The following is a 71065-nucleotide window of genomic DNA, read 5'->3' on the forward strand; positions in this document are numbered from 1 at the left end:
CCTAGTGTTGCGAGTAAAAGTGAATGAGAAAAATGTTGAAGCTAGCAGCAAACTTGGTGGTGCAGGTGTGGCTTCGACCAGCCCTTGGTTGTTGAGTGGATCTGGAAGACCTTAAAGGAAATGAGGCATACTTTGTACTCTTTTTTAATTCAAGGCACCAATGGGGACCTTGCCAACTTTAAACTTGAATGCTTTCCTCATCCTGGTGCATTTATTTTTCCTTTCTTTTTTTTTTTGTTGAAAGTGTATCAATTTTACTTTGGTGAAATACTTGTCTTTGTAGAGAAGCCAAAATGTAAATATGCAGCATAAAATTTTGTTGTGTTCAGATACTCTGATAGGTTGACACTTTGTATTTATTCTATGATTGTGACAAAGTGAGAAGTTAGTATAATGTGGACTTCCATTTTTTGTATCCATGAATCACACAATAAAACATAAACCAATTGTAATGTTGGTTGTAATCTATAAGGTTGTTCATTATATATAATGAATTTAGCTGGTTTGGGATGGATTTGAGATAGGTGGGGTTCGGAAGGGATGGAGGTTTTTGGAAATTTTAGATAAAAATTATTTACGAATTAGGTAAAAATTTGGGTTTGAGAATTTTAAAGTGTTTTTTAGGTTGGGAATTGTACTTCTCTGAAGTACCCATTATATTTTAATCCCTAAATGAAGATAATGAAGAAGAAAACAAACTTTAGAAGAATAAGAGACAGTTAGAAAAAATGTGAATTGCTTACGAGACAAATGAAGGCACCTATTTTAGATATATATATATATATATTGAAAAGTAAAAAAAATAAAAAGAGGGCACATGGGAAAAGGGAAAAAACCATGGGAAAAGTTGGTGTAATGCCCTAACCCTAGCCGGGCACGTGGCAATCACCACGACAACAAGCAGTGGGCCCCACAACGCCCCACCTCTTAGTCACCGTAAGGCTCAACACAAACCTGCTATCACAAACTTACTAAAGGAAAGAGACAATATCAACAATAAAAGCATAATAAGGCTCCCTTACACTAGGGACCCTAAATACAGAAAACATCAACAACGGTACAAGTCAGGGAGTTTCCAAATACAACCATAGAGTACAGAATACAAGAACCATACAAATACATCAAGTTTAGTGGATCCATAGAGTTTACATGCCAACTATAAACTAACCTAGACAAAGGGGAAAGATAGATCACTCTACTACCGATCCAGCACAACCAAATCCAACGTCGCAATCTAAGAAAGAAGAAGAACAAGAGTAGTGAGTAACAAGCATTACCTAGTGAGTTGTGACATCATAGACATAACAGAGTAATAAAGCATTTCAAATAGTAATTGCCACAATAATAATAGCATATATTAAAGAAGCTCCAGAAATTCAACAGGTTAACAGTTAAAGTAACAATTTTATCAAAATTACATACAAGTAAAATTTCAACACATTGAATATAATTCCAAATACTGGCTGGCCTCAAACAATTCCCAGGCTAATCATGGTCGTGACTAGATATGGGAATGCCAAGGTGTTTTAAAACTTTTTAAAATTAAAAAAGTTACCTTCCTTGGAGTTGGCCATTGAGATCCCTGTGTGGTGACCCTAGGTTTCTCACATAAAGAAACCGTTGTCAATGCCTTTACGCATCTCTTGACCAGGGTATACTCCGGGTTGACCATGTCGTCTCCCATTAGGTCAGACCGTGGAATCCCCACTGCAATGTTGGACGAAAGTTTGTAGTCACCACCAAGCCAAATGATGCAACAATGAAAATATTCCCAATTCCCAACTCAAGGAATCCATCATACAATGATTAAATATGGATACACATCAAACCAAATTCCTCTTGCACTTAAATACATACACATACCAACATGCTTCTTTCAAGATAAATACATATAAGTATTTTAGGTTTAACCATTCCAATAAATTCATTTTTGATATATATCTAATGAAATATAGTTTAAGGACAAAAATATGTTATAAAACATATAAATAAATACTGCAATACTCTTATTAAGTCTATGAAATTACAAATTTAACCACTCACAGAACCAGTTATTTCACCTCGAGATAGGTTTACTGTCGGTAATTTCCTTCCCCTTAGAGAATGCTTCGCCACCTAGACACAAGCAAGGAATCCAAGAACTAATGAACACGAGAATCAAAACTAAAATGCATGTGAATGCAATGTTACATGTCGAACATATAACATTAGGGTTTTAGGGTAAAACGACATCATTTTGGACCCCAAATGACCGCAAATTGGAGTAAAACTAGTTTTAATGAATTCCAAGTAAGAAGGGCTTCAATTTAAACCAAAGAAATACAAGAAAAGGTGGTGCTACAGTAAATCGGTTTTGCTACACTAAAAGCGGCCCTAATACAAAGGTTTTCTCCCAATTTACATCATCTAACCAAGAAATGTTTTTTACAAACATCCACAAAAATGAATGAGAAGAACAATGGCTTCAATTTGAGCCTAAAATCATCCACACAACATCTATAAGCTAAGATTTAGACATAAGTTTTTAAAGAAATAAAAATGATAAAATATGAGAAAAATACGGGATAAAACTTCGATCAAAGCTCCTACCGTATTCAAGAGGAAGTGAGGAAGAGAATGGATGCTTTGGTTCGCCTGAAAAGATCACCAAAAAATTATAAGGAAAAAGCAAGGTTTAGCTGAATGGGAGAAAAAAATGAGGAAAAAGGGCCATGTATTCATTTTCTTTTCCCATTTTTTTTAAATAAAATGACCAATTTGCCCTCCTATTTAAAGAATAAAAGAAAAGGAGTCCAAATTACTGAATTGCCCTAGTTTTTGCCTGGTTTGCCCACAAAAGCTATTATGCAGCCATACAAGGATGCCACTAATGCTAAATGACTAATTTACCCGTAATGCATGTGCAAAAATCTAAAGAGACCCAAGTCAAAAATCAAGATAGGGTACAACAGTTGGGATTCCATTAAAACAATAACCGGCTATTATTAGCTGTCAGGGTTACATACACTGCAATAGTGAAAACTCTACTGAAATAATGCAGCTAAATCACTGTTCATGATACTGTAGTAATTTGTTGTTCCTGTATACGGTCTCTATATGGTCCCCATGCGGCCTGTATGATTTAGTGCAAACCCTTGGGAAAACCTATATAGCCTTTATACGAGTTGTATGGCACCCGTATGCCCTAGGCAAAACTCTCTGAATGTCTCTATGGGCTCCATATGTCTCTCATATGACATCTGGCACCCATATGCATCCTGAACAATTCCAATCTACCTCTATAATGGCTTAAGACTCTCCTAGGTTAAAGACAACAGTCATGAGTGAGATTACAATACCTCTTTGTACCTTAGAATGGGTTAATTTGTACAAAAGATGACAAATGCACATACAACATGCAAGACACCGAATTTAGCTTGGAAACCCCTACAAATCGAAGGGAAAACCACGGGACTTCTTAGAACCTCTTACAATTTTTCACTACTTCAATCTACAATGAGGTCTCTCTTTAGATACAACTAGAGGATTACAATCTACTCTCTAAACACAAGCTAGAGGTTCACAAGAGGATGAGCATCATCAATACATTATGGATTCACAAGAGTTAACTCAAAAGGAAGATCTATGCCTCACAAACATGAGCATCACAACAAACACCAAAGAAGAGATCAAGGAGGGATCAAACTAATAGATTTGTAGGGCAACTTGCAAGGATTCCCTTCCACAAATTGGAGCTAGATCTGGCTTGATTTCACTAGCCGATCATCTTGCAATCCTACTCTCCTTCTGCTTTTTCTTGGGTTCTTCCCTTTCTCTTTTGCCCTATCTCTTCACATCTCTCACCTCTCTCTTTTTCTCCTCCTCTCACTTGGATTTTAATCCCAATGATAAGATTACCATTGTACCCTCAAGTGGCTTCCACTATTGATGTGGTTTTTTTTTTCTTTTTTCATTATGGAATTGGGCCAAAGCCAATTTTATTTACTGGAAATGAACAAAAAGTCCCTCCAAAGTTCAGGTATTCACAAAAAAACCCCATGACTTTGACTATTCCCAAAAGGTCCTTCCTTTTTTCTGACAGGTTATTTTTCAGACCTGTCTGACATAAAGATGATTGATGTTGACATAAAGGTAACAGATGTTAACTGGGTTGGCTCTGTGTTATTAAGCGAAAACAGCAAATTTTAAGTGGAAACCCATAATTTTAAGCGGAAAAGTCAAATTTTAAACGCAAATGTGCTATATGTTAAGTGAAAACTTATGTGGTTAAGCGAAAACAGCAAATTTTAACCAGAAACCCATAATTTTAAATGCAAATGTGCTATATATTAAGTGAAAAATTATGTGGTTAAACAAAAACACGCTATGTTAAATGGAAACTATATATTTTAAGCGGGAAGTACATGTTGTAAAATAGAATAAATTAACGGAGTAAGCTGCATTAATTGAAAAGTAAACTGTCAGGATTGAAAAGTAAACTGTTAAAAAAAGGAGGGATTGTCTGGTAAATTCAAATGACAGAGGGTCTGTTTGGGATGTTTTGAAATTTTCAGGGACTAAAAAATAATTTTCCCTTTTATTTATTTGGCCCAAATGGGCTAAAACTCAACATTAGCCAATGATTAGAAAGAAACTCTAGCAAAATATAAGTACCAATGAGTATTTTTGAAAAAGTTAGGAAAATTTTTTTGTTCCTAAAATTTATTATTGTTATCTAATTTTGCAAATAACTTAATAATGTATGTTTAAACTGAATTTCTAAATCATTATATGAGATTAAATGATATGCTCGATTCATTCTTTGATTCTCTAAATGACTGAAAAAGATTTAAAATGGAAAAAATATTTAAAAAAAAATCATAAAATATTTAAAATAAAAATAAATATGGAGATTTTATATATATGTATATATATATGGGAAAATTATTTTTTAGTCCCTGAAAGTTTCAAAACTTCCAGCGAAGTTCCTCTGACATTTGAATTTGACAAACAGTCCTTCCTTTTTTAGTTTGTTGATGGTTTGGTCCCTAGGTGTAACTCCATCAGTTAACTTCATGCAATATTCCATTTTTGCCCTACTATTTGGCGGGAAAGATGGCGCCCGGTCTTGTTAACTTTTGGGAAAATAGTACGGTTGTCAATTTTAATTTTACATGCTTCTTCTTCCATCATCCTTTTTGTTGGTTTTTTTGTTTCCATCTACGCAGGATCGATCGATTTGTCTCTTCCCCGTTGTTTTGGTTTTATTTTGCAGTCTTGTACTTTGAATATTTCTTTACTCGAAAGACAATTCATGTGAGCTTCTCCACACTTGGTTTGGTTTTATTTTTTGTGGTCATTCAATTGTTGACCATGCTTTCTTCATGCAGGCAACCAATAGATACCTTTCGCGCAGTTGCAAGGTATAGGTGGGAGGACCGAGTCCTCCAGTTCACAGCGCTGACTCCTTGGGAGTCAATTCTAGATGAGATATGTCAAAGATGGGGGCTTGACATTGGCACTGTGAAAATGAAGTTTGTCACACCCGATGCAAACCAAACTATTTATCCCATTGATTCTGAAATTGACTTCAAGCATATGTGCCAAATATATCAAATACTAAACAGCGCTGTTGTTGACCTTATTATTGATGCAGATGCGAATGTTGTAGACATGCCATTGTGTTCTTCACTCTCGTCGTAAATATCCTTTGTTTGCTTGATGTGTAGTCATTTTATTTCATTCTTCTGCATTATGCTCTCATTCATAAATAATATTTCTCGTATAGTACATAGAGTCGTCACTTATTGTATGCTATTTCCTATTAATTTTTGTTGATATCATTTAACATTATATATTGCAACTTAAATTTATCCGTTTCTACTTAAATATTTCTATTTTCGCTTAACATTAACCGATATCGCTTAAACGTTTTGCTACTCTGCTTAAATGGAAGAGCGCTCTTTTAGATGCGAGAGGTACAAAGTTCGATCCCCCTCATCTCCAACCACAATTTTATTTTTTATTATTATTTTTAAATTTTAATTCAACAAAACCCTTCTTTTTTGTGAACATTATATATTTCCGCTTAAATTTTCCCATTTATGCTTAATAATTTATGTTTTCGCTTAACATTATCCGATATCGCTTAAACTCTTTTCATCCTCCGATTAAGATTATCCTATTTCGCTTAAACTTATCCGATTTCGCTTAAATTTTTTGAGTTCGCTTAAACTTCTTCGATTTCGCTTACACTTTTACGATTTCACCTAAAAGTTTCTGATTTCGGTTAAACTTGTTCGATTTAACTTGAATTTATCCGATTTCATTTAAAGTTGTCTGATTTCACTTAAACTTTATGTTACTCCGCTTAAATGATAGAAATCTGGTCATGTATTATTGATCTAATCTTGATTAATATGTACACTACTGCGATTCATTTTTGGAGAGTTTGTCACTCAACAGGGGCACATTTCCACCCCATCAACAACCTGTAGGGGTCCTATCCATCTGGCCTTCATCAGAACATTATGAGATTGTTTCAATGGAAGTCGGTGATCAGTTTTCTGATAGTGAACATTTTAAGGATGCACTTAGGAATTTTGCTATCAAACACAATTTTAACTTTACATCCATTAAGAATGACAACCAGAGAGTGACTATGAAGTACGCTACTGAAGGTTGTGAATGGCATGTCCATGCGTCCATGGAAGGTAACCACAAGACATTTAGGATCAAGACGATGTATCCCACACACACATGTGGTGGTGGTATTGTCACGCCCTCACATCCCAAGGCATCAAAAAAGTGGGTGAGTGCACGTGTCATACAAAAGATGAAGGACCATCCCCTGTATAAGGCTATTGACATTCAGCGTGATATGTTGCGAGACCACGGTGTCCATTTATCCTATAAATAAGCTTGGCTAGGGAAAGAGGTCGCCAAGGATGTTCTCCATGGGAGTGAGGTGGAGAGCTATGATTTATTGATGTGGTACGCAAAGAAGGTGTTAGTGACAAACCCTGGTAGCGTTGCTATCATATAGAATGACAGTGGCCGGTTCAAACATGTGTTTTTTGCCTTCAAAGCATGTGTCATTGGTTTCAAGACAGGACATAGGCCATTGTTGTACCTGGATGGAACGATGGTTTCTTTCATGTGGCATTTGCAATCGAAGATAATGAAACGGATGCGAACTGGACATGGTTTTTGTCAAAGCTTGGAGATACTATATACGATGATGATGAATATATGAAACTTATTACATTCATATCTTATAGGTCTAATGGCATTATCAATGTTGTCTCGAAGGTATTCCCTTCCTCATCGCATGCATATTGTTTTGCGCCACTTGGAAGCAAACTTCATGAAAGCAAATGTCAGACTTGGCTAGTCATTGAAAGAAAGGTGCTGGTCTATATTATCAAGAATTGTGTTTTCATGTCCTGAAAAAGAATTCAATGATGCTGTTGCCGATCTGTTAAACACATCGGCGGATGCACATCATTGGTTGATGCAGAAATCCGATATGGCGCATTAGACGAACTACATGTTCAAAGGTGAGAGATGGGGGGAGATGTACTCAAACGTGGCGGAGTCGTTTAATGCATGGATAAAAGAGGCATGCCACCTCCCTATCACAAACATGGTAGACTTGATAAGGTATGCACGATTTCACTCACTTAATCCATTGGGTAGTTATTATATGTACATACCATTAATATAGACCATGATTCTTGCATTATCGCTTAAATTTATTTGTTCCCTCTTAAATTTATTTGTTCCCGCTTAATCTGATTAGTTTCCGTTTACATTCTTTCAACTATCTATTTAAGTTTTATTGTTTCCGCCTAAGATGCTATGTTACCGCTTAAGTTTAAGTTTTTTTCCGGCTTAAGTTACATCGTTTACGATTAAATTATAGTGTCTCCAATTAAGTTTTAATGTTTTCACTTAAGTTTAATTGTTTCCACTTAATTTCCATTGTTTATGATTAAATTATAGTCTTTACAATTAAGTTTTAATTTTTTTCGCTTAAGTTAAATTGTTTCCGCTTAAGTTCCATCGTTTACGATTAAATTATAGTGTTTTCGATTAAATTTTAATGTTTCCGCTTAAGTTTTATTGTTTCCGATTAAGTTTTAATGTTTCCGCTTAATATTTCTCTACTTGTCCTATGTACAATGGTTTAAGCTGATGGGCATGTTGTGTCATCGACGTGAACAATCTCAAAGATGGAGAGACGCCTATGTCCTGTCATACATAGAAAGGTTGAGAACTTGTCGAAGAGTCTCGCAACCTACTAGTCAGCCGTTTCGACGGTAACCATTTTGAAGTGGTTGACCAGAAGAACTACTGCATCAGTTTGAACACTCGGACATGCTCATGTCATAGGTGGCAGGTATATGGCATTCCATGCAAACATGCATGTGACGCAATACTGCAGACAGACATAAATATTCATCGATATGTCGATGACTACATCACAGTAGACGCTTACCGACAAGCATATGCAGATGCCATTTTCCTAGTACTGGATAATGACAAACCAGATGATGTCAACCGTGAACTACTTATTCGCCCTCCAATCACCAAGAAGCCAGTTGGTTGGTCAAGACGGAAGTGTCTAGAGTCACAAGCATCAATCATTCATGAATTACGATGCAGCCGTTGCCATGATGCTGGTTATAACCGTAAATCCTACAATGCATCGATAGCTGACTGACTACAGGATGTTATTTACATGCATATTGCATGTTCAAAAACCATTTGCCACAACAAAAGCGGTAATGTAATGGATGATGTTAACTGAAAACAACTAATTTTAATTAGTATGAACTAATGTTAAGTATTATGAATGAATTTTAAGCAGTATGTACTAAGTTTAAGCAGTATGTACTAATTTTAAGCAGTATGAACTAATTTTAAGCAGTATGAACTAATTTTAAGTAGTATGAACTAATTTTAACCAAGAACGGTTCTTCATAAGTAAAAACACATACATGTGCATAACAAACAACTCTTGTTCAAAGCATCATAGTGATAGACAAATAACTACATGTCCAAAACTCAAAATAGAAGAAACGTCAAGTTAATGAGAATGTATTGTATGACATATCCTAACAATTCTTTGGTTCTCCGGGAATTTGACGACCACGGGTGATGCCATCCATCAATATGCAAGCCACAAATCATACACGCAAGTGTCGAATGTCCGTCTGGGGAAGTTTTAGTTTCTTGGCAGCGAGTATTTGCTCTATGAAGTTCATGACATAGAATGGACAATCGATACTACCCGGCTTTTGTCGCGAGTAATTCCATTCGTGTCTGAGAAGGTAAGCTTCCGTGGCATTATCAAGAAATTCAATTGCTAAACATCTGTCGAATAGTTCCCACTGTCAACAAAACATGCATCGGTCAAGCCAAACGGTGATGAAAATAGAAACAGTTTAAACGAATGAAAATATTGTTTACCATGTGGATGGCATCTTGATCATATGTCAGACTAACAGACGAGGAATAATGAATATATTTCTTTTTTACTTTATCGAGTACGAGGAGATGGAAGTAACCATTAAGTATAATAGGCATTAAGATGACATCAACATCTGCAAACCGGCATACGACATCCTCCATCATGAGCAATGACTCTTCTCCTGTGTGCTTTATCGAGGACATCACCAGAGCAAGTGGTCGAGTGATTGCTGCGCGTACCCTGTAAGGGTACGGTTCGTTATTCATCTGTTCTATAATTATCAATACATATACGTCCATCACATCATTCTTCCAGACATAAGTCCTACCCGATCAAAGCTCGCAAAATTGAGCGAGAACATTGCAACTTAAGCGGAAACATTGAAACATAAGCTGAAACATTTAAACTTAAGTGGAATCTTTAAAAATTAGTGGAAAAATTATACCTTAAAAGGAAACATTAAAACTTAAGCGGAAATATTGTAACTTAAGCGGAAATTTTGTAACTTAAGTGGAAAATTTGATAATTAAGGGGAAAAATTGACACTTAAGTGAAAACATTAAAACCTATGCGGAAACATGTAAATTTAATCAGAAACACTAAAACTTAAGCGTAGAATATTAAAATTAAGCGTAAACATTAAAACTTAAGCGGAAGCAATAAAAATAAAAACAGGATGCTTACATGTCCATCGGTCAGTTTAGAAAGTGACTGATTGTCAGTTATTCGACTTTATTTAATCTCATGAATCCGGCAGGATGTTTGTTCCGTGGTACCCTAAAAGTCTGAGTAACTTGTTCGGTCGGTGCCACTACCTTTTTGTCAGTTGATGATGTCTCCGGTATTAGTTTTGGGATGATAACTGACACTTCATCTGTAGTGTCAGTTGATCATTTCGCGCCTGTCAACGGAGATATTTTTGGAACCGGGGAGCCAGTGTGGATGTCCTCCACGTTCGGCACCTCCTTGCCAGTTGGTGAGTCAGTATGGATGTCCTCCACGTTTCCTAACTTGTCATCTGAAGAAGGGGGCAGATCATTTCTCAATGCTATTAGTGATTCGATTATGGACTCGAAGTCGACGTTTTCGGCTTCGTCGACTGGTGGTAATGTGGGTGGGAATGGCTTCGTGGGTGCTGAGGGGGAAAGAAGTGGGAAAGATGGCGCGGGTCCAGATTTGGAAGGGATGGGCGAAGATGGTGCGGGTCCGGAGGGGGAGGGGATTGGGGAAGATAGTGCGGGTCCGGAAGGGGACGGGATTGGGGAAGATAGCGCGGGTGCGGAGGGAGAAGCGGGTGGGGATGACGGATCAGGTGCGGAGGAGGAAGCTGGTGAATATGATTAGACGGGTCCGGAGGCGGAAGCCGGTGGGGATGGCACGGCGGGTGCCGATGGGGAAGCAGGTGGGGATGGCTTCGCAGGTGCGGAGAGGGAAGGGTGTGGGGATGTTGCTGTGGGTCTGTAAGATGAAGTCGGTGAAAATGGAGTTGATTTTGTCTTGACTTTGCCCTTTCGGGCAATTTTTGGAGGCCGTTCTTCTGGTCGGTGATCGGCTTGCGAAATCGCAGACCTTGTAGATCGCCTTGTAACTGGCTTGGGAGGAGCATCCTCAGAATCATTAGATGCGGAAAGAGGCAATGGTTGTCTTCACCTACTGACAACCTTCTTCACTCGACATCTCGTGGTGGGCGCTTGTTTCGGCGGCAAATCCTTAGTGTCATCCACATCTACCACCGATGCAGCTATCGGTGTGACATTGGAAGGGCCACGACGCTCAATTACTTTAACTCTGTTTTGAAGCCCACCAACAGTTTCGGCTAACTTTTCAATACCTTTCAGTACACGTAACCCGATGTCTTCATCAACTACCCCCCTTGGTGGATTAACAGAAACAGAACCACGTCGACCCCGAAATGGTGGGCTCCTCGGTGGTGAGGGAGACCGTCCATGTTTCCTTGCGGTTTTCTCCCCAGATTTTACGCCAAGACGTATTGTGCTAGACACTTGTTCTCCACGGTGGCTTGTCCTGACGAAAGCTTCTTCTTCGGCGTTAGCCGGGGCGAGGGTGGAAAACTATAATGTGGAAATGACACACAGTCAAGGTAAACAATGATACTTAAACGAAAAAAAACTTAAAACAACCAGCAAAAATTAATTCTAAAGCGGAACCTTAACAAATTAAGTCTAAACTAAATATTTTAAATGGCAACATAAATTATTATGCGATGACTCTTAATATTAAATGGAAACATTAATTATTATGCGGAAACAAGATATTTTAAGTGTAAACCCTAAACTTTAAATGGAAAAATTTATTATTAAGTGCGAACTCAAAATATTAAGCAGAAACTAAAATACTTAAGTGTAAACTAAACATTTAAAACGGAAACAAACATTATTAAGCAAGAACTTATCATATTAAACGAGAACATTAACTCTTAAGTGGAAAACTAAATAAAATACGTGTAAAATGATTTTAAACTGAAACAAACATTATTAAGCGAAAACTCCCAATATGAGTACCTTTTTCCCCTCGATTGATGATAGCAATGAACCGATGGATGCTTGCTTCTTGAAACTGTTCATCCCGTAACACAGGATCCGGGAAGTCTTACCAAATCGCACCTTCTTGCCAGTGCCAGTTACTTCATAGAACCAAATATTTAGAGCGACAGCACATCCTCACAAGTAGCCAGTCTTTGTTTTCTCACCAGAGCATCTTGCTTGAACTCTGGCGGCCGTTTGCATGATGTCATCCATAAGTCACTTATGTGTGGCTTGCACCCATGCATAGCGCCGCATTGCAGGAAGATTGTCCACATAGTCTACAACCCAATTGGGAATAGAGCATGATGAGTTTGGGAACAGCATGGTCCCCATGATGAATACCAACAATATCTTCACAAAGTTTTCTTCTTCTTCCCTCTTCCGGACTAGTGTGTAAGAGTTTTTTTTTATAGATTCTTTCATCGATTTTCGAAAAATATTTTTTTTCAAATTCTGAATGTGGCTTTTTCTTTTTGAAAACCACAGCGTCCCCATCGCATCAAAGACCATGAATAATGGATACATCTTCGTGCCTGAACATCAACAAGTTCTCACCAATTCTAAATTTTTGGGACCGCTCATTGTATCTCTGCAATAGAGCATCGAGCAATCCCTTCTCTTGTAGTACATGTTTAATTTCCATTATCGATGCAAAAGGAGTACTCCGGATGATTTCCAAATGCGTAGAAGTCATGTTTTGTCTAAACTCAGCAATCGTTTCCGCTATGGACACCAAATAACACCTGTCGTTTACAAGGTTGGTTGCCATATGTCCAATACCTTCACCAAGACGAAAGCATTAACGAACTATCAATAATTTTTAAGCAGAAACTAGATATTATAAGTGGAAACACATTTATTTAAATGAAAACCAATTAATTTAAGGGGTAAACAACACAGGCAAAAAAAGACAAAGCTAAAACTAAAATCAAATGTTTATAAACATCATCTTCTATTAGAGATAGAACGACAACTTTCCAAATTTAAGACTGGATCATACACAACAAACAAAAATTAAAAAACCTCCAATTACAAAACCCTAGAAACCAAAAACAACGATGTAAAAAACTCTACAACCTTCCATTAATACCTTCAGGTTCGCTAATTCAAGAGTATGGAGATGGTGTCAAGGAAACAACAATGAAGACCAGGGAAAGCTCTAGCAAACTTCTTCTCAATACCTTCAGTCTAACATAAGGCTTCAATGTGTGAAAGTCTCACAATCTAAACGGCAAGTCTCAAAATCTAAAGGGGCAACTAAGAGAAAGCGTGCATAGGAACCATCGCTCCCCTCTCAGGATTCATGGCCGCATAACCCGCCACTTCCCAACGTGGAGAGAGGGTAACTGGCGGGGCATTCCGGTCTTTTCTCCTCAAAAATCACTGTGTTAGCAACAGCAAGGATCGAAAATTCATATGTACGGAAAAGGAGGGATGATGTGTGAATATTCAAACTAGAAGGGTCTTTCTGTGAATACCTGAACTCTGGAGGGACTTTCTGTTCATTTCCAGTATATATATATAAGGCAAACACAAGTGTCTAGATCAAACTAGATGCCATTAGCAGACATGCTTGGAATCAACATGATTTAGTAAAGATTAAATAATATAATATATATATATATAAACAAAAATTGAATTAGCCAACTTAATTAACCAATTTTGTAGATCTATTTTCAAATATTTTACATTTTGTGCCCATCTCTATTTATAAAGGAAACATTATTGCTCTTATTGAACTCCAAGTAAAATAATGAAATAAAGCAATGAATTGATCAAGAACAATCAACTAAGCACATGAGATTAATATGGTTGAATCCACTGAGCAATGAAAATTCAAAGCGAAAAACAGTTATAACAATGAATATAATATTCATTAGAGAATAATTCACTTTTATATTGTATGAATAACAACGATTAAACTATAAACAAAAGACTCCAATCTTAAAAATGATTGTTAATAATAAATAAGAGGCCTTTCAATCAATCCCAACCAAATAGCTTGTAAATTTAAAATTAATGTCAATCCCAACGACTAATTTTTATAGTCTCAATTCATAGGAATTGAGACTACAAAAATTAAAGTCAATTACATAAAGGAAGGCCTTCAATCATAGATATATGTAACACAAGAAACTTGCACAATTACACATACCCATAATCTAAATTGTTTGGTAATGCAGAATTAAATCTTAAGTAATAAAGTTAATTTTTTGGAATAATATTCATTCTGCAATTAAGAGAGGTATATATGTAAATTGTGAGATATGTAAATTGTGATCCTACTTATCAGACATCTAAGACATTTAGACCTATTACACCAAGCTGTTGATTTTATTTCCATACAAAAAATGTTTGCTAAGTAACTCAATCTTTTTTCCTTATGACCCCATAAACAAATAATTAATCGAGAAATGTCCAAGTACTAAAGTTGTGCACACTCTTACCTGAGCATCCCCTTACTTTGTATACTTAGTTTTGCACACATCATGAGAATAATCCCTTGCCCCAACCATTATCACTATGATCACTTTATTATGTGATATTCTCAAACCTCTCAAATCTAATGTTGTAAAACTTCTTATTTATTCAAATGATTCTATGAGTTCAAACTATTTTCCATCAACAAATCCATAACACATGATGAGTGCATTTCATATAGACATTTTATATACCCGTTTTATGTTTTTAGTTTGTCTTTTAGCATTCAATTCTTGTGTTTTGATGCTACTTTGGTTATTTGAGATTAAATGTGTAGGTAAATAGGTCTTGGGGTTAAAAAATAATAAAATATGATTTGTAGTGAAATCGGCATAAAAAAAAACACAACTGAAATTCATCGAGAGAAGCATAGGCATGTTGAGGCCATGCTTAGACCCATGCAGATTTCATGACTTAGAGATTTTATTAGAAGAAGAGATTAATGGGTACCAAGCTCAGAGCACAATAGTGCATATGGAAGCATAGTCATGCTTAAGATCGTGCAGATCACTAGCTGGCTGATTTTTGACTCGATTAAAAAGCCCAAACTTATCTGTAAAGTGCACGGGTAGAAGCACGGCCTAAGCACGGTCATGCTTGTACCGGGAACAACTTTAAATACCCCAAAGTTAGGGTTTCAAGGGGACTTCTTCTTGGTTTTATGTTGCGACTACCAGACGAATTTCATCACCAATTTGGAAGGAAAGAGAGCTAAGATACCAGAGCACCAGTTGCAGCGGAGCTAAGTCGGTCGGAACTTCCTCGGAGCACAATTGGCAAGATTGGAGTAGCAAAAGGGGGACATATGGATTCTTACTTGTTTGTTTTCTACATCTTTGTTTTCTTGTGTAAACCCATGAGGAGCTAAACTGTTCTCCGATGCCTCAGATTATGAACCCTGAGATGTTTTGTATTTGATTTGCTTAATTACATTAACTATGGAGTTTTCTTGGATTCTTTTATGTTTTATCTTGGTATGCAATTTCACTATAAATGATTGCCATAGTTACAGCTTTGACTGTTATGGCACAAATAGAGGATAGAGATCAAGTACGTGCCTAGAGATAGGGCGTATGGTGTCGAGCTCTCCGATTTAAGGTTTACCCTTCGGTCCAAGAGGATGTATTTGATAGTTAGTGTAGTTGTCAATACAAGTTCCTCAAGGGGAGTAGTCCGAGGCTTTGCTTCATTCCGGTGATCCTTATCCAGTTTAATTCTTTTCTTTTTCCATCCTCCTTTCATCCTTTAGATTCTTTTTAGATTCTTGGATTATTACCTTTCCCGACCATCGATCTGGTTAGATATTAGCAGATCAATTAGTATTAGAAGCTTCCCAGTCCCTATGGATTCGACTACACAACCCAATTGGGTACATGATGCGGACCTGATTGATGAGCTAGCTTGCGCCTACCTGGACAAGTGGGATGCGATGACCTAGGCGGGGTCATTTTCGTAATTTTCCTAAAGAGGTAATTTTGGTGATCAGAGGACCCCATTAGATGGAAAACAGGTTAACAAGCAAAACTCACTAGTTTGCCAGGCAAACTTGTGAGTCACACCCTTTTTTGGCCAAATTCCATCATCTGGGCCTCGAAAACAGCAATTTTGTTGTTTATGAAAAGATTTCCTCTATCGATATCTTGGGCTGAAGATCTCTGATTGAGACGCCGTTTTTGGCATCCGCTATGTTTGGTTTTTAATTTTTATTCTATGGTGTCAATCGCAAATTTTCTATTTTTGGAAAATTTTTGATTTATTTCTCTTTTAGTGTTTCTTGTTAGTCTATTTATTTGTAAGCCTTCGGGCTATGAAGGCAGCTTGAATTTGAAATAAAATTGATATGTTTTTCCTCTAAATTCTTGGGTATTCTTAGACTAAACAGGATTTAGGTTTCCATTTCGTTGTTGACTTGGGTATTCATAGACTAAACAGGATTTATCCCGCTGCGTCAGTACACTTTGCTAGTTGTACGATCCGTGCACTTGCGATTAGCAAAAGATTGCGTAATCCATAAGAGCATCTTTACTTCGGGGCTTTCATGCACTCATGAACGCTCAATCATGGAAGCCCCCATTATGAGAGCTCAGTGGCCGCTGAGAGCTCAACAGCCACTGAGTGCTCAATCAGTGGGACCCACCTGTATTTTTTAATTTTTTAATTTTTTTTAATATTTTAATCAACCAAACAATCGTTGATCATACCTTTTAATATTTTTTTTTTATTTTTAAAATTCAACCGTTTGGATGATGCAACGGCTCTTTTTAATTCTTAAATTCTTATTTTACTTCTATAAATACACCCACATACTCAAACAAAACTTACATTTTTCTCCACTTCTTCATTTTCGAATTTTCAATTATATTATGGATAAAAATACTCCTCCATCTTCCCAAGCTCCGAATTTTCAAAATAATTTTCAAAATTTTCCATATTCTTTCTTCCCACCAAATATGCAAAATTTCCAAAATCATCCTCAAAACTCACAAAATTATCCCACCTCACAAAATTTTGGCCATTTTTATCCTAATGTCCAAGATCAACCAAATTTTCAATCCAGGCATGGGTATGACAAGTCAACAAATCAACATTGAAACAAGTGGCTTTCAGATTCCTTCAAGCGGCCCCGAAAATTTGGATAAAAATTCTCGTGCAGATCAACAAAATACAATAGAAATAGGTTCATTTTCTTACTCTCAATTTCTCTCTTTTTCCACACAACCAGAGATTGAGAATATCATTCTGAATGAAGACCAACATGAAGATCAAGTTGAAAAAAACAACCGTGGAGCATGGAAGATGATAAAATGCTTGTGAGTGCATGGCTTACAATTTCAACTGATAGCATTGTGGGTACTGCCCAGAATGATAGAATATTTTGGAAAAGAGTGACTGACTATTTCAATGAAAATTGAGGATTTGGTCCAAGGAGAAAAACAACTAGCTGTAAGCAACATTGGTTTTGGATGATTCCACTTATTAATGAATTTAACCAAATATTCAACAAATTATTAGGGGAGCATCATAGTGGATGGAGTGACGATCAATTGAAGGAACATGCTCGTACTCTATATTATCAGAATTGTAAAAAGCATTTCATCCATGAGCATGTTTGGTTCATGTTGAAAGATGATCCAAAATGAAAACCAAATACTCCTCTTGCTAGGTTTTCAAAGAAATTAAAGATCAATGAAAGTGGTGCTTATACGTCATCATCCAATGCGGATACAAGCATTAATGTAGATGACAATGAGGTTGAGGTCCGTCCTATTGGCCAAAAAGCAGCAAAGGCAAAGAGAAAAGGGAAGTCAAATGTAGTTGAAAAATCAAACGTAGACCAACAAATGGAAGCAAGGTGGGCAGAATTACGAGAATGGAGGAATGAAAAATTAGCATAAGTGAGAAGTTTGAAAAAAATCTTTTGAAATGGTTGATGATCATCAAATTTTGACCATGGATACTAGCCACATGAATGCTGAACAACTCAAGAATCATCGTCTTATGTGTAATGTTATAAAATCAAAATATAATATTTAAGTTTTATTTTTTTATGTTTAATACAATGTAATTTTAATATTATGTAATTTTAAATTCCAGTCATGTAATGTAATTTTATTTTTAATGCAATGTAATTTTAAATTAATGTGGTATCATTATGTAATTTTATTTATAATGTAATGTGTGTTTGAAAACTAGCCCTTTGAAACTAGCCATTATAAACTAGCCGTTGTAAACTAACCGTTATAAAGTAGCCATTTGAAACTAGCCGTTATAAACTAGCCATTTGAAACTAGCCGTTATAAACTAGCCATTGTGCTATATGTATATATATATATATATATATTTAAGAATAAGTTCCATGCTTCTCCACTTAACAAATTCAAAGTTTTGTACACTACATCACTTTGTTAAGATTCTAGATAATGGATCCTTCCCAGTTGAAACAAATCAAGCAATTTTTAGTAGATGAGTTGATGGATAATTAGAAAGAAAAGATGTGTGCATTACTCAAGGAATGAGAGAGGCAGAAAAAGGGTGAATCATCTAGTGGCCCTAGAAGAAGCCGAAGGCATTTGAATCGTGATCGTGAAGCAGGACATGAAAGGCTTTTCAATGACTACTTCACCAATGAACCTGTTTATCCTGATAATGTATTTCGTTGAAGATTTTGAATGCCCAAGGCGTTATTTCTGCGAATCATAGAAGCACTGGCAAATCATTCAGAATATTTCCAATTAAGGGTTTATGCAACTGGTAAACGAGGGCTTTCACCACTTCAAAAATGTACTGCTGCTATTTGACAATTAGCATATGGGGTACCGGCTGATCAGTATGACGAGTACATACAAATTGCTGAATGTATTTCAATTGAATGCCTATTTAAATTCTGTCGATGTATTATTGAAATTTTTGCAGCAAGATATCTAAGAAGACCCAATAATGATGATGTTGGACGTTTACTTCAACTACATTCTCAGTGACACGGCTTTCCTAGTATGCTTGGTAGCATAGATTGCATGCATTAGCGTTGGAAAAATTACCCAGTCGTTTGGAAAGGCCAATTCACTCGAGGGGCTCAAGCGATTCCAACAATTATGTTGGAAGCGGTTGCTTCAGTAGACCTATGGATTTGGCATGCACTGGTTCTAATAATGATATCAATGTGCTCAATCAATCTCCTCTATTCAATGACGTACGTTATGGACATGCTCTAGTAATTCAGTTCAATGTTAATGGTACAACATACACGAAAGGATATTATCTTGCTGATGGCATATATCCAAATTGGGCAACATTTGTGAAAAGTTTTTCATATCTGGAAGACCCGAAGAGAATCAAGTTCAAATAAATACAAGAGGCTGGAAGAAAAGACGTTGAGCAAGCATTTGGCGTGCTTCAATCTCGATGGGCAATTGTTCATGGCCCTGCTCGTTTTTGGCACAGGGAAAAGTTGAGAGATATGATGTACACATGCATAATATTGCATAACATGATTGTTGAAGATGAAGGGGATACAATCACAAATTGGGATGACGAAGAAAATGAATCACCATTCCTCGTTAGTCGAGGGTGCACTCAAGATTTTCAACAATACATAAGAAGAAATGCCAAAATACGTGATCAAGAAGTACACCATCAACTTCAATCCGATTTAGTAGAGCATATTTGGCACCACTTCGGAGTGAACAAAAACGAAAATTAATGTTTTTTTTCTTTTATTAATGACTTTAATTATGTAATATTTTTAGTATTTTCTAATTTAAATAAGTTGTTTTTTTATTTCTTGATGATCTTGATAAATTATTTTTTATTTATTCACATCACAAATTAATTGTTTTTTTCTGAAAATAATATAGAACATTTTTATTATATTTTAAATATTTATTTTTAATATAATTTTAAATATGTTATTAAATTTTGTTTTAAATATTCAAGAATTTATTAAATAACTATTTTTTTAATGAAATATATTAATGTTAATAGTTTAAAAATAGATGAAATAATTATGGGTCTCATTTTATAGTATAAATAAGAGAGATAGTTTAATGAGTTTGTGGGTTGATAGTGGATCTTATTTTATAGTATAACTATTATGGGAGATAGTTTAATGAGTAAGTGTTTAATGGGTTGATGAGGTGGCATGGCCATCAAACTCTAAGATAGTCTAACCACTAAAGATGCCCTAATACACCATTTATATTGTATTGGCTTAAGTGTAAACTTTAATTTATATGAAAAACACTTCCCTAATATCCCTCTTGACTACATATAATTGGAGAATATATAATTAGACAATTTGTTCCTATTTGCATCAGTTATTTTCATTCCAACTCTTCCCCGAGGTCACACTTTAACAAAGATAAAGTCTTTACTATTATACTATAGTACTATGATGTCGGCATAATTCGCAAAGTGATAATATTATTTGCATTGTATCAAAATGAACATCTTCGTTTTTCTAAATCCAATTTAGTTTATCTTGATTATTTGTACATATAATATATTATGCTTTATTTATGTTGTATTTTTATTTGTTTGTGTAATATAATTTAGTTAAGTGTAATGGAGATATTGTTTTGTAACTGTGAAATATTTATGTATATGCAGAAAGGTATATATATATACACTACAAAAAAAATTACAAGCTTGCAACGCATATTTGCAATAGATGCATTCTGTTGTACGTTTGTAATTGAATTGGAATAGCTTTGCAACAACATTGAAAATTTGCAACGGATTTTGGGACGAGACAAAAAATTTGTTGCAAAAATAATGGGAGTGATTTTGAAACAGATTTGCAACCTATTTTAAGATAGGTTTGCAATGGATTGGCAATGGCATAAATTTCCATTACAAAAATATGGAGGGAAGTGCGAGAGAAATTTTGCAATTACTTTGCAATAGACTGGTAATGTATACAAAGGCATTGCAATTTTGCAACAGGAATTTGCAACGGAATGATTCCATTACAAATTTGCAACAGAAACTTGTAATGGAATTATGACATTACAAAGTTGCAACAAAATTGTAACAAAGATGCTACAGATTTTAAAATGTACTTTTGGTCAAAACATGGATTAATGATGCCATACAATACTATATCTTTTGATACATATAAATATACCTACTAAGATATATATATATATATATATTAAAATAATATTCACATGAGTATTTTCATAATTAAGTATTAAATTTGGTTATTAGTCCCATAATTATTTCCATATTATCTTAATATTTTCATATTAAATTTAAAAATGAAATTATATCCTTAACTAAAGTTTGACTATTTCCATATTACCAAAGTTATTTCACTTTTACCAAAATTTAACTTTCCCTCTTTTACCAAAGTTTAGGGCTAGGCAAAGTTTGTCACCAACCGCCATTCACCGGCTCTCTGACCGTCATCTCCCCGATCATCACCGACTCAAAAACCCACCATCACATCCCTCCCACCAGCGAGATGCCTCACTGATCACCTCAAGAAGAGCAAATCCGCAAGAAGCTAGGATGAAGCAGATAAGCAACATCGGCAATAGCACCGCCATCACCTCCTCGCCGGTGAGAGACTCACTGATCGAGCAGCAAACTCTCCTTCAACAAACTCACTGATAGCTTAGCAAACTCTCCATCAGCAACAGCACCAACATCACCTTCTTACCGGTGTTTGAACTTTTCCCTTTTTTTTTTGCGCTAGAGTTGTTTGATCTTTTGCTTCAATGAACTCTTTGACCCATCTTTGTCGCACGTGCACAGGATCCTAGTTGTTGCTGATCCGGTCACTCTCATCCTTCACCGTCTCCCCAAAAACCCATCCCATTGAAGAAGAAGAGGACTGTCTCTCCTCATACCAGTAACACATCCGACTTAGCTAACGCTGACAACTCCGTCTCCTTATCGTCATCATCATCATCGTTTTGCTTGCCTTTCACTCATAGGCTTCTCTCTTTGGGCTCTCTCTGTTTGGATAATGCTTGTCTTTGTTTTCACTAGCCTCCATTTATTGTTTGTTTTGGTTCATGCATGATTTTTTTTCTTTGTTTTCACTAGCCTCCATTTGTTTCTAAAGTAGGGGTTGTTGTTTGTTTTCATCCCTCAATGGAAAAATGTTTTGTTTTCATTGCTTAAATAGAGAATTTTGGCCATTTTGGTACTGTCCTATTCCATTTTCATTGTTTGCTTCTTTATTTGAATAATCCCATGCACAAAGAAAATAGTACCTGCCAATTCTTTTGAACTTTCACTTCTATTGACCATGTGATCATGTCTTTTTCTCTTGTACCATTTTGCTACTAACTTGACATTGATAACTATTGTCTATGAATTTATGTTTTCTTGTAAACTTGGCCTACTTACAAGCATATGAAAAGTTGAATTCAGTAGTAAACTTTTTGTGTATACTTGTCAGATTCTCTTCATCAAGAAGGCTGCTTCTATATGCTTGATATTTTCTTTCATACATACACTTTCACATATCATTTTACTTGTATCTATGGTTAGGAAATAAGACTATGAGCACATGAAGTACTTTGGTTTGTAATGATTGTCTTGCTTTTATTTAATTAGTTAGACAAATGTATAGTTTATTGGCTATCGATTTGATAGGATGATGAAGGGTGTTACTGAGAATTTATTTATGGATCATTTGTGCAAACAAGCACTGGTTTGATTGAAGATCATTGGCAACTTATTTTTACAACAAGACCAGGAACAACATCACCAATTCAAGTAAGTTGGTATAACTTACCGGTGTATATTTGCAAATTTTTTCCCAATAATTGTTGTTTCCATGAACTTTTGATTTAGTTGGTTAATTTTATTAACATGTTATGTATTTATTTTTTCAAGTGCAATGGTTGTTTCCGATCACTGAGAATTGTAGTGCAAACTATTAATGGAAATATAGTTTATTAAAAGGTATTTTATCCCATACTCTAAGCTTCCCCTTTCCTTTGTGATCAGTGTTTAGGAGTTGTCCATTCATAGTAAAATTATATTTGTTTCATTACAAACCAAAACTTTTTTCCTTACCTTATGTATGCATGACATATCTAAATTCCACTGTGAACTTTTTGCTTCACTGAAGTTATGATGGTTGTTTCAAATGTTCTTCATACTGGCAGAGAACCTTTGTTGGAGTTGACTTCTTTGAAATCTATCAAGAGGCTTACCTGAGAACAGATGATCCAAGAGTATCCAATATTGTAATATTCTCTGCTACAATAGGTGAACTGAAAGTTGAGGTGGGTCACTAATGCCTTTATTTGGGAACTTTATCCTGAAATTACCTTTATTTAGGTTTAATGAAAAAAAAGGCCATAATTTGATTTACTCATTAGGAGAACACCCTGTTGGTCTGCATTGTTTTCTTTTGTTGTTTCAACAAATGTTCCTGCATTCACATCTTTCATGAATACAATGGACAAAAAAACCTTGTTTATGATGATACATACATAAAAATGAGACAGTTATTGTTTATAATTTTTTGACAAAGAAAATGCATAAAGAATCAATTGGCATGCTTACACACATGGTTGTTGATCCTTTTTCTCCAGGAATGTATTATTTAGATTCAAGTACTGTTCTTCTGTCATCTACTATGGTATAAAATTAATCTTTCTTTTGCTTTTGCATGTGTTCATAGTTTTATCTGTTATGAAGTGTATATACTTCTGAATTCCAAATATTGGCTGGCAAAAAAGCTGGTGTTTATTGTTTCTTCTGTTTAATAGTTTGCCAAAAACTTACCAACTCAATTGATTTATTAACTAAGCAAGAGTATTAATCTTCTTCTTAACATTAACTACCTTCATGCATAGCTATCTTACATATATATATATACAGTATTAATGTTTGTGTTATTTATGCCCATCTAATCATTTCTAGACGGTGGTACAATTTCCAATTTTACTGTTTTGGTTCATGTTTGGTGGTACGGTTACCAATTCAATCTACTCTATTTATATTATATATAGGCATGATATCATGTATTAAATTTAACCTACCTTAATTTGTTTTCTATATACGTTAATTGGATTTCTTGCCATCAATTGTAAATCTGTTACAAACTTGCAACCGTTCTGCAAGGGACGTCTTATGGATCCATTGCAAATCTGTTACAAATTTTGCAACCAATTTGCAAGTGACTTGTTATGGATCCATTGCAAAGTTTTTGCAAATTTGCAACCACTTTGCAATGAAATTGGCACATATTTGGGAAATTCATTGCAAATCCGTTGTAGATTTGCAACACATTTGGAATGAATTTTGTCTGGAATCAAAAGATATGTTGCAAATCCCTTGCAAATTTGAAACCCAATTTATAATATATTTACAACCAATATAATGTTAATCCATTGCAAGAGGGTTGGCAATCCATTGCAAAAGTTTTGCAACGGATTAATTCTCATTGCAAAAACTTGCTATGAGAAAAGGCGTTAATTAGTTGTAAAGCCATTACAAAATGTATGCCATTACAATGGACTCACCGTTGTAAAACTGTAAAAAAAATTTTGTAGAGAGAGAGGGAAGGAGGGGGAAGGATCTCTCATGGTTTGGGTTCTTGTTTGGCATAAAGTAAGTTTTAAAAAATCTTCAAGCAAGTATGATAGTGTGGCTGACTGTAGTATAAATAATGCTTAAATTGATGACTTTGATGTTTAATATCCGTACGTACCGATGCAATATCCCATAAAGTAAAGGAATACAAACTTTGGTCTTCTTTGTTTAGTGATCTTTTTGTTTTATGTGGGAATCTCATTTTATTTTCCAATAGACTAAATATTTTTCATTGTATGGAATTTAACTTCAACACGAGATTATGCATTAAACATAAATAAAATAGCTATTTTTTATTAATAAGGTTCAGTGCATCCTAAATATTAAAACTTATTTCCCCTTAAAATAGGGTTCACTACAAGAAAAAATGTTATTTGCGACACGTAAAAGTGTTGCAAATTTGCGACACAAATTGCAACAATATGTGACCAAAAAACAAAAAACGTTGCAAAAAGAACCAAATTGCGTTGCAAAAAAAATTATCATCCAAAAATGTCGCAAAATATATCGCGACATTTTGGGACCTACCATGTAATTGGTTTGCGACACAGATTGCGACACATTATTTGCAATGATTTATTGACGTCGCAAAATATGTCACAAAGTTTAATAATAAGAAACTTATATTTCTCTTGGTCAATAATAATAATAATAATAAGATCATGAAAATATCTCACCCGTACATCTAGATTTTGAAAAGCCAGATATCGAGGCACGTGTACGGTTAGGATCGTCTGGGTTTTCTTCTTTCTTTCTCTCCAAGCAGCTCAGCACCTTCTTTAACTCGCTAGGGTTTTTCCATTCCTCTGGTGTCCAACTCTCCAAGCTCCACAAATGGCGGCAGCTGGCGGTGGCGGAAGCCAAGTAGCGGTCTGTTTCCTCATGAACGTGGCGCGCCTCGCCTTCGGCCTCGGCGCCGGCGCTACTCTTCTTAACTCCTCCCTCTACAGCATCAACGGCGGGCAGCGTGCCATCCTCTTCAATCGTTTCCACGGCGTACTCGACCAAATTGTCTGCGAGAGTACCCATTTCTTGATCCCATAGCTCCAAAAACCCTACATCTTCGACATCCACACTCGGCCTCATACCCTCACTTCCAACTCCAGGACAAAGGATCTCCAGATGGTGAACCTCAAACTCCGGCTCTTGTCCCGCCCTGACGTCCCTTACCTTCTGACGATCTTCAAGTCTCTGGGGACGGAGTACGACGAGAAGGACCTTCCCTCCATCGGGAATGAGGTCACAGATTAACCATATGGAATCAACCAAACTCACCACTAGTAAATTACGCATTTCTTTGATCTAAGCGTTGAAAAACTCCGCCACATTAGAGTACATCTCACACCAACGCACACTCTTAAACAAATAGTTCGACTAGTGGTCATAACATCAGATCTAGCTATTTGTGGAGCAACCAATGGTGCACATCTAATAATGTAGACACAAAATCATTGACAGCATCATCAAACTCTTTTGCCATGTACGCTTATCGTTTTTTACCCGAAATGTGTCTAAGTTGCCATCTTTCAATGCATACAGAAGTCATGGCCAATCCAAAGCAGCGCATCTAAAATCAATCATAGTTTATCGCTTTTAAAAAGATAAAGTCAAAATTCTGTCTTATGGCAATGTTGCAGAGGGCATCTTTGAAGTTTTTTGCACTCTGAAAACGATGTCCTAATTTTAATGTGGATCCTTCATATATATGGTTGGGAATTCTCAGGGCCCTGCAAGAGGATGTTGGGATGGGAAAATCTCCTAGTCGTCGATCATGCTTTTCGAGAATGACTCCCTGTGTGACAATGCAAAACACAGCAAGAAGAACAAGTCACAAACAACATACATTATACGGAAAAAGCAAAAAATTAGACAGAAACATTTTATAATATACAAGAATCTTGTATCCTAAACGCAAACTAATTATAATACACATAAACTATCAATAATACACAAGACATCACAATAATACATGGAACCATCAAATTAATACACCCAGGAACACACAAAAGTAACTAGCACCAGCATTTGACGGTGTATTATGATGGAAATAAGGTGCCTGAGTTTCCATCCATTACCACTCTCACTACCTCAACGGTGATGTGCACGACATTCTTGTTGGACATATGGTATACATGGCACATGCGTTGAAAGTCATCTTCTAGTTCAATTGGGTAAATCGTTCTTTACAAGCCCGATGTCACGAACTTTAGTCGTACTTAACAAGCATCTAGGGCCCAACACTCACATATCTCACCCATGAAGGTCTCCTAAGAGCTCAACATAGTGAATTGAAGCACACATTATTCTCCTTTGTAACACGCCGGGTAACACAAATTATCACCCTCACAGCTATATGGTTCTCGATTGTTAGTACCACCTTTGCACTGGAACTCCATTGTCGAAGGTTGAGGCAAAGAAAAACCTAAGAAAACACTTCCCACATCCTTCAAAAAAAAGAACAATAAGAACAAAAACAGAGAAGAAAGCGGAAGACTTGCATAGAAGACAAAAAAAAATATGCTAAAAAGCTACCAACAATCTACTTTAAATTTCATTGTGCATCTCACCAAAAGGTGATGTGACATGGTGGGGAGAATTTGAAAACAAAAAATTTTCATTTCATATAGAGCCATTTGTGAAAATACACAAAAAGTACACGAAGATAATGGTAGGGACTAAAAATTAAATAACTTAATAAAATAGGGACTATTTGGAATTTAGAATGTCAGAAGGACTGTTTGGGAAGAATAAAACTTTTCAAGAAATTGTAAATAATTTTTCCAAATTAAAATGGAAAAAAAACATATTTATAAACAATAATATATATATATATATATATAAACAAACAAACACTAACACAAACAAACATCATAAAAAAAAAAAAATATAAACACATGTATGTATTTCGACAAAGAAAAAAAGAATCACCAAGAATCACTATGAAAAACAATAAAAACATTAAAAAAACAAATTAATAAATAAACAAACACCAACAATCTCTTAGTCTATTGGTATGAGAGGCATAGATGTATTATAATATTAACTAACTTCACTCCAATAAATTTACATTTACCAGCCACTGTCCATTTATACACAAAAATATCCAAAATATCAAAAAACAATAGTTAACAGTAATTTTTTATATTACTTTTATAAATAATAATTGTTAGATCATAATCTAATAACTGTGATGTTTTAGTTTTAAAAAAAATTAGAGAGGTAAGTTAGAAAATTTATTCTATATATATACAGTAAAGAAATTATTGTTAATAAGTTTATACTATAATATATATTAAATTAGTATGTATTGGGAGAGAATGGGTGGTGTGGGACCCGCTGTACATAAAAAAAAACAAAAAAAGGGAGACGGCCAATCAAAAAGAAAGGAAATGGCGGTTGGGAAGGATTTCGGTACTGTTAGATAAAAATTAATAGTACGGATATATATTAAAAAACCATGCTTCCATTTTATAAACCTTTGGTACAACCACACAATTGAACCAAATCATAAAATTGGGAATGTTTGATTTTTAGGACAAATACAATTTTTGTGGTTTCCGAGTTCTATAAATTAAGGATATGTTATTTCACGACTTGTGATTTTTTTATATTTGTACAGTTATAGAATCGTTAATGATGTTAATTTACATGAAAAAAACTCTAATTTCATTTATATGAATTAAATATATATATTAAGTTTATTAATTTTTCAAAATTTTTATTAAATAAAAAAATTAAATTTTAAAAATAAAACAAAATAATGTTAAAAATTTATATTTTTCATGCCATGTGGCTGTTTTTTACACGAATGTGTGATTTTGCTCTTATCAAAAATAAAAAAATTAACACCATTGACGGTTTTCCAAAATTTTATATATGGTTTTTTAAAATAATTGACAAATCAAGGCAAAATTCAAACCCTCCATCTTGGAAGAAATACAAACTACCCTTCCAATGATGTCTAAAAACTTTTATTATATAATAGTATTTTTATTTAAAAATTTTGGATGAAGGACATTTGATACGTTGTATTATTGTCGTTTATTAGTTTAATATAATGCATTAATTGGTTAAAAATAAATATGATTTTAAATAAATTATATCATTTATTCCCTTTATTATTAAAATATGCATGATCATAAATTTTTTTATTTTTAAATATTAATTATTTCAGATTTAGTTATCATTTCGGAAGTATCTTGATATTTGATGAATTAATTATTTTTATCTTTTTTCCTATAAAAATAAAAAAAAATTCACATGAATGCAAAATGCATTCATGTAATGGCAATTAAATCCAATTTATTCCAAGCAAGTGCAAAATTTTAATGTTGAAATAAATTTGTTAAATCAATACTTATAATAATACATGCAAATATTTTAATTAATGAAATACAATAGAAATTGGTAAATTGCTTAGATGAGATATGATTGTGAAATTAATTTAATATTTCAAAAAATAGTTGATATAAAAACTATTTGGTACACGATTTAATTAATACCAAACGAAACCCAAAATACAAATTAATTACCGTAAAATAAAACCAAACCTACAAAGATACATAATAAATAACCAATATAAATTTATTACCCAACCTTCTCAAGCTCATGTTAACATCTTAATTTTTTCATTAAGATTATTAAAGGCTTGAATATAAACCCATTTAAAGGTTTTTTTTTCCTTAAAAATTTTTGAATATATTAGAGATCATCATTCTTAAGACATGTAATTTTCAAAATTAAAATTATTGAACATTATTTTCAAATATGATAAACAAATTAATTATTCATATTTCACATAAAAGCCTCTATGTGAAAATCAAATTTTATGTATTCCAAACAATCTCAATTAGTTCAAAATGTAGAAAGTAAATTCCATAATTCTCAATCGAAAATTAAGAAACTAATTGTTTTAATATTATTTCTTTAATCTATTAAAAAAATTTAAATCATAATTAACAAGTACATGACATTAAAAATGAAGTCCACCAAAACACACATGAAATACTAACATTCCAATATTGAGCTAAAAAAAAAAGACCTTTAATAAAACCTTCTGATAATGAATAGTTTATTGTTTGTATATTCACCTAAGATTATAAACTAGATCTTATTCATAAATAAAATAGCTATTTTTGTTATAAGATTCAATGCATCCTAAATATTAGAACTTCTTACTAGTTAACACAAGATTTGCTGATAATATTATAAAATAAATTGTTATACCTTATTGTCTAATGAAGAAAAGTAGGACCTATAAGAGATAAGAAATCTTATCTAAAGTTATACTTCTATCTTCAACTGCATCTATATTCCGAATCTTTTTTCCCTAATCTTGTGATATCGTAATTCAATTCTAATTAGATTTAGCATTGTGTATAAAAGTGAACTAAATAGTCCAATATCAAATAGACTAAAACATGTAAATTGTCTCCTATGAAACAAAACATTTAAGGACACAACCTAGACATAAACATGTAAATTGTCTTCTTTAAAACAAAACAGCAAGGACAATATAAAGTGACCCAAAAAGGAGAACTTCTCATGTGGAGTAAGCTTGGTCTCATACCTCTAATTAAAAAGACTATTATTTGATCATAATATTAACCATCTTTTTTACCAACTCCATTGGGATAATGTCTTCAATAAACTAGACCTTAGATTAGGATATCATCACAAGGCTACTGGACTCACATGCTAGTAATCAAATTAACAGTTGTTGACATGCAACCATCAATCAGCCACTAACACAACTATTGACAGCTTGCTTCTAATGAAATTCAACTTCAACTTAGACTCCTAAAACCTCTTAAGGAGATTTACTAAAATAACCACAAATACTCATCCTTCCTGACTTTGGTTGTCCCTTTGATGATGGTAACTACCTATCATAGAAAATGCATTTATAAACATGCAACCATCAATCAGCCTCTAAATACAACTATTGACAGATTGCTTCTAATGGAATTGAGCATCAACATTGGTTGTCCAATGGTTTTCATGAGCCATGCTTTCAAGGTATGCAAAAAAGATTCCTCACTCTTATCATAGATATAAGGTCTATATATCACTCTCATGCCATGTCTCATTAGAATGAATTAACATGACACCCCACCTTTAACAGATCAAGTGGATGACAAAATTGATAAGGTGTGACTTGTTTCCCATTGAGTACAAGTTTAAGAAAATAAGTGTTATAGCCAATACATTTCTCAACTTCTAGTAATAATATAAATATTTTACATTAATCACCATATTTCATATGGTTATGGCATTTCCCAAAACTAACTTGACTTAAACAATGCAATTCTGAAAATTTGACCACTTTTGTTTAGTTAACATGTCTCTTTATAAAAAATTTGCATCGATTAAAATTTAGTTATAAAAAAATTGCATCAATGTTTGATTTGGGTACGTAAACATGAAATGCACACTAGAAAGTATATATTTTGAATCAATTATGGGAAACATTAATCACCATAGATTTTTTATATTTGGATTGCAACTACAAATAAGAAATTAAGGATCATTGCCATTATAGATAGACTTTCCAATATAGCTCATTTCAAAGCTTGATCAAACACTATAATGCCAAGATTAATTGGTGTTTGAACTTGAGGTTGTTATGACAAAATTTTCAAATTACTAGCCTCAATAAATCTATTATTTCTCATTGGATTTAAAAAATGGCAATCATACCAGCCTTTTCAAATTACTTTGAAAAATAGAATAATTTATTATTAAAGCCACTAATTATCCTTAAACTTTGTATTGATGTTTGTTTTGACACTTCAACCATAAAAATGTTCATTTTGGTTTTTAAATTTTATGAAATATTTATTTAATATTTATTTTGGCTCCTATCTCAGTTCTTAGGATTTGTGAGTGCTAAGGTGGGCATTTAGCAAAAATGTACATTATGGCATATTACTACTAAATATTAATTTATATTTTTATTTAAAAAGAGATTGATGTGGCAAATATTTCCAATAAGACAAATGATTATAGAATTTGTAAAAATAATTAAAATTGATGATGACATAATACTGTGCTCCGTTTGTTTTTTAAAAAATATATAATTAAAAAGAATATTGACAGAAAAAAATTTCTCAACCACTAATCATGTTGTTATATTTTAATAAACAATTATAAAAATATGTGACAAAATGTATGCCGTGTCATTTTTAACAAAGATCAAAACTTTTGAAAAAATTTTTAAAAATAAATTCTTATAATAACTTGGGAGTTGATGTAACATAATGTGAGATATAATTCTTTAGATTAGTTATTATGAGAACTCATAAACAACTTACCATCTACAAACAATAATATTAAAAAAAAATTATGTGCATAATTCAATATTAATATTTTCATAGTTGAATACAAAACTAATTATAATTCTAAATATAAATAACTCTACACCATGCATTCATTGCTTGAGCATTTCACATCATCACATTGACTGGCTCACAAGACAAGTGAATGGGTTAATTGATTGCTTCCCACTCTTAAAAATTCTAATTATATAATTTAATATTTCAATATTAATATTTTTACTTGAAAATTTGAATATTAAAATATAAATTACACTTAATTTTTTTATTTTTAAAAAATTTATTATTTATGATTCAATAATCGGTTTGGATGTATTTTTTTACTATTAGTTAAATTAATTATTTTTTTATCTTTTTTATAAACATCAAAACAAGAAAATGAAATCACTGCATGCAAAAAAAACTATGCTTAATGGTTTAATACACAATAATGACAAATAACTCAAATTTGTTCAAAGCAAATGGAAAATTTGAATGTAGAAATAAATTTGTTAAATCATTACTTATAATAATAATAATGCATGCTAATATTTTAGTTAATGAAATAAAGTAGAAACAAGTAAAATGTTTTGATGAGATATGATAGTGAATTTAATTTAATGCTTCCAAAAATAATACTAAATATATAACCTGTTTGATACACAAAATTAATTGATCTACTTAAAACTCATGGAACCCAAAAACACACACAAAATTAGTGAATTTAAAACCAAACTCATAAACCAATTTATGAGATATGATAGTGAATTTAATTTAATACTTCCAAAAACACACACGCACACAATTAGTACAATATAAAACCATACTCACCAAATTAGCATATAATAGTTTGGTGAGTTCATTATTAGCCCACCTTTTCAAGCCTATGTTAAATTCTTAATTTAAAATTAAGAAAATCAAAAGCTAGAACACAAACCTAGTTTTAAGTTTTTTTCTTTTCAATAAATTTTCTTTTCAATAAATAGAAATTGATTATAAAGTTCATTATCCACAAAATTTTCATATTTCACATGAAGCATCTGTTTGAAAATCAAACTTGATGAATGAGATAAAATCCCAATTAGTTCAAAATTTAGAAAGTCAATTCCATAAATAATCACTTACAAAAAAATGGGGAACCAGTTTTGACTTAATATTAATTCTTTAGTTTATTAAACCTTTTTCAAATTATAACAAGTGCATGTATATTAACAATGTAGTCCACCAAAGCACACATGAAATACTAACATTGCTACACAGAGCTAAAAAAGAGACCTTTAATAAAAAACCCTTCTGATTACAAACTTGATCTCATCCATGAACATACTACATTAAAAATATATTAATTATACAATACACATCAAAATGTATAAACCAAAAACATTGACATGTTTTGAGTTATGTTTCCAAATTTAATGATATAACAAGTATTTATGTTCAAGTACGTCTTGCATCCATTTTGCTTACTGAAACAATTTTTCTTGAAATTACTGTATCAATGCTTCCTGTTTTCATATATATATATATATATATATATAAAACAAGATAACAATATATTTTTATCTGAAATGAAACTCAAAACTGCAAGAGAACAAAAATAAAACCAATTAGAAGAAAGACTTGGTCATGCAAAAATAATTTCTGCATCAATCTTTACAAAACATAACTGCAAGATAATTACTTGCTATAACAAAAAAAAAATCATATTTGATCCAGAAAATGACAAAGAAATAAACAGAAATGAAGCTTTGAGTGCAGATAAAAATTTGAAGAATATAATCACCAAATCAGAGGGGAACCAAAGGAAGATCAAGAGGGGAACCAAAGGAAGATCATGTAGGGCTAGGATAGAACATTATTGTCATGAAAAATAAATGGGGGTGCTGGAGTTTGATCTGACCTTGAAATGACACAAAGGTTGTAAATGAAGATTAACACTAGATTGATTAATCATATATTGTTTACAGACAAGAGCAAAACAATAAAACTACATCAGCAGAAACTAATCAAAGCACTTTTAAAAGTCCTAAAAAAAAAAACCCTACAATTAGTGGCCTTTAAGAGTGGTTGAAGAAGCTCACTAAAGTTTAGCAAACAAAAACAGTAGGAATAAAAAAAGAAAGCTAAGATGCAATCTTGTGACACTAATTATTTCATGTGAATTTGTACAGAGATGGGGTCACATTCTACTATTATCATTTGCATCACTTTCTTTTCCTACTCAAGATCTCTCCCTTTCCAGTTTAGCAACAAAACTTGGTCATACTTGAATGAAACATTCCAGAAATACAAAAGCAAATATTTAATGCAAATAAGGAAAACTCACCCAAAATGATCAGCTTTTTATTTAACACTCTCCATGCACCATTCTCTCCATGTAAACTGTAAACAATAATAATAAATGTTTTAAGGATATCAAATCTGATAACAAGATTGAGCTCAGTATTTATTCTTGAACATTTTCCAAGGTGTTTACTAGTTACAAGGAGGATTAATGCAATCTCTTTTCTTTACATTTATTTTAAAATATTGACTCACTGATCATTACTTCCTCCTCATCATTTCTTTTCTGTACATTTGCTGCAGACTGGCATCAGAAACAGCAGCAGTAGCAGCAGTAGCAGCAGCAAACCCTAACAACACAAAAGACAGTGCAAGCAAACAAGCAAGCAAATGATCTGAAAGCATGAACAAAGAGTTCAAATTGCAAAACTAGGGTTAGGAAAAAGGACACAAAAAGGCAAGGCCATGCATGATTTCATCATGCCATGAGCACAGCCCAATGCATCATAATAACGCTTCATGATGACTTGCATGAAAAACCAAACCAACAAAACAAAAAACACACACAAACATACAAACAAAAATAAAATAAAATAAAATAAAGAGCAACAACATTTGTGTCACCTTTCTTCATCCTTTAGCACACAAACAATCATCACAAGGGTTTAACAAAGAGAGTCCAACAGAGATCTGTTGGCAGTATGCCCACCTCCACCACAAAACATGTTGCATCTTCAAAAGAGTTAATCTTCAAAGATGGAGGTGGACAGAATGCCAATAACCTTTGTAGGGAACCCTTTGACAAACCCACATGAAAAGAAACCTTAAAACCCTAAAAACCTCCATTAGAGGTTTCTCTTCTCTCAATCCAGAGGCTATGAGTGAGGTGTGCTATTTATAGAGCAAGAAAGGGGGGGAGAGAGAGAGAGAGAGAGAGAGAGAGAGAGAGAGAGAGAGGGAAGAAGGGGGATGAGATGGAGATCTCTTCTCTGATTTCAAGAGGGGAAAGGAGGAAAGAAAAGGACAAATGCAAGGATGGTAGGTGTCTGTGGAAGAGTGGGAGGGTGGGGGTGGGCTTTTTAGTGACTTAAATGCACATATAGAATCTACCCTAACCCTAAAATAAAACCCTAAAATAACCCCCAATGAACCCTAACCCTAATCAATGGACAGATTGGATTTGTCAGAAGAAGTGGGACTGACATGGAGAGAGACCACTCTTGACACATAAATGTGTTGTCTTAGTCATGTTAATGGTCCAGGGTTTTAATCACTGGAAATTATGTGTATGTGTGTGTATTTATTTATATTATTTGTTTTTAAGGGGGATTTTTGGATCATATGCTAAAGATACTCTCTGTTGTTGTTGAGGGTCAAAATAGTACTCAAAAGCCTTGTCACCTTTTCACACTCAAAAGATTCAAACAAGGATTAAAACTAAAAAAATAATTTCCTTAGAATCAAACTGTAATTCATAACATCTTGAATCTTGATCCTCCTTTGTTGGAATTCAGCAGCCTTTTTTTCTTTATTTTTTATTTATTCTGTTTTTGTTAAATTATTCTAAATTTAAAAGTTTTTTAAGTACAGAATGATGTTTGTATTCTTTTTTTTTTTTTAAATCTAATATTTAATTTAAATTTTAACTTCTTCTTTACCAATATTCATCTTTTTTTTAAAAAAAATAAATAATTGAATTTGTTACCATGGCAAGTGAGATAAAGTACATAGTGAATAATGACTAGTTATGACCTTTCTCCAAAATGGTCCAATATTCCTGTTTCTTTTGTAAGATGGGGATATTTATGTTTGGCCCTCCATAGTTAATTTTTGGCTCTGGGTGGTATTTATGTTTGGCTCTACCACCACATGAAAGTCAGGCCTTTTCCTCAACAGAAAATTTTTTTTTAAAAAAAAGTGATCATTTACTGTTATTGTTTCTTATTCTCCACATTTTTTTTTCTTTTTAAATTTACTCCATTTTTTATTCTTTGCATTTTATTGAGAGGGTAAAAAGGGAAAAGCATTTGGAAACTAGTTTTGAGATGGTGAAGAAAAGAAGACACTAAAATCAAGACTCAGCTTGTTTAATTTCAGCTAAGTTAATTTTAGAAAGGAAAATACAAATATAACCTCACTGAACTATGATAGCATGAAACCGTTGCACCTTGTTTTTCTAGCTTTAAGTCATGTGATAGATGAATAACTTCAACATCTCATGATCAAACTTTTCCCAGTCAAACTAGTTTGATTTTATTTATTTATTATCTCTATACATCAAAAGCACTTGGAGGAAAACAACTCTAAGTATTCCTTTAGTTATATTTCATTCTAAATCTAATTTTCACCATTTGGAACAACTGTTAATTTGATTTTTTAACTTTTACTTTTTTACCATTTTATCATGTAAATTTTTATTTAGATATTATTTTGGACAGTATAATCAAGTTAATACATTTATTAATAGTTAAAGTTAAGTCGTTTCATACACTAGAAATTTTAACGTAATATAAAATTTATTAATAATATCATTGTCACAACAAGTAAAATGGACCTTTATTATTGATGCGATGCTTACCTTCCATTGTTAACAAATTGCCACATAGCAAAATGATATTGACATGACATAGGTTGATGTACTTTTAGATAAGAACTGATACATATTTATTTGATAATTTTTACAAAATAAATGAATATAATATATAACATAAGAGATGTAAACTAAATAACATTAGATGAACATGACACTCATATGAGAAGCAATAGTTGTTAGAATGATAAGTATCACATTAACATAATGGGGTTCAAGAGGATTATTGCCATGGCACCAATAAACATTAAGTTTTCATGTAAGTGGCAAGCCAATTTTGATAATTTAATGAAGGAATCATCCGAAATATATTCCAAACAAAATTTTAAGAAGTATATTGGTATGGTTTGAATTGTTAAATCAAACTGACTGATGAGTATCTATATTATTTTTATATATTTTGTAATTGATAGAAATCAAGTTGAGGTTGAGATTTTTAGTAAGAATTGAATTTTTGGGCTATCTGACTTGTGGCTTTGTATAATGCAATCTAAAAATCCAGTAGTAGTCTCATTATAAGTTTAAGTCTAATTAAGAATAGGATTTGTGTAAAATGAGAAAGAAGGTTCGAATCTAATTAGAGTCTGTATTTATCAAAAATATCTTATGAAGCATGTAGAAATAGAGTTAATGGAAATAAGTGTTAAGAGATGGTTTCTATGGTTTTCTTTTATTTGTGTAAGTGCTAGTGAAATCATCACCTCTCGTTCATCGTTATTGTTATTATTATTATTATCATTATTATTATTATTATTATTATTATTATTATTTTAGGGTTTTCGAACATATATCATACTATCATAGTATCTCTTTTTATGAGTATTATCTTGTTTTTTTTTAATGTTTTAGATTAATATTCAAGTATGATTTTCGAAATTTAATATTAATAGCCTTTTAAATATTTCCGCTTCTAGAGATAGAATCACTAGTTATGTTATGTAGCAGCTTAGAAAGTCTTTACCTTTTAGAGTTTTTGGTTCTAAGTGTTTGACAAACTTGACAAAAATTTAATTGTGTAAAAAAAAAAAATTCCATTATAACTCATGATTGGAGTGGCTGAGCATTTGAAAAGGAATACTAGTTCTTGGTTTTTCACACATCATATCAAAAGATAAGATTTTGGTATCTTCTTAAATCCAATGTAACTCATAATCATTGAATGGCTTCATTTCTCACTCCTGAATTGCTTTCTTATTAGCCTTGAATGCCCCTCTCATCTAGCAAAATTTTCCTCATTAATCATTAAGCCAGGTTGATCTATTTCCTCTTTTCTTAGGCTTCTTTTATTCCCTAATTGTCTAAATTACATAGTAATTGCATAATTTTAATATTAGTTTGCATTTATTTCTTAAAGCAAATATTGATTTTGATAGGTATAATTTTCAAATTTTAGGTATAAGATAGGTAGTGAATGCTGGATAGTTATTAAATGCAAGTTGTTATTAAAATCCTATGATTAATATAGTCACAAATATAAATATAAAGTTGATTAGGGGCATCAAGATCTTCTAAGACATGCCTATTTTTCTCATTTAAAATTTGAAATTGTATATGACAAGGTCGCATCTAATTGACTGATGAAGTTGTTTGATTAATAAACAAAGATATTTTGTTTAAGAGCATCAAATCTATCTTCTAGAGCTTAAATCATAGTCAAGTCTTAATCCTCCCCACCAAACACTACAAAACTCATGTGATATTAAAAATAAAAATCATTTATCATAAGCAAACAGCATAAACAAATATAGTATGAGTAATTTAAATCTTATGAACATGAAATAAAAAAAACCAAAAAAAAAAAGAGAGAAAGGATATGGATGATCATATTATTGGATCAAACAACATCCAACAAAAAATAAATAAAAAATGCCAAATCTATCCTCTAATGGTTATATCTATAACCATAAAGACTAGGTCAGTGAAAGAGAATCATACCTCTGTTAATGAGTAATATATTAGGTAAGAGGAAACCCTTTCAAATGGGAACCTAATGGAAGACACACACTTTTTGAAAAAGGTATGAGAGAACTTGAAGAGGGTCATTGCTGCAAGAAACAATTGAATAAACAAGCCTCATTTTTTTGAGGATAAGAGGAGAATGAAGTAGAGAAACGAAGAGAGCAAAAAGGAGTGTTGTTAGGATGAAAGGAGAGCATTGACGCTAGGAACAGAGGGCTTTGAAAGAGAAGGTATGGTTGATGATAACGTCATTTTGAGGAAAGTCTCACTTGCTTTAATTATAAATGTCATACTTTCGGACTTTTCAAATGGAGTAAAAATAGAGAAGTTGCCAATGATCATTTTGGCCTCATCGCAGATCCTGGCCCCTCATAGAGGTGTTCGCCTCGAGTGTCGAGCGTGGCTCTCCGAGTTCGATCCTTATCTCGCATAAGGTGAGAGCACAGTTTGGTGATGAGCGCGACTCCCCACGTGTTCGTCCCTGGATTACAACGCTTGTCGTCTTTCTAAATAAAAAATAGAGAAGTTGGATGTTATAGAAGTCCCACTTTTGATTTCTAGATTCACTTTTATAAAATAAATATATTAAAGTGGGTGGAAGTGGTTCATTTTCAGCTCACTTCCATGAACCAAACACCTCTTAACAAATATTCCAGATTATACGTGCAAAAATTATTGTGTGTAAACAAGTTAGCAGATATTTGTTAAATAAGATGATGGGTAGAAGCCCACCACTTTTGAATAATAGGTGATATCATGGATGTTATTGCTTTAGTAAAGACAAGGAATGCAAGTAAGATATCAACGTTTGTTCTCTTTAGAATTACAGTATTGTTTTAAATTTTATAAAAAAAAAATTGCAACCTCATGTTATTTTAATGGAATTAATATAATAAATGCTTTAGACATTTTTTTAAAATAAATTATATGACTAACTCAAACAATACTATTTGTGTTAATATAATAGGTATGCAAATATGTTAATGTAAGTCTCTAGATTGATGGCTTTTTTTTTTTTTAATTTAAATAAATTTTTGTAATACTCAAATTTAATGCTTTTAAATATATAAAATATCAAAGGCTATTAATAGACAAAAAATAAAACATGAGTTAGTAATATAGTTGCCACAACTTTGAATTGAGAGTAATTTTATTTTTTAAAGAAAAAGCTCAAGAGAAAATTAAAAAAAAAATTATATGTGTGGTATCAATTAAAAAAATGAAATTATGAATATTATTGCTTTGATTATTTAGTAGATTGACATCAGTGTAAACGTTAACTGATGAATGTATGCTTGGGCATATTTTCACATTAGGATTTATATATTTAGCTTGTCTTTTTGCATGTTTTTCTTCATTTTGATGCTCTGTTTTGGTTCTTTTTTATGTTGTACAAAGATTAAGTGCTTCGAAAGAAAAGAGCATTTTTGAGAATGAACTATAGTGAAAACAAATAGACTTCATATTTTCTAGCAAAAAGAACAAGCTTAAGCACGCCCATACTTAAGGGGGTGTTGCCATGTGAACAAATTTACAAAGGACTCTCAAAATGAAGGGATGTTGGAAAGTGCATAAGGTTGTGCTTAGGCTAAGCATAGGCTAAGCATAGGCATGCTCAAACTACACAAATTTCTGGAATTGTGATTGTTTAGATCTTGCATAGTGGATAGAAGTAGGGATGTAAATGGGGCGGAGCGGACCGGGGAATGGGATCCCCGTCCCCATCCCTGCTTCCCACGGGACGGGGATTCCCTGTCTCCAAATTCCCCGCGGGGAAAAATTCTCCCCACTCACTCCCCCGCGGGGATCCCCACAGGGTCGGGGAATCCCCACCCCCCAAATTTTTTTTTTATTACATAAAATTCTAATAATACTATGTATAAAAATATAATAATACTATGTATCAATATATATATATATATATATATAAGTAGAAGACCTATTTGACACTTGTCAATTTCTCATAAAAATTTTACCAATATTATTTTAATAATATTAAAATATTTATAACATAATACTAAATTATATTATTTCCAACTAATTTTTATTATTTTATCTCATAATATATAATAAAATTAATTTTTTTAAAATATTGTATCTTTGAAGTTGATAAATAGCTTATTTTATCTAATCTTAATTTTATCTTAATTTTTATAGAAAATAAAAAAAACTTTATTAAATTTATTAAAAAAAATTTCATATAATTATATTCGTACATCACACGGGAGTAACACTAATATTACTAAAAGTCTAAAACATTATTAATAAATACCAAAAATATATTTTTTAAAATCCAAATATTTGGTCCTTATAATCTTATATCCATATTGAATTTTTTTTTAAACATACATAAATAATTGATAAGTGCTTGTGCGAGAAGAATGCAAAGTGTTCTTTCCTTATGACGAGCATTACTTTTATCGGGTTTTAACGCTATTATGTGTGTATTTATGTTACTTTCATGCAGATAGGGTTGTGAGGCCGAATATTAGAGAAAGAAGCCAATGTGGATCGTAAATGCACTATTTGGAGGAAATCTTGAGAAGGTTCAAACGCGAAGACATAAGTCGGGTTCGAAATGCGGGAATGTGTGCCAATCTCCTCGTATTCAAGTTAGCACAACGATTTGGAGGGGCACAAGGGCAGTCACATTCAAGCATTACGGCTTGTGCATATATAACAAGATCTCCACCAACATGTCCGTTATTGAAGAAGCAAAGCGATCTATGACGTAAACGTGTGTCCGTTTATGTTACCTCGATAAAAGCATGGATTCGGGAGTATTTTGGGTCGGTACTGTAGCAGGGCATTGCAGCAAAACACTATAGCAGGTAATGTTTACAGCCGGGCGAAGAAGGATGAAAACAGAGAATCCACACGGGCGTGCATTAATTCCACACGCCCGTGTGGAAAATCCACAAGGGCGCCCACAGGGACGTGTGGATTCCCGATTCCAGCCCTTTAAAAGCCGATTTCAGCATTCTTTTCTCCATCTTTTCCCCAACTTGAGAGAGGGCTTCGGGTAGGGTTTTGAGAGGTATTGGCTAGGGATTTGGAGAGGTTCTACGGCTCCAACATCGTGCTCTGTTTGGAAGAAGGTTAGTGGGAGAGCTTTCGTCGGCACCGATCCGGCGAGGTGTATCCTAGGCTGGACAAAGGGACCCTTGGAAGAGTAGAGGACTCTCCACAAGACCATGGACACGACTATCGAGGGGGTTTTCTATGAATTCTTTGCTTTTACATTTGATTTCATTGATTGTAATTAGCTCCATGGAGAGGTAAACCCCTTAGTGGGTACTTGGGTATTTGAGAACCCTAGTATGTATTCATTTCATTGAACCTCTTTATTATGCGTTCAATAAATTAATGTTTTATTTGAGTTCCAATCTTAAATGCTTGATTGTATGAATACTTCCTTAGAGTGACACTAGGGTTGAGAGTTCTTATTGGTAACCCTTGTGAGTGAGTGACACACTACGAGAGTTAGACAAAGCTAGATTGGAGAGGGTTGAGAGGGTGAGTCAAAAGGTAGCGGAGCGTCCCCTTTCCCCTCCGGTGTGATTTATTCTACCTCTATTTCCTCAAGTTCTTTGCGGTCATAGTAGAGTGAATGGGCTAAAGGATGATCTTCCGCTGAGCCTTAGTTGCGGGTACAATGGAGTGAAGCGTTGAAGTGATTTTTAGCACCTAGGGCTTAATTGTGGCTAGGGACCTTTCACCCGGACCAAAGGGTTAGGGTCTACATTTAGGAAGAGGATTTATCACTTGAATTCCTAGAACTCATCGCAATTCTATACTGAAAACGTAGGTTGAGAGGTTATTTAATTTCTCCTCCTGGACATGTATAGAGTTAGGCATGGTTGACCTTAGATTTGGGACCATGTATTTATGGATCTCAACGACTCATTATTGCATCAGTTAGAAAGTATAATATAGGCTTCTTGCACTTGAAACGATTGTCCTAGGCGGAACAATATCCGAGTACCCCATTTATATCGATTGCCTTATCTTCTCCTTTACTTGTGCTCTCTTTCTTGTTCTTTTACTTTTGTTATTTCACATCTTGTTACACATATCACTATTCATCTTTCACTTAGTTAAGAAACAATTTAGGTGTTTTTTTATTCCCCTACTCCGTGTGGATACGATACCCCACTCATCCGGGATTTTTATTACTTTGACAAACCCGTGCACTTATGGACATACGCAGGGGCGTTGTCAAGTTTTTTGCGCCGCTGTCGGGAGTAGGCGTTTAGAGATACTTTGCACTTTGTTTTCTTAGCTATTCATTTATTCATTCTAATTCATTTTTTCTTATTCTATCATCGTTCTAATTTCCTTTTCTTTCTTTTTGGTGCAGCTCCAGGTTATGACCCGAGGAAACCCTTCAATATTGATTGAAGGAGATCCCAAGCTTGAACGTACACTTAGAAGAAAAGGGAAAGAATCTGTGCAATAACCATCTAATCTAGCTGATTTGGAAGTAGAAGAATCTGAAAACATGGCAGACCAGAATGAGCAACAACGGACATTATCCAATTATGCCAGACCTTTAGTATTGGGGGCACAATCGAGTATTATGCGTCCCCCGATTACAGCTCAGAACTTCGAGCTAAAGCCAGCATTCATTCACATGTTGTAGCAATCTGCACAGTTCAATGGTTTCATCGATGAGGATCTAAACAGTCATATAGAGAACTTTCTCGAGGTCATATGCTTAAGATAAACGGGGTGACGGATGATGCCATCAAGTTAAGAGCCTTCCCATTTTCCTTAAAGGGGAGAGCAAAATAGTGGCTACACTGATTACCTAAAGCATCGATTACCACATGGGAGGATATGGTAGAAGCTTTTCTGGCCCGTTATTTCCCTCCTGGAAAATCTGCAAAGCTTAGGAATGAGATCTCGTCCTTTGTATAGTCGGAATTGGAGTCTCTATTTGAGACATGGGAAAGGTTCAAGGAACTCCTGAGAAAGTGCCCACAACACGGATTCCCGGAGTGGATGATTGTTCAAACTTTTTACAACAGGTTGAATCCGAGTACAAGGCAACTCTTGGATGCGGCAGCAGGAGGTACCTTAGGTAGCAAGACCCCCGGTGAGGCCCGTCAACTAATTGAAGAAATGGGGTTAAATAGCTACCAATGGAATGCTAGGGAGAAGAAAAAGGTGGCCGGGCTCCATGAGATAGATGTAGTAACTTCATTGGCGGCTCAAGTGGAATCATTGAGTAAGAAGTTAGATCTTCTAACTTTGAATAGAATGGCGGCTGTGACTACTTGCACCAGGTGTGGTGAAGGACATGCTCCCTCCGATTGCCCGATCTCTATTGGTGATGCATCTTCAGTTGAGAATGTCGATTTTGTGGGTAATGCAATGAGGAACCAAGGGAATCCATATAGCAACACCTACAATCCGGGTTGGAAGAATCATCCCAATTTTTCGTGGAGCAACCAAGGTCCACAAAAGGCCATGTGGCCACCGGGTTTCCAACAACAACAAACCCCAAATATGAAAAATCGAGTTTCAGGTTTGGAGACCCGAATGACCGATTTGGAGAAGGCCTTGATTAGGTTTGTGGAAATCGTCGGATACAAGGTTTCAATCGATCGAGGGCTACACTGCAACCACACCGCCTCTTTGCACAATCTTGAAAATCAAGTGGGGCAGATTGCGAAGTCTCTATTAGAAAGGCCACGAGGAAGCTTGCTGAGTAATACCGAGACCAATCCTAGAGAGCATGTGAAGGCGATCACTTTGAGAAGTGGTCGTGAGGTTAAGGTAGGCTTCCAGTGAGAGGTCCAATGAACACGCACCCAAGGTTATATAGGTTAAGGAGGGTGCAAGCAAAGAGAAGGAGGTGGCACCCCCACCTTTCAAGCCAAGAATCCCTTATCCCATGAGATTGAAGAATGACGAAGGGGATAAACAGTACAATAAGTTCCTGTGTTTGTTCAAGCAACTCCACATTAATATTCCTTTTGTTGAGGCATTGACCCAAATGCCTAAGTATGCAAAATTCTTAAAGGACTTGTTGACTAACAAGAGGAAGTTGGAGGAGAGTGCTTCAGTGATCTTAGATGCGTCTTGCTCGGAGGTGTTGCAAAAGAACATGCCGAATAAAAAGAAAGACCCGGGAAGCTTCATCATTCCGTGTAATATTGGCAATTTGGGTAGGAAATGGCATTGGCGGACTCAGGGGCCAGTATCAACGTCATGCCATACACCTTCTTTCAGAATCTAGGCTTGGGCGAGCCTAGACCCACTCGGATGATTTTTGCAATTGGCGGATCGAGCGGTGAGACATCCGAGGGTATCATCGAAGATGTTCTTGTCAAGATGGACAAGTACATTTTTTCCCCTGTAGATTTTTGTGGTGCTAGACGTCGATGAGGATATGGATGCACCTTTGATACTTGGGAGACCGTTCTTGCAAACTTCCAAGGCATTGATTAACATGGACCGCGGGAAGCTAACATTGAGAGTTAGAGATGACAAGCTCGGGATACCGCTTCTGCTGAAGCCATGCGGCATTCTCTTGATTTTTGATGATACTTTGAATTTTTCTAGACACTCATCGATGAGATTGTTGATGAATACATGCAGGAAATGTTCAATCTAGACCCGTACGAGGGTTTGTTCGACCAAGAGGTGGAAAAATGAAGAAGTTATGATGCTTGGTTCGATCGAAGAAGTACCATGGGATCAAAAAAATATGCGTCTCGCCATCTTGAAAAAAAGACACCATACAAAGTACATCGAAGCACAAATATCGTATTTATTTTGTGGGTTCTTCCATTTCTAATAGGGGCAAGCCCCTATTAGTAATTACCCCAGATTATTATCTCGGGAACCTCCGATAAGGGCAAAAGTACAAGTAAAAGGGCAAGGAAATTTGCGAGTTATAAATTTTGTTATTTTATTATATATATATATATATATATTTATCATATATCGTTGTCGTTGGTTATGCCTTGTCACCGCGTCGCATGCCTTGTTGCCATTTTGAGATATATATATATATATATATATATATATATATATATATCTCGTTATTGCCTTGAGATTCGCCACTGCCTATGTTTTGTCACCACGTTGCATGTCCCACCATCATTTTGAAAAGTCTTTCTCATTACGTCTTAATATATATATATATATATATATATATATATATATATATATATATATATATATATATATATATATATATATATATATATATATATATATATCGTGTGTGTGTGTGTGTGTGTATGTCGCTTTCCATCTTTCATATATCTTTCTAAGAAAAGGGTTCCGTTGCCGTGAATTGAACATTCTTGTTATAGCTTCTAACCAAGTAATTTTGTTGTTGCTCAGGTAAATGCCATCAAGATTTGTTGTATTGGTCGAACCTTTTTTTCTTCATTGCTACACATCCCATCGCTTTTTCATCATTAGTATCATCAGAGTCACTATCTTTTTCAAAGCATCACCAAAGATCCATCTTTACTAATCACATATGACCCATTTTAATACAAAACGATTTTTGCATGCATGCATAGCATGATATAATGTTAGTAAATATTCATTCATTTTTAAATGGTGGGCCCATTATATATATTTTTATTCCATACTTTTTTATTTCTCATCCCATGCACGTAGGCATACCTTCTCATTCTTTTTATTCATTTTTATTTTTGTTATTATTATTATTATACTTTCATGCACGTGAGGCATACTTTCTCATTCTTTTACTATTAATTTTTTTTATTATTTTATTATTTATTTTATTTATATATATATATATATATTTAAAATTTTATTTCTTATGCACGTGAGTCTCATCATTCATCAATTCTCTTTTTTTTTAAATTTTTTTAAATTTTTTTAATAATTTTCTTTGGGCTATATGTATGTAAATATATGTAAAATTACCGATTAATAAGAACTATTCTACGTAATCCATGCTCTTACAATTGCAATCATCAATCAATGCATAACAACCCCCTAATTTTTATTGTTGGCCAGCCATTACCAATAAGTAACTCGTTAAAAAAAATGGATGCAAGTCAAACAAATAAGACAATTTCTTCACTAGTTCATCAAGTAGTTACAGCATAGGCTTATTTTGCAGTAAAATGTCCGAAAAGTATGCATAGCTTGGCGAGGCCGATTAAGGGAACTTCATGTCCAACTCTAGTAATGGTTACAAAGGTCAGGCCTTGATAAACCTGGCTTCATCCACCAACCTTTCCGCCAGGATACCATGGATACCAATTGGTGATGGTTGGGAGCTTGAGAGGATCGATTGAATATCTAGTTGCTATCACTGTGAACTACGAAAGATTCGTGTCTACACCGAACACCCATATCCTTAGGCCTCCGTAATAAGTTCACGATAGATAGGAAGCATCGATCTAGGAGAGTTCCGCCCAATAGGTCCCAACAATATATACGCATCGTATCCCAAGCATGATTTAACCCAAGAATATTTGCATGGAGTGCCTTTCCAACTCTGTGGACGGTCAGAATACATCCCCGGCATAGCTTTTCAAAGGTATGGATCATATCCCCTGGACATCCAAGGATAATGGCCCCTCAAAGTGTGTTTGAGAGATTTACCATATTGCAAGTGATTGTGTATATACTCGTATGGATCAATGTTACCAAACTCTAACCGACGGAGTCGAGGACCTTCACACACCCATCGATGGATGTTCGAAGATCGAAGGTCACAAGCGACCTTCTGGATCTTTATAGGTGTCATCAGGGAATCAAACCATGAGTCCAACAAGACTCGAAAATATGCCTCACATAGTCATCTGTAATCATACATCACGAGTTTCCCCACCATGAATCCCTTCAAGTTAATGATTGGATTTTTGAATCTCCTTTGTTCTTCCTATAAACAAGTCGACAATCGAGGAACATAGCGCCTCGTGATAGCTCTCTCCAAAGAATATAGAAATCCCTCCTGCTTTGTACCGAGGGAACCTCTCAAGCCAATTCACAAGGAAATGGTACGCATCTATGGTCGTTTCTCGGGTCTCCAACTAAGCAGACAACCAAGACGTATTGCATACGAGAATCCAACACCCGCCAGCGACTCAAAAATGAGATATTCGCCACTTTATTCCAAGCATACTGATTGAAGAACAATGTCTTCCGCGCGAAGTTGATACGAACGGACTAAGCTCCTCGGGCGCCATAACCGATCGAAGAGCATCCAGTACGCCGATCGAGCCGTGAGAACAAGTGGCGCTTGCTAAACCGCCGAGTCTCAACAAGCAAGTAGAACAACGCCCGCCCCGCCTTCTCGCTCACGCTGATGCACTGCGGAGTGATCGCAAGAAGGCCACACGCTGATGGGTCGCTCTGCAGGAGATGTGAGATCCGGCCAAGATCCCGGTCTGGGCGATGGAGAAGGTGAGAGGAGATGGTTTAGGCTTTCAAGTTCTCGGGATGATCAGGGCGCTGCAAACCATGGCGCTCAAGAGAGAAGTGTCGAGATGGCGGTGGCCATAAGAGAAGAGGAGTTCCGGTGCGCCACAAGTATGGGAAGCCGAGGTGCAGAATCCCTAAACTCGAGACACAAAAGGGAGAAAGTCTGGGCAAAGAAGAATAAGAAAAGCTTGACTTTAATGACATGCTTTGGCGGCATTATTTCAAATGATTCAAGCTGCCATCATGCGAAAGTGAATAGCAAAAGAATCGGCGATAAGCGTACGGCAATAATTAATATACATGTATATATCTATATATATATAAGAGGAGAGGAGTAAAAGACCTCTTTTCTTCCTTTCTCATTCTTCTTCCCTTCTTTTTCTTCCCCCTTCCCCTTTTAAAGAACTTCCATCACCCTCACCCTAATCCCAAAAACCCCATCATCCCTATCTAATCCTAACTCCCCGTGAGATCACAACGAGGTGTAATATTCAGGTTCTTATCCTTTTTAATTTTTAATTTTAATTAATAATATAAAATAATTTCAAATTTGAAAAATTTAAATTTCAAATATTTATTATTTTTATTATTCGTGATTTTATTTATTATTTTATTATTATTTATTTTATTTTATTTTATTATTATCTTATTATTATATTATTATTATTATTATTTTATTATTTATTATTATTATTATTTTATTATTATATATTGATTATTTATTTATTTATTTATTATTTTATTATTATTATTTATTTATTTTTAAAATTCACTTAACTCGAATCTACCTCGGATGCGACTCAAGTGCTTTCAGATTTGTATTTCTCCCATTGCTCTTGAGATCCGCGCTGCCAGCTACATGAAACTTAAGATCGTCTTTGGGATGTGTTTGGCTATCCTAAGATTTGAGATTGCCTCGAGATATGTGTTCTCATGAATAATCTTGTAATAATAATTTTTATGCCTCGAGATATGTTCTCAAGGGACAATTTTGTAATTTGCATTTTGTATTTACCTTGGAATTTGCATCCTAGTCCAAGACAACCAAATAATCTATTAAGATTAAGATTAAGACATTTAAATTTTAATTCTAAATATATCTATGATTAGGATATATTAGAATTCTAAAATTAAATTGGAATTTGGTTTCCATTAGGGACATTGAATTTTTATTTAGGACATGCGTTATATTATTTATATAAATAAATGCCCCTTCCTACTTTTCTCACGAAATTCTCTTTGGTGAGTGTGAGTGAGAGAAGTAGGAACCCTTTAATCTTTTGTTATGCTAATACCTATCTCAACCTTTTGGGATATAACTCAAAAATTATAATGAAGTTCCCCGAGGTCAAACCTTCATGCGCCACACTCCTATGTTTGATTCCAGTCGAACCCGCAATCATATGAAGGAGGGAGAACAATCGAGTGGATGTGAAGCACTATCCAAATCGTATGGCTATCGCCAAATTGTCCACAGACCGTTGGTTTGAAGACGGCTTAACTGATGCAATTTGGCAGAACACGAAGGAGAAGTGAAAGATCTGAAGACATTCGAAACCCTTGGATCAAGAATCATCAATCACCGCCCGGGATCGAATGGTAGGAGCCTATCCAAAAATAGTTTAATCGATCTTCCATATTATCGCAGAGTGGGCCAAATTCATAGTCAATAACTACTCCAAAGAGTTATTTGAAGCGTAGAATTGATGGGCGGGATTATGTCTTCGGGCTTGGTCGCTATCGATTTTGACATAAACTTTTATAAAGCATTAGCCAGAGCTATGGTGTCCCGAACATAACACTGTCCACTTCTTAGACGGAGAAGTTTGGGAGTTTTCATTATGGGACATCAAGGAATTGGGAGGACTTCCAATCACGGAGATATCTATGATGAAGTCATACCTCTAATGACTCAATCAGCCAAAGGTATGACTTTCTGAACTTTCTATTTTGAGAAATCTTTTTCGACATCTTTCAAATGGCTCTCAAGGCAAAGCGTCAATCGAAGATGTATTCTTTGAGGATTGGGTGGAGTTCTTGAGAAATCAAGACATAGCTCCGTCATGAGATCGTGCGTCTAATCCCCTCCAATGCTTGTTTTCAAAGCTGATTTAGTTGGTTTCATAGCACTGTGGATTTGCTTTTTATCGTGCTCAGGGTGATCGCAAAGTAATTAGACCGAGTTTTTAGTGATGGCATGCAACATCGCACATGGGTGGAGAGTAGCTTTGCCCCCTCTGAGTTGCTAGCACGCTTATACTTAGGCTTAAATGCCATGGCTAAAACACGAAGAGGACCCGAGTACTCTACTCACAATGTTCCCCCTGCTCATTTCTGTATGCTTGTCATGGGTTATTATTCTGAGCATATATCTCAAAAGGAGGATAGATGACAATACCTCAAGTATCCTCTGTTCTCGAGAATACCCAAGATGCCTGCAATTTATGAATTCCACGCACTCCGCTACTCAATCCTATATATGTGAGGAACTTTTCATTAGACATGAAAGCAATTTCATATCCTCGCCTTTCTCGTTCGAGCATCATAATGACGAGGTAGTGCAGAGATTCGTGATACTCGACTCGGACCGATATGTATTAGATTATATACCATGGAATATGTGATGAATCTTCGCTGTGGAATTCTTCTCGCTTGTGCGAGGAGATCTTTGAGTAACCTTATAATCCGCGACCGATTTGGGCGCTAATTTGGATACTGACAGATACTCCGGTCATTAATATCCCTATGGCTCCTGCTCGGGATTCTTAGGGACACCGGCTCATCTTCCTCGCCAAAAGGACATCTAGCTCATTCTACATCCCGATGCATGTGAGTAGAAGGGAGACTTATACTTGTTTATGCACGTAAATGGTTGAGAGCGTGAAGATCCAAATAGAAGCATTCATTGTTGATCCAAGATGACTTCGAGAGACAATAGAAACATTAATAGGGAGCGAGGACAATCTTCGAAGGGGCTGCGATTTATCAATCGAAAGTATATTCATGATGACACTGATCTTACTACTTGACCCGCTTGTCCCATCAAAGCTGACAAAGAACTGAAGGTTGTCAGCTTTGTCTATTTGCTTATTTATTCAATTTATTTGTTTATTTATTTCTCCAAAGAAAAGAAAAATCAACTCCTTTACTACTTTTTCTTTCAGCAAAAGAAAATTTTTCAAAAACTCCCTGGACTCTTTCTTTCTTTTTCCTTTCATGCGCCCTTTTTCTCTTTGAATTTTCTTTTTAATTTGATTATTAATCTCAAAATGATTTTTCCTTCATTTTTCCTTTCAAATCTGATCAACGTTTTCTTTTTAAATTTTGAAATCTTTTTATTCTTCTTTTATATTCTAATTAATTTGAATATCTTCATAAATTAGGAAGTCATCTTTCTATTTTTATATTTTTCTTTGCTTGATTTTGTGAATTTTTGTGACCAAAATTAAACTTTGTGTATTCGACTCAAAGTCAAACTTTGTAATTTCTACACTTTTTACTTTGACTCAAAGTCCAAATTTTTGACTCAAAATCCAACTTTATAATTCCATAACTTATATTTGACTCAAAGATTAAACTTTGTGTACTGACCCAAAGTCTATCTCCAACATAGGCATACAAATTCGTGACATCTCACTGCAGACAATGTTAGGCTTATGCAAAGTCCTCCAAGAATTGATGATGTTCCCCATTGGATCTAGAGATGCACACGAGCTTCCCATGGTAGAAATATCTCTTTCTCCTTCTTTTTCATCTATGCATCTTTAATCAATCTTCGATGACGTCTTATATCTAGATCGAAATGAATCTCACAAGATTTAGCGTTGGCTTTGGAGAAAACATTGAGTTAGCGACTGATGTTGGGATGGAAGACAATATTGGAGTAGAGGAAAATATTGAGATTGAAGAAGCCTCCCAACCCATTACAAGGTATTGTCCTCATATAGTTTTAATCAGCCTTTGAATTCTTTTTTGAATTAGAAAATTATGCCACTAGGTCCTATAACTTTTTATTTCTTCAAAATTTCAGCAACTCCCCAAAACTTCCATGTTTTCCTATTTTTCATGGTTTCTTGCAATTAAACTCTTTAACTTTCTGTATTTTCACATAGTTTCATAATACGTATCCAAGCACGGGGTTTGAAAAGTCATGTATTATATTTCAATAAGGAAGACAATCATTCTTAACGTTTTCTTCTCTCTCTCTTTTTCTTTTGCCCCTTAGTTATTTGTAAATTTCTTTGTTAGGGAGATGCACCTGCTGCCTTGGAAAATGAGCTCCCCAGCAAAACCCCGCCAATAATCCAAGAAGTAAAATATATATATTATTTATTTATATATATTTTTCATTTTCTTCATCGCGACATATCCCATATTATTATGTATATATATTTTTAATTTTTAATTTAATTTAATTTAATTTAATTTAATTTTATTTATTTATTTATTTATTATTATTTTTATTATTATAGCGATTCAAGAGTGATGAAAAGTATTTCATCTCTACCAAACTCCTCTCGGCAAGTTTTATAAAAAGATGCCCCTCTTCAATGGAGAGTGTGACATGGAATACTCATGTTGAGAGTGCACTTCTATGCATAGCAAAACGCTAACATTGAAAAACACGCCTCTGTAATAGTGGTAATGGCCAATGTTGATACCACACACTCTAGGAATGCGAATCTAAGGTATTATTTATTTATTTACTCCGCGAACCTCCATGATATATGTATATATATATATTTTCTTCTTCTTTTTCTTTCGGTTTTTAGACGCCCAAGAAATTGCCAAGGACGCTCATACTCCCACCGAAGAATTGGAAAGTGATGTCTCTAATGCCGACTTAGGGATTACCTAATTTGCCGGAACTAAAGCCCAAGGTTTAAATTATCTATTGAGGGTCAAAATTTATTTGTATATTCTCTTTGTAGGTTCAAAGAATATACCGAATGTAGTTTTTACCGCTGAGACGAGATGATCAACAACATCAAGTCCCTCAACTATCACAACTACCAAGACATCATCAACAAAGTGAAGGAGCTCAAAAATTACTCTTTCAACCTTTCAACGCTGATTTGAACAATCTAGAGCCTTTCATAGAGAAGATCGCCTCGATGTGCATCCCTATGCTAAAGAAGCCCTCAAAGGATCCTAATGTTCAAGCTTGCATCCGTAGTCAAGTCAAGCCAAGGCATGCGACACGAAGAACCTTTGGCACTTAAGCATCTCAACAATCTCGTGACAGACTCGACCAATGACATAAGTGCGAACAAGGAGAAGTATCGTAAACTTGTCGAAAAGGGAACATCAACTTCAAAGTCGAACTTTGTGAGGTTCAAGACACAATGAAGACTCCTGAAAGCAAAAAGATGGCTGGATCTCAACGGATTCCGCTTTGAAGCCTCGAGCTCTCCTAGCCCAAGCGAGTCTTCAAGTTGCGTTGGATGAGGCCAAGACGTAGCTTGCTGAGAATCAAGGAGAGAACTTGGATACTCCTCTTATGATTATTTTTAATAAATGGCTCGACGAGTTGGAGGAAGCAAAAGAATCATTGTTGAAATTTACTGGGCATTAAAGAGCCTCTTTCTGCTTTCCTAGTTTGTTTTTTTTAGTTTTCTTTTCTAGTTTGTTTATGCTTTAGCATTTGATTTTAAAACATTGATCATGGACATTTGATTTGAATAAGATTTAGCGCTATGCGCTCTTTGTTTTTTAATAGAATACTTGGAGAATTGAAATCATGATTGATTTTTCTTCTTGTTTTGTTTTGTTTTCTTCTTTCTTTTTTTTTATTCATTTTGAATGAGAGCCTTATATTTGTCAATATTTTCAGCCACATTTGGAATGATTTTATAAGCCATTCATCCACTTGATAGCACCATGGGCAAACAGGGAATTAGACAAACAAGGTCTTTGAACTCAAATTTTATGATAATCAAATGAGCTCAAATTCCAATCTCCACCATTCATTTTAGAGATAAGGACCTTATAAATGACTGTAAAATTTTTACTAAAAATTGAATATGATTTGATATGGTGATACTTGACTTGATGATGAGGTAGTCAAGGTGAATTTAGGCGATTTTGACTCTAAATTGCCAAAAATTTTTAGGATAGTCATATGAACTTAGAATTTAATCGTCACCGTTTATATTGAAGACTAGAACGTCTTGATCATATAGAAAAAAATTTCAAGAGGATTGAAATTATTTTTGACTATCTCGATCTTAAGCTAGAATTTGAAATATAGTGTAATGACAATTATTAATGAATTTCATGCTTGATTTGTGATTTTTATTTTTGATAATTGATGGTCTTTAGGCTCAATCATAACCGTTCACATTGAGCGTTATCAGGGCTATAGTTTTTCATAAAAAATTTCAGACTGATCCGAATTTTTGGCATAGTCCGATTAATACATTGATCAACATTGAATGTAGAGAAGCGGTGTCCTGCATCATGACCCACAGTTCTACTCTCTTCAATAAATTTTGTAATCTTCAAATCAAATTTCAACCATTCAGATTGAAGACAAACATATATTTATGATTTGAAAGAAATTTCAAGGCAATCAAAGGTAATTTGGTCACCTGATGAAGACCTTGATTGGAGCAATACCATCAAAGCTTTAGCTTTCATGCATATGATGTTTGTTCTGCTTTTTGTTTTTGTTTTGGTTTTTTTGGTTTTTTGTGTTTTGTTTTTTTGTTTGTTTTTTGTGTCTTTTTATTATTTTTGTTTTGTTTTTGTTTTTTGGTGTTTTGTTTTTATACAGTGATTAATGTATTTGCCCTCGTGAAGCACGCTTAATCGTGCATGACCCGGGTCTACATGGAGCCGGACGCTCCTTCATAGACAAACATATGTCTCCTTATTTCATTGAACTAATTTTTTTAGTACAAAAAAATGGTTTTTAATACATAAATGATGAAAAATAAATGTTTTACCTCGAGAAGTACATTTAATTGTACATGACTAGTCAACCCTTACGAGGAACCGTATATTCCGCCATAGGCAAAACATTTTTTTACATTAGACATAATACTTCTTCAAGAAACGCACCATTGATGGGTGGCATCGGTCTTTCTCCATTGGCATCGATAAGTTGATATGCGCTCCTTCGTAGAGCGATCTCCACAACATAAGGGCCTTCCCAATTTGCTTTTGAATTTGCCCTCGGCCTTTTTTGTTGGAGATGATGGGTCTTCTCGAGGACAAGGACCATCTCTCCTTTGGTAAAAAGTCCGAAAACGAGCCATCTTGTTGTATGCTTGAGACATTTGTGCTTTGTAGACTTTAGATTTTGTTGCACCCCCTAATCTTTTTTTCATCAAGAGAGTCCAACTCATCCAAACGGAGCCCGAACATTATCTTCATTAGAAATTTCATTTTGCAATGCCATTCTCAGGGAGGGTATCTAGATTTCAAGAGGTAAGACTGCTTCAGTTCCAAATACCAAAGAATATGGCATGCACCGTGTCGGAGTCCCTATAGGTAGTGCGATATGCCCATAGCATCTCCGGAGTCTTTCATGCTAATCTCTTTTGTTTTTTTGGACACCGCTTTCTTCAACGACTTCTAGAGGATTTTTGTTGAATGCTTCCGCCAATCCATTTGCTTTCTAGCGCTATAGATGGAGGTATATCTCCAATCTATTTTTATGATGTCAGCTGAAATCTCCCGACCTTGAAGCTTCCGAAAGCGGGGCCGTTGTCCCGAAATAATTCTTCTCGGAGTCCCAAAATCTATATAGGATGTTTTTCCTCAAGAATTTGAGGATATTCTCGCTCTTGACTTCTAAGTGGGATTGCTTCTGCCCATCTGGAAAAGTAATCTGTTGCAGCCAATATGAATCGATGTCCCAGAGATGATGGTGGTTCAATAGGACCGATTACATCCGTTCCCCATATCTCAAAAGGCCATGAAGAGGCTGTGGGGTGTAAAGGATTTGGATGTTTATGAATAAAGTCTCCATGTATCCTGACATAGATGACATTTTCTAGCATAATTAATGCAATCTCCCGACCATGGTTGGCCAAGAATACCCCAAGCGCTTTGATCTTGAGTCGCATCTTGGGTCCGGATTGGTGCGCACCACATATCCCTGAATGCACATCATGCATAACTTCTTGGGCTTCTTCATATGAAAGGCACCGCAGAGCAGCTGATCATAGGACCCTGCAGTATAATATATCATTTATGAGGGTAAATCTTAGGGCTCTTCGCTTTATCTCAAGACCTTTTGATTTATCCCTCGTGGAGTTTATCATATTTCAAATATCCCACTGAACGGTTGTCTCCAATCTTCCTTTGGCATTTTCGAGAGTGAAGACTTCCGCATTGCCCTCCCAACATTTTTCCTCTTCGACTTTGTCGGGATCGTAGCTAATGGGTCTTCGCTTTTTTTATGGTTATATGGATTTCTTCATAATTTGATTCGCGCTGCCTTTGCTACTTTTTGCCAAAGAATCGCCTTTCTCCATTTTCCCGATCTTGAAACCCTCCCTCAATTGCACTTGGGGAATTTTTCTTCATCATATTTTTGACCTTCTTATAATATTTAAGAAGTTCAGGTTTGTATATTTTGTAGTCTCCTTCGACTTGCTTGATAATGAGTTGTGAGTCTCCAAAGATGTGTATGTCTTGAATCCCCATTTTGATTACCAGTTCCAAACCAGCTATGAGAGCTTCATATTCTGCCTCATTGTTTGTACATGGTTCCGTGAGGGAGAGAGCATATCTAAGGATTCCCCCTTCCGGTGTAACAAATACAAGTCCTATTCCAGCTTTGATTTGTGGCACTTGGGACATGAGTGCCGGTTTTATAGATGACGCTCCATCAAAGTATAATCGCCACCTTGCTTCTTCCACTATTAATGTCTCTTCATCAGGGAGTTCAAGATTAAGTGGTGAAACATCAGGGAGAGGATGTGCTGCTAGAAAGTCTGCAAGCGCCTGCCCTTTAATTGCCTTCTGTGGAGTATACATTATATCAAATTCCATCAGAATTAATGCCCATTTTGCTAGTCTTCCTGTAAGCAACGGCCTCGTCATAAGGTATTTGAGTGGATCTATTTTTGATATAAGTATTACTCTATGCGCTAGCAAGTAGTGTCTCAACTTTTTGACTGCAAACACCAAAGCTAGGCAATGCTTTTCAATTGGCGTGTATTTACTCTCAGCTCCTACCAACATTCTGCTAAGGTAATATAAAGCATTTTCTTTGCCTTCTTCATTATTCTGAGCCAACATAGCTCCCAAAGACCCTTCCAATGCGGCCGTATATAAGATCAAAGGCTTTCCATGAATCGGGGCTGCCAGCACTGGTGGATTCGGCAAGTACCGTTTAATGTCTTCAAATGCTCTCTGGCATTCATCATCCCATTTGAAAGGAGCATTTTTCTTGGCCAGTTTAGATAAGGGCTTGCATCCTCCAGATAGGTTGGAGATGAATCTTCTGATATATGCTAGACGCCCTTGGAAGGAACGCAGCTGCTTCAGTGTCTTAGGAGGTGACATTTCTAGGATTGCCTTTATCTTGGAGGGATCTATCTCTATTCCCCGATGCCTCACGATGAAGCCTAAGAATTTTCCAGAGAGGACTCCAAAAGCACACTTCATGGGATTCATTTTTAACTTGTATTTTCTGAGACGTGTGAAAACTGTTCTCAGATCATCAAGATGCTTGTCTTTGGAATTTGTTTTAACCACAAGATCATCCACATAGCATTCGACAACTTTGTGAATTAAATCATCAAATATTCTGGTCATAGCCCTTTGATATGTTGCTCCTGCATTCTTCAATCCGAACGGCATTACCCTATAGCAATAGATTCCCATGGGTGTTCAGAAAGCAGTATTCTTTTGATCCTCTGGATGCATTTTAATTTGATTATATCCAGAATATCCATCCATAAAGGAGAACATCTCGTACCCTGAGGTGTTGTCGATCATGAGCTCCATAACTGGGAGGGGAAAATCATCCTTAGGACACACCTTATTCAGGTCCCTGAAGTCTACACATATCCGTATTTGCCCATTCTTCTTTTTCACAGGGACTATGCTAGCTATCCAATCAGGGTATGTTTCTTCTCTAATAAAATTTGCTTCAATCAACTTCTTGGTCTCTTCTATCACCTTTTCTTCTAGGTCAAACTTCATCTTTCTTGGTGCCTGTTTGACTGAAGTAGCATTAGGATCAATGGCCAGTCTGTGTACAGCTACCTCATCATCTAACCCTGGCATTTCATTATAGTTCCAAGCAAAGCAATCAATATGCTCCTTCAAGAAAGCCTTGAATGATGCTTTTTCTTCTTCTGATAGTTGTGCACTTAGGAAAGTTGGCCTCGGGTTCTCATCACTTCCCAAGTCAATTTCAACCAACTCATCAATTGTTGCTTGCCCACCGTCTTCTAGTTCAAGTGGTGCATTCTTTATTTTGATTTCTTCATCCTCCTGCAATGTTATCATGTAACATGAGTGTCTGGAAAACTCAGAGTAACCTATTCCTCTCTTATCTGTCTGTGTAGGATGCCACAATCTACGAAAGCCTTGATGTGACTTCCTTGACCACTTGATTCTGCTCCCAAACCTCTCAACTATTATCCTGAGCTTGTTGGGGTAATGGCTTGGGAAGTTTATAGGTTGAGCTTCATCATCTTCTATTTCTTCAATATTTATGATATCATCATTCAAGATCTTTTTGTTTTTGTCTTTATAAAAGAAAATACTTCTTTCCTTTTCATGTCGAGCTGGCATATGAAATGTCTTTAGATGCTCAACTGTATTTACATTCAAGTCATCCAGGGATTTGTATAACCCATCCGGAATCCTCGTAATCTATAATGCATTTTCTTCAGTAGATCTTTCAATTTGACCCTTATTTTGGTGTATATCTGCATCGCTCTCATCTTCTGATGACTCAGTGTCACTACCAAAGTGAGGTGGCGCTGGTTCTCTTCTCTGGAGCACATGAGTAGTTTTTGCTGTCTTAATCAAAGACACTTCTTCTGGGCACGGCAATTTGCCCCCTTTGGTTGACATGGATGCGTTGAGATAATACCTCGCATCCTCATAGTGTATTTCATGGATGCCAAAGGGTTGGATCTCTCAATCAATTCTGAACTCTTCCCCATCCACCAAATACTTTACGCATTGATGCAGTCTTGAAGGAACCAACTGGTTTTCATGAATCCATGCCCTTCCTAAGAGGGCTTTATAGGACGCATCAGCATCAATTACATGAAATTTCACATCAGATGATATTTTTCCAAATTTAAGGGGGAGAGTGATCGATCCCAATGCCTTTGGTCAGGCCGATTGAAGCCCTGGATAATGATCCTCTCCGAAGATAAGTGGCATACTTCAAGAGCCAATGCTCAAATAGTATTGAGGGTCATTAAATTCAAAGAAGACCCTGGATCAATCAAAACCCGGTTGATCTTTACTCCACAAAATCCTGTCACATATAGTGGTCTGCATGTGTGCCGTAGTCCCAAGTAATAGGTCCTCATTTGTGAAGGATATCGAAGATGTATGAGATGCATCATGGGGCTTCTTTTTATGTTGACTTCGCGAAGTATACTTGATACTCCCTCGAGATTTTGTAGGGCATGTATTAAAGACTCTCGACTTCGAAATCGACATCATCAATGCATCGTACATACTGAGGAGTGCCGGGACTTTCTTCAAGTGTGCCAAAATGTTGTAGTTTGGCTTTTTCAGGGGTTTCTTGGGGGAGACATTCTCTTCTTCAACCATCTTCCCTTTATCTCGGTTATTTGAACTGGGAACCTGTCTTAGCTGAAGTGTTTTCCCAGTTCTAAGCTGCATCTGATGTACATGTTGTGGTGCTTCATCTTCCTCATCAGAGAAGTTTAGCTCATCTTCTGAATCATCATGAGCATTTATAGCATAACATTCACCTTTTTCTTCATAGTAATCCTCAGTGAGTGTCAAATTTCCCTGAGAAACCTGTCCTTGCAACCATTTTTGGAAAGCGTGACATTCTTCTATGGTGTGTCCTATAAGCCGGTGATATTGGCAGTAGCTTGAATGTCTACCAAGATGCATCAGGCGCCGCCTTTTGGGTTTAGGCAAATCCAATCCATTTTCTATAGCTTGATCAAAAAGCTCTTTCCTTTTATCTTTCCTGATAGATCTTTCTTTGATATTTGTTGCTTTAGAAGGGGTTGGAGAATCCATGACTTCTGAAACAAAATTTTGTCCTGATGATTCTGGAGGATATGTCCCAGATTCATCCCACTCAGCATCTTCAATATGTAACTACCGTAGCCTATTAGCTGACTCCTCTTTTACCATTTGAATGAAAGCAGGGATGTCTTCAGCAGGCATGACTTTCTTCAAGACCTTATATTTTGGAGTCTTCGGGGTGTAGTATGGTTCTTTAGACTTTACTTGGGGGTAGGGCTCCAAGAGCTTGGCGTTTGCCTTCTTTACTCTTTCCCTGAATGCTATCTTTTTTCTTTGCTTTTTACTGACATAGGGTCGACCGTAACGGTCATATGACTCTTCTAGCTCAGAGAAGCTATCATATTCATCATCATCTTCTGGGTTATATAAAGGTTCCCCTCCGGAAATAACCCTGCAAGTTTCCACTTGCACATCTTCTTCATTTTCAATTTTCTCAGTTAATTCCCTGAGTAACTCCTCGACTTCTTCAGGAAAATAATCTCTGAGGGTAATCAGAACCCTTTCTTTCTGCTCATATTCTTCAAGGGTCTCAATATACTCCTCAATAATAGATTTCTTGCGCTTTGATTGTTCGCGCTTTTGCTTTCTTTTCTTATTCTTTTTTTTTGACTGCTTTGTCTGGTGACCTTTATGAGGTTGCTGAGAGTGATTCCAAATGATCCCTGGCAATTCAGCCAACCTTTTTAATATCTTTATTGATCTTTTGGATACAAATACTTCCTATAACTCTTCTGGGACAGCACAAGGTTTGTCATCTTCTGTTGATGTAAATATCACCTTGTTATCAACCACTGTGACTTCCCCTTGAGATGACCCTTCTGGGTTTAGGGTAGTCACGTAACGTATATGTTCAGCTGGTTGCTCGGACAAGACATTCTTTGAGAGTGTGATTTTGCCCTCTTGGTATTGTCGCTCGACCCAGTCCTTGAAAACATAACAATCTTCTATTGTATATCCCAACACCCTATGATATGGACAGTAATTGGGATGATCTGCCTTGCTTTGCTCTTCGTGTCTTTTTGCATCTCGTGGAGTCAGAGACCCTCTCTCACAAAGATCTTTGAAGATTTTTATGCACTTTATCTCTTCCGAAGGAATACTCTTATTCATCCTATCCTTCAAGGAAGGAAGAGATTTTTGACTCATTGTCGAGTAGCACCCTAAGCTAGGTACCTTAGCTTGTTCCGGTTTATGGGACTCTGCTACACCTTTCCCCTTCTCAATATTGAAGGTAGTAGCAGTGTACTTGACGCCTTCTATTTTTCTTGGATTTGTCTTTGTCACTCCTTGAAGTGGTTCTGAAATTGGACAACACCTTCGGGTTGGTCCTTTCCAATTTTTTTAGCTTGTGAGATTAAGCCTTGAATGTAGTGATGCTAGATGTACTCAAGAACGGTGACATCCAACTATCAATGTTCCTAGCAATAAACCCACCGCTCGCTCGATCGAGTGGTTGTTCACATTTGATGCTCAAGTTTCGCCATCTCATAATGTAATCGACCACTTTTTTTCATCTTTGTTTTTGGCGAGTGGCTACTAGGTCAAGAATTGTGATTTTTGTCACTTATGCCCCCAAACCGTACTCGAAATGCATCTTTTAACTGCTGCCATGTTTGAATCTACTCGGGTTGCAGATTTGCATACCATTCAAATGCTACTCCTGTAAGACTTGCAGAGAACTATCTGAGGAGGAGTGATGGCTTCGCACTTGTATCTCCACAAGCCGTGACAAAATGAGCCAAGTGTTGGTCAGGATTGCCAATCCCAGTAAATTGCTTGAATTTAGGAACATTATACCCCTTGGGGTAGGGCACCAGGTCATGGTAGCTGGGATAGGGCTTGTCTCCATCTACCCTTGTCTCAATTCCTTTGGCTTGATTTAATTTAGCAACTACCATTCGCTGTATCTCTTCTCGGGTCATTACAGCTGATTGTTCCTGAACAGGAGCATAAGAGGTTCCCCCATGTTCTGCTGGCCTGAAGGTTTTCTTTGGATGTGGTGTTGGACTTCTCAACCTCTGCACATTCTCCATAGGGAAACCGTGGGTTACCCCTGCTCAATCGGGCCTCGTGGCTTCTCCTCGGCTCGGGTTGGACTCCCTCGATCTTCCCCGGTTGTTCGTGTTGACTTTCCATAAGGATTTTTAATTTGCTTTCGTGATTTGTAACATTGACCCCATCAACATTGCCATGTTGTCATCTGAGTCTTTGATATTCAAGATCACGGTGTCCCTTTTGAGGAATAAAGACGTGTTCATCCTCTTCATCTTCATTTAGTTGTTGTACTTCTTTGTGTTTCCTTTGTACATGGAGTGGTGGAAGGCTAGTCCCTATCCCTTGCTCCTCATGTGGTGGCTCATGACTGGAACCTTCTTCTCCATTCAGGGAGTCTGCTGCTCTTCTATGGGATCTTGTAACAGGTCCCGGTTGTTCTTGTTCGGGTGCAGGATCTCCTCTTGCTTCAGTAACCATGCGACAAGTGTGTACTTCCACATCTGCATCAGACATTTCTTCATCTTTCATTTCCCTCCTCCATTGAAATTTAGACCTGTCAACCTTGGGTTGATTTTTTGTAGTAGCTAAGCGATCAAACACTGTCTTCTGCGCTATTGACATCAATTGCTTCTTCTTTTGATAGAATTCTTTTGGTCTTATCTTCTCTGACTGCAATTTCCTTGATGCTGTGTAAGTCTTGTAGAGATTCTGACCAAATGAATTCCTGTGATAGGACTTTGGAGGTCTACAAACTTTGTTTTCACTCAGTTGGGAACGCAGGTCTGCAGTGGTTGCGTTTTTCTTCACCAGGTTAAGAGGTTCAAATGAGTTGTTGAAGGTACTCATCTGATTATTTTTGTGCCCTTGGAATGACACAAAATTCAGCCTTTGTTTTGGAATCTTAACTCTCCTTTGTGTGAGCCTCAAAAACACACTTTTCTTCTTTGGTGTGTCTTCATCAGATGAGTGGAAAATTCCACTTTCCCGCCCCTTTGCTGTAATGGTAAAGGTGGGTTCATCATCATCATCATCATCATCATTCATGTGAACTACCCTCTTAGGGTGGGATAGCCTCTCAAATACAGATAGTCTTGGTGAGTCCTTGACATCAGCATCCTCGCCAGTTGTAGGAATAATCACATTGGGGCGACGACCTTTGGATGGAAGCCGCTGGACCTGCTGTGGTCTCCTTCGGCAGGTGGGTCTCCTTATGAACCCTGCACCGACTCGGGATATGGTGCCAAAGGTCGGCCCGACTCCCCTGCAGCTCCAGTGTTGAATGTGCAGATAGGGGCTTGCACCCTCGGCTCCTTCGCCAAGGAAAAATTGTGAGTTTTGGACTTCCGGAGGTGGTTGAGTTTTGAGTGACATTTGTTCTTCGTTTCTTGCAAAACAAAAAGAAACATGATTAGATTTCTTTCATAGGATGTAGGAACAACGCCTTTACTTGTACTTTTGCCTCAAAGATGGGAGGAGGAATGGGTCCCACCGGGCGTGCCAGAATTTGTAGGATCGAAAATGCGCATCTCGCATCATGAAAAAAAGACACCGCATAATATATCGAAGCACAAATATCATATTTGTTTTTGTGTGGGTTCTTTCATTCCTAATAGAGGCAAGCCTCTATTATTAATTACCCTAGATTAGAAATCTTAGGAACCTCCGATTAAGGGCAAAAAGTACAAGTAAAAAGCAAGAAGATTCGCGAATTATGAAACTTGTTATTTTTATTATAAAAAAATATTTATTACATCACTTATATACATATATATTTATCATTGTCACCGCCTCGCCTTGTCATCACTGCGTTCGTCACCTGCATATGCCTTATTGCCATTTTTAGATCTCAGTTATTGCTTTGAGATTCGCTTTCATCGCTTATGCTTTGTCAGGACATTGCATATTTCATTATCATTTTTGAAATGTCTTTCTTACTACGGTCTTAGGAGAGAAATATATATATATATCTCGTTTCCATCCTTCTGGAATGGAACATTCTTATTATGACCTTGGACCGAGTGATTTTTGTCATTAGCGCTAGTGGCTTATATGGCACATGAAATGAATAAGTCACTACTATCTATGCCTTATCATCACATAACATGCTTTTGTCGTTGTATGCGATAGGCATCTCATTATCGCTTTGAAATTTATTATTGCCTTTTGGGTTGACAATTTTAATCATTGACTAACCCCCGATGCTACTTTGATATAAGGAAATGTTGTTCAAATACTGAACAATACCAAGCCTAATATATATATATCCATACTTGTATTCTTTCTCTTATGGTAGGCTGGCCCTTTGGAATTTATATGAATTCTCATATGCATGGTGATACATTCTGCCTCACACGTATGCATATATATTTTCTTTTTTGTATTTGCATACTTTCTCGTGAATTTTGCATGCATGCTCCTCATCATACATCATTTTATGTCTTTTTTTCATGGTGGGCCCACATCTTTTATTATTATTATTATTATTATTATTATTATTATTATTATATGTTTATTACCCTTTTTCTCTTTGCATGTCCCAGGATTATATAGCATGTTTTCCATCTTATTTTTATTTTTATTATTTTTTTATTATATATATTCCCATTCACGTATGCATGCTTCTCATCATCATGTCATGTCATTTATTTCTCATGTATATATTTCTCTTTTCTCTTTTTTTCAGACTCTTCTCTTTGAATTCATGAAGGGTGTATGAATCAATAAATAGCATGATTTTTCATGATTCTATTCATGCTTACATATAATTTTTAATATTCCCATGTATATCCCTCCCATAGTGAGCTCCCCACATGAATATATGCATGCATATCATAAGTTTATGGGATAGTTCCCATTTCCCTTTTTTATATTATTATATATATATATTTATTTATTTATTTATTTTTATTATTTGAGATCCTAGAGCTTTTTATCAAAACAAAGAAGACATGCTCTACTTCTGTCCGCTACTCATGAACCCATGCTAACAAACAGAGATCAATAATAAGAATGCATGCATCTCATTCATTTTTATTATTTTTATTTATTTTTATGCATGTTATGAGACTCATGAGACTATAACATCGCTTTTTTAATCTTGTGAATTGCAAAGCACTTGGTCTCCAAAGAACCAAATCTTTATTTCATGTAGCGAACCCCATCTTCAACATCGTCAACATTATAGGATCATGCATCATCCTTATAAGCATCATCTTCAGCGATCATCATGAGCGCCATCTTCATTATCGATCATCATCATCATCATAAGCATCGCTCTTCATAATCATTATCATCGTTAGCATTACCATCATCATCATCGCCATCGATTCATATCATCATCCGCCATAAGCATCCGTGATTAGCATCATCACCATTCAAAGATCATTAACATCATTAGCACCCAGCATTATTACCATCATTAACATCAAGATCATCATCGCGATCATTAGCATCGATCTCATTACCATCATTAACATCGACATCATTAACATCATCATTATTACGTCATCGAGATCATTAGAATCACCATTAATTACTACCATCATTAGCATCATAGGATGATCATCATCATGACATCATGAGCATCGCTCTTCAAAGATCATCGCATTATTAGCATCATCATCATCGCCATGGTCGGTGCAAGCGGTGAGAAAGTCGATGGCGAACAACCTTGCTCAAAGACGGACAGGGAACATCCAAACTGTGGACTTTGACTGCAACCGAAACGAACGCACCATCTCCGAGGGATCTCACCCGACCAAGCTCCCGCTTGACGGGCATTATTTCACCACCCATAACATGTATGAAAGAACTACGACGACAAAGCAAGCATGACGGCGAGCAGTAGCAAGCATGTTTGGCGACATTATCTCACGCATCCACATGCCATGGTGATGAACAATGCAGATGACCCGGCAAGCACGCGCAGGAGGTCAACATCCCATGATGATCGACTATCTGGCCTTCGATCACGCCGGCGCATCAACGATGGACACGACGGCAACAACACCGGGAATTTTCTCCTTTTTATTTTATATATATATATATATATATATAGATGGAAGTATAGGGGAAGAGATAGAAACCTTAAATCTTCTTTCTTTCAAAGACTTTTTTTTTTGTCTCAATTCTTCTCCCCTAATCCTCTGCTCTTCCTTCCCTTTTAAGAAAAACCAGCCCATCCTTATCCACATCCTAACCATCTCCCTACGAATCACAACTAATGACCCAACTTTTAAACTTCGGAATTATTATTATTATTATTATTATTATTATTATTATTATTATTATTATTATTATTATCACCTTTTTATTTATTATCATTGTTACTTATTTATTATTATTTTATTATTATTTTTATTTTATTTATTTATTTTTTTTATTTTATTCTTTTTATATTTATTTATTTATTTATTTATTTATTTTTATTTTTATTTACTTTTTTATATATATATATTTTTTTAATCCCTCCTCAATTCTCCTCTCTCTAAAAAAATTTTTAACCCAAAAACCCTCATCTCTTTATCCTGATCCCATCTTCCCATGAGATCACAACGAATGAGTAGGATCGGATCCAAATTGGTTTAATAATGTTTTTATTATTATTATTATTTTTAATTAATTTAATTTTTTATTTATTTTATTATTATTTATTTTTATTTCAAATTTGAAATTTTAAACTTTAAATTTCAAATTTTAAATCTCTTGTTTATATTTATTATTTATTTATTCATTAATATTATAATATATATATATATTTTTTATTATATTATTTTTATTATTATTATTATTTTATATAATTCACTCAATCCCAATCACCTCAAGATGTGTGTTTGAGCTATCCTAAAACTTAGGGTTGCTCTCGAGATATGTTCTCGGCCAATTTTTGTAATTTGACTTTGCCTCGAGATATGTTCTCAAGGAGAATTTTGTAATTTTGCATTTATGCCACGAGATATGTTCTCAAGGACACTTTTGTAATTTGCACTTTACTCCCTGAGATATGTTCTCAAGGGTAATTTTGTAATTTTGCATTTATGCCTCGAGATATGTTCTCAAGGGCAATTTTTGTAATTTGCATTTTGTATTTAACTTGGAATTTTGCATCCTAGTCCAAGACAATCAAATAATCAATTAAGATTAAGATTAGGACATTTTAAATTTTGATTCTAAACATATCTATGGTTAGGATATATTAGAATTCAAATTAAATTGAATTTGCTTTCCATTAGGACATTGAATTTTATTAGGACATGCGTTATATTATTTATATATAAAACAATTTGGTGGAAAGAAATAATATGAAATTTTTTTAAAATTACTTGGAAAATTCAGAACTTGGGAAGATCAGAAAAACCAATGTTGTCATGTTGATCAGACCGTTGATAATTAATGTAGATCGCACTATTGATCTACATTAGGTATCAATTATCAACGGTCTGAATTTGATTATCAAATTAAATTATTAAACTGATTGTGTTCCAAATACACTAAGGCATCCAGTTAAATACCGAAATTAAAATTTCTCAAGTAATGGTATGTTTTGACAAGAAAATTTGTTAAATGTTTGAAATTTTTAAAGTAAATATAAAAATAAAAAGAATTAAGCATTTAAATTAAAATGCCATAGTTAAAGAATTTCAAATAATAAACAAATAAAAATTAAATCTTTTTCGCCTTGGGATCAGAAACAAACCCATCTTTATTCACACACTTATGGTGTATCTAGCAATTTTTCCTTAAAATTTTATAAAGTTCTATATGAATTATAAGAATATACAGGGGTATGTCTGAAAATCCCCATAAAGATTAAAGAATAATCCATTCCTTATCCTCACAAACCGCTGCTTTTTCCCCTTAACCCTTGCTCCCACGGGACTCAGGACTAGATCTCTCCGCCCGCTCACCGATCGGTGGTGAGCCTCGATCTTCTTCTTCTTCGCTTTTTGTCTTAGAAGATATCTTGTGAATTGCAATCCTGCTTTTCGCTTTTTATGTTTGAAAGCGCACTCGATTGAGGTGCACCTTATTTTTATGTTTTGTACTCTTTGCTCTATCTCTAATGCCATGAAAATGAATGAATTAACGGAGAATTCATAACCATCGATGAATTTTTGGACTTAGTCTTCAACACCTCTTGGTTATTATGTGACACTCCATTTAGCAACAACAACCCCTCAGCAAAAACAAATAATGTCCAATTTAGATCATGATTTATTGATAACTGTAAGGTTTGCATAGCTTAATCAATGACTAATTCATATATGTAATGGATTTCTTTATTGTATCAAAAGTTAAATATTAGGTTGACAATGATTAATTCATGTCCATTTGTTTGTCTAGCTGAAAAATATTATAACACTTTTAATTATGCAAACCTTGAATTGATATGTTATTTATTTGAATTGATAGGTAAAAATGGCCGACAAGGCTACTAAATCTATGCAAAATAATGACTCACTAAAGCATAGTGCTACACAATCTACACCAAGAGAAAAAAATGACTCGACTACAGCTGGATCAATACCTTCTACATGCCAAAAGGCCCAGAATGAAGAATTAATTTTGAGTGGCAAATGAGGGTTTAAATCAGAAGTATGGAATCACTACAAGAGACAAAAGATTGATGACAAGTGGAAGGCTATATGCAATTATTGTGGGAAAAACTTGGAGGAGACACAAAAAATGGGACAAAACATTTACATGATCACTACGCTATATGCCCACGAAGGAAAGGACAAGATATAAGGCGATCATTGTTGAAATCTAATGTCGAAGTTAGTGGCAAAATGGTCACTTGGAACTTATGTTTATGATCAAGAACTTGCGAGGAAGAAGATGGCTACAATGATCATCATGCATGAGTATCCTCTAAAAATGGTGGAACATGTTGGATTTCGAGATTTTCTTAGTTCTGTAAAACCATTGTTCAAGCCCATTTCTAGAACTACATTAAGAAGTGATATAATGAGGATTTTTGAGTATGAGAAATCAAGAACAATGAAGTTTTTTGTCAAAGTCAGAGTAGATTTGCAATAACTACAAATATGTGGACTTCCAACAATCAAAGGCGTGGATTCATGGCTGTCACTACGCATTACATAGATGATGAGTGGATTTTGAGAAGATGAATTATAAGGTAATAATCATTGTCATTTATAATTTCAAAAATAATATGTTCTTTGTTATTTGCATTCTTTAATTATCTTTAAAATGATTTTTCATAAATAGGTTTATTTGTATGTGTCCACATACTTCTTCAGCTTTTTGTGAAGTAGTTGTGAATTGTTTGATGGATTGGAATCTAGATAACAAGTTATTTACATTGAATTTGGATAATTGTTCTACAAATGATTTGCTTGTGAGCTTGATTGTGAATAATTGTCAAGTAGCAATCTTAGAATGGATGGAAAATTCTTGCATATCACGTTGTTCCGCATACATCTTGAATTTAATTGTTAAAGATGGCTTAGATGTGATTAATGATGCAATTAAAAATATTCTTGATAGTGTTGCATTTTGGGTTGCTACACCCTCAAAAAGAATTGAGAAGTTTGAACAAACTGCATGCGCCAATTGAAAATGAATTTCACTATTGGTCATAAATTGTAAGACCATGTGGAATTCAACTTTTTTGATGCTTAATGTTGCCATTGGCTATAAGGATGCTTTCAAACGCTTGAAACAATGAGAATCTATTTATACATGTTGTCCACCGATGAAGAATGGGAAAAGGCTAAGGAGATTTGTGAAAGATTGAAGATGTTTCACAAAGCTGACCGAGTTGTTTTTTAGCGACCAAGCATCCTACAAAGAAACCTATATTTTCCTAAGATTTGTCGGATTAGCATTGCTTTGGCAAATTGTGTTAGTTGTGGGATTGACTATATTGAATTAATGGCATTGAGAATGAAGTCAAAAATTTGAAAAGTATTGGAACAAAATTCATGGTATTATAGGTGTGACAATGGTTTTGGACCCCAGATTCAAGTTGATGTTGTTCGAAATATATTTTCCCATTATATATGGTGAGAATAAAGCAAAAGATGAAATTCAAAAAATTCGAACTCTTTGTTATGATTTGGTGGGAGAATATTCTTCTAAAGCAAATTTGAATGAATCTAGTGGGTTTATGGATAATTCTTCACAACTATTGGCCAAATGATGATGATGATGCGTAATTTATCAATAATTATCAATCGTTTGTTGCTTTTCTGGGTGTCAAATGGAGAATGTGAAGTCGAGTTGGACAATTATTTGGAAGAGTCTATACTGCCAATGAAAAGCCGATTTCTATATTTTGAGTTGGTGGAAAACATGCATTGAAGTATCCCTACTTTACAATTAATCACGTAGAGGTATTTTGGTACTCATCGCGTCTCACTGTGGCTTCATAATCGGCTTTTAACACAAGTGGAAGATTCATAAATCCACATCAGTAGTAGACTTCTACCCAAACACAATAGAAGCATCGATGTGCACACAAGATTGGTTGAAAGGTATTATTAATATTATTACTTAAATTTATTTCTATTAAGTTAATGCTATTTGTGAAAAATTGCTATTTATGTATTTATTTATTTTTGAAGATTTATGTTTATGGTCAACAATTCAAGCTATTTGTTCTACATTTGATGAAGAGGAGGATGTGAAAAATGATGAGATAAATATGATTTTATATAAAAATTTTATCTTTAATTTTGATGTTATTTATAATTTTATTATATATTTACACCTTTTGTTTATTATT

The 71065-nt window shown here is 35.0% G+C and overlaps 1 long non-coding RNA gene and 1 other non-coding gene across 2 annotated transcripts; both read right to left on the bottom strand.

Annotated features, from left to right (window-relative positions):
• Positions 1 to 33113: 33113 nt before the first annotated feature.
• Positions 33114 to 35176, bottom strand: LOC120275411. The gene is made up of 3 exons (XR_005541102.1): positions 34389 to 35176; positions 34177 to 34232; positions 33114 to 33431 (listed from the first exon to the last, which is right to left on the bottom strand). It is a non-coding gene; the product is annotated as an uncharacterized LOC120275411 (long non-coding RNA).
• Positions 35177 to 43569: 8393 nt separating this feature from the next.
• LOC120276601 lies at positions 43570 to 43676 on the bottom strand. Its single transcript, XR_005541315.1, has one exon. It is a non-coding gene; the product is annotated as a small nucleolar RNA R71 (small nucleolar RNA).
• Between the last annotated feature and the right edge of the window lie 27389 nt (positions 43677 to 71065).

Source organism: Dioscorea cayenensis, chromosome 14 (genome assembly GCF_009730915.1).
Source record: "Dioscorea cayenensis subsp. rotundata cultivar TDr96_F1 chromosome 14, TDr96_F1_v2_PseudoChromosome.rev07_lg8_w22 25.fasta, whole genome shotgun sequence".
NCBI lineage: Eukaryota > Viridiplantae > Streptophyta > Magnoliopsida > Dioscoreales > Dioscoreaceae > Dioscorea > Dioscorea cayenensis.